This window comes from Antechinus flavipes, chromosome 2 (assembly GCF_016432865.1).
Source record: "Antechinus flavipes isolate AdamAnt ecotype Samford, QLD, Australia chromosome 2, AdamAnt_v2, whole genome shotgun sequence".
Lineage (NCBI taxonomy): Eukaryota > Metazoa > Chordata > Mammalia > Dasyuromorphia > Dasyuridae > Antechinus > Antechinus flavipes.
This window is the reverse complement of record NC_067399.1, coordinates 435279711-435349862: the sequence shown is the minus strand read 5'-3', so window position 1 is coordinate 435349862 and position 70152 is coordinate 435279711. Positions and strand designations below refer to the sequence as shown.

The window sequence follows — 70152 nt, the reverse complement described above, 5'->3', positions numbered from 1 at the left end:
GTATAATATTGATATTGCCATGTACAATGATCAGGAGGTTCTGCTCATTTCACTCAGCATCAGTTCATGTAAGTCTTTACAAGCCTCTCTGTATTCATCCTGCTGGTCATTTCTTACAGAACAATAATATTCCATAACATTCATATGCCGCAATTTATTCAGCCATTCTCTAATTGATGGACATCCACTCAGTTTCCAGTTTCTGGCCACTAAAAAAAGGGCTATCATGAACATTTTTGCACCTGTTGGTCCCTTTCCCTTCTTTAGTATCTCTTTGGGATACAAGCCCAGTAGTAACACTGCTGGATCAAAGGGTATGCACAGTTTGATAACTTTTTGAGCATAGTTCCAAATTGCTCTCCAGAATGGCTGGAGCCGTTCACAACTCCACCAACAATGCATCAGTGTCCCAATTTTCCCACATTCCCGCTAACATTTGTCATTATCTTTTCCTGTCATCTTTGCCAATCTAAGAGGTGTGTAGTGGTATTTCAGAGTTGTTTTAATTTGCATTTCTCTGATCAATAGTGATTTAGAGCTCCTTTTCATATTAGTAGAAATGAAATTTCTTCTGAATTTTTGAATTCTTCATCTGAAAATTGTTCATATTCTTTGACCATTTATCAATTGGAGAATGGATTTATTTCTTATACATTTGAGTCAATTCTCTCTATATTTTAGAAATGAGGCCTTTATCAGAACCCTTGAATATAAAAATGTTCCCCCAATTTATTGCTTCCCTTCTAATTTTGTCTGTCTTGGTTTTGTTTGTACAAAAAGTTTTTAACTTAACATAATCAAAATTATCTATTTTGTGATCAATAATGGTCTCCAGTTCATTTTTGGTCACAAAGAATGAAATTCTTGAGAGTAAAGGGGAACCTTGGAGGCTTGGTTTCAGGACAAAGAGATGGTAAGAAAAAAAGGAGTTAACATGCATCTGAGAAGGGAGTTCATGAATTGTCATTTCTGATCCCTCGCTTCCTAGTTAGTGAAGGTTTTCCTAGTACAACCCTAATTGGAACTGGCTCCTTATTATCAGACCATGGACAACTACAGAGCTAGACTATGCACAGGAGAGCTCCAAGTTTGTGGTTTCGATAGCTTTGAAGGGAACTTCCAATCAGAAGCCACGTACTTGAAGACAGCAAAAAGGAAGCCTGCAAATTGCATCAGGTCTTGAGCTTCTTTTACAGAGTCCTGCAAGGATTTAGAATGAGCTTTGCTCCTTCTACTAAAGATCCACAGAGCAGAATTTTGTCTGCGTCACTGTGAGATGCAGTGGGGACTGTGAGGGACCCTCTGGAAAAGAATTGTACTGTAACATTAAAATACTGATAACCTTCAAGTTCAGTTCTCTTGAAAGAGAACTGTCAAGAAAAGTCTTGACCTCTGATGCTAAGACTAAAGGAAAAGTGTGACCCAAGGAAGAGGAAAATTGTAATGTTTATGGCATACTGAGTCCTGTTGTGCATTTTTGTTTATTTATGAGTTCTTAAAATTCCCTAGCCCTCTCTATTTTACCTTAGAACTCCCTATCTCTTCCTCTGATCGGACAGTTCCTCTTGTTTTAAAGAAGAGACCCACGCCAATCATGGCTTCCTTTCTCTTTAGGCTACTCTGATGGCTTATCTCCACAAGACTTTTTCTACCATTATCACTCCAGGAATCATCACCAGCCTTTTTTCAGCTTTACTTTTTGTATATTTTTCCCCGATTAAAGTAGAAGATCCTTGAAGGTAGGATCTGTCTTTTTCTTCTCCCTCTATTTATATTCCCAGATATCTAGCGCAGTACTTAGAGCATAATAAGTGCTTAGTAAATGCTTATTGATATATAATCAATACCATATTGTTTGCCTTCTGAAAAGATTAGGGAGGGGAGAAAGAAGAGAGGGAGGGAGAGAGTTTGGAACTCACATTAAATAAATGTTGAAAAAGTTTTACATGTAATTGGGAAATATTTAATTAAATAAAAAAAATTCTAAAGAATTTATTACCCACCTTTGTGGAAGCCTAATTATAAACTATATTTGAAGATTTTCCCAGGGTAATTCTAAGAAGGGGCAATGAACCAAAGAGATATTGATCTCTGGGGAAGCTCAGATTATATGAGCATAAAGCCAGGGGACTCTGGGCAAGCAAATATACTAATTATTTTGCAGTGTTATTGGGAAGAAAGTGTAGCATTCTTGGATAGTAAAAGGAGCAGTCTAAATGGAGTTTCAGGTTCAAATTTCAGCACTGGCATCTCTTCTATAATGGTGAGCAAACCACCCAAATGCCTGTAGGTTTCAGTTTGTATATAAAAAAAGAGAGATTAAATAACATCTAAGCTTCTTTACTGTTCTAAATGCTATGATTTTTGTACAATTTATGTCATATTGCTTACTTTCTCAAAGAAGAGGGTGAGGAAGGAGAAGAGAGAGAATACGGAACACAATTTTTTAAATGAATGTTTAAAAGTTTTTGTTTACATATAATTGAGAGAAAATGAAATAAAAAAAGAAATGTAAAAAAAAAATAAAATAAATGCTATAATTCTGTGCCCACAACCAAAACAGCTTCCTTCTTTGTATGTCTTAGCCTGCCTGGGCCTCCAGGGGACTAGAATTGTAATTAGCCAGGATGTGACAGTCAAAACAAATCCTCCTCTCACCTCTTTTTAAAACCCTCTGAGGCTTTGTCCTTTGTGAGAAGGAAAAGTGGGGCCTGCAGAGAAGTCAGTTTTGCTTCCTCACATGTCAGCAGGAAGGACGAAAGGGTGAAGGGTGCCTCTGAGAAGGGCTAGCCACCTGCTAGAGGCTCATTAATTATCGCATGGCACCCACACCTCTCTTGTACAAATCTGGGCAGACGCTGGGGTGAGAATTCTGCCACCTCTTCCTCTTCTCCAGATTTTGCTTCTTCAGTTCCCATCTGACTTTGTGACTGTGAATAGGAAGTGTTAGGGTCCCAAACAAGCTGCCTCTGACCTCTGGGGACTGAGTCAAGCTAGCTGAATTACCAGTGTGGGCAAAAGGGAGTAAACTGAGGGCCAGTGGAGAGGGAGAGAATCACATTGCTTGTTGGTGAGGGGTGAAGGGTGGGAGGAGCTTTGGAAGGTAGTTTTTGCCTAAATTTTCAGTCACCCTATTCTCTCTACAAGCCATTTTGTGAATAAGAGCCAGACTGGCAACCAGGGAATCTAAAATAAGAAAGATGGATTTTTCTAGTTGGTTTGCTTCTGAAAATAGTGCTTTGGAAGTGTAGAAAATTTTTGGGTTTTGTTCAATCATTCAACAAACATGTATTAAGTATCTATTATGTGCACTTCACTTCCATAGTTACTAGGGAATCAAAGAGATAAATGAAACAGTTCCTGCCCTCAAAAGTTTAAATTCCAAAGAGGAATATATATACACAAAGATATGTCTAATATAGCAGAGTTTATATGTCACAGAGTTTAAACCTAGGCAGCTATGGTTCTAGAGGTTTCTTTCCTTTCTCAACTAAACAGATTGAGGAAGCTATCTACAGTAGGTACCTCTGCTTCCTATCCTCTCTATTCCAAACCTGTGATTTGGCAACTGAAACTTCTCTCTCCAAAGGTACCTATGATCTTTTAATTACCAGGTCCAATGGACTTTTCTTATCCTTCAATGACTTCTCTTTGATATTGTTGATCACTGATAACTTCTTGACTGTTCCTTTTTGTCTCCTTTAACAGATCTTCATGTAGGTCATAGTCATTAACTATGGGTATCCTCCAAGGTTACGTCCTGCTAGCTCTTCTCTTTTCCTTCTATACTATCTCCCTTGATGATCACATCAGCTCTCATAGGTTTATATATCATTTCTTTGTCAATGATTCTCAGAGCTATGTATCCTGCCCTCTTTTGAGCTCCAGTTGTCTTGGACACCTCAAATTTGATGGGCTGTAAGTGCTGAGAATTCATTATCTTCCTCATCCTACCCCCTAAACCCTTCTTTCTTCAGAATGTCTTTATTGATATGAAGGATAACACCAACCAATTAGTCATTCAGGCTCAAAAGTTGGATCACTCATTCAAATTTTCTCCACATAATCATGTTGTCAAATCTAATAATTTTTACCTTCATAACATCCCTCATGTTCCCTTATTTCCTCTCACACAGTCACTACCTTAGATGAAGACATCTGTTTTATTGATTTTGGGGGTTTTAGGTTTTATTGGTCTTTCTATCTCCGGTGTCTCCCCATTCCAAGCCATCCTTCATTTAGTCACCAAAGGTTATATCAGAATTCAAGAGGGGAAAGGGAGAGAAAGAGGTTATGGATATAGCCATCTTGTCTTCAGTAAATAGGTATAATCTTGACTTGTCTTTGCCTAAATTTATACCTTTGATTTCTTTCTTTTTTTCTTATTACTAAAGCTAGCCTTTCTTGTAGAATTATATCAAATAAGAGTGGGGAGAGGGAGCATCCTTGATTTACTCATTTGGATCCTAATTCATATTAAACTATGAACTCCATGAGGTCAGGAACTGTGTCCTTTATAAAGCATTCCTCACATGTTATAAGAAAGTACTTCATAAATTTGTTAAACGAATGAACAAAAATTCAGTCCTGCAGAGAATAACCAAAACTCCCCAGGAAATAAAGGGTGGGTATAGACCTTGGGCCTCTACTGGTAGGATTTAATTTTAACCAAGATAAATGGAATGTCTTTTCCATTTGTGACTGAAAAAACAAATCCTTCCTGAGTAACTTCCTCTCAGAGTCAATGCTCAGTTCCATCAGGTATCCCTTTTGGGTGGGAAGACAGGATACAAAAGTCAAAGGCTGTGAAAAGGGAAGTGCTGAAGGGAGGAAGGTTATCACAGGAGAGACAATGCAGTATAGACAGACCCCTGTTATCAACAGTTGTTGTTCAGTCCTTTCAGTTGTATGTGACTTTTTGTGACCCCATTTTGAGGTTTTCTTGCCAAAGATACTGGAGCAGTTTGCTGTTTCCTTCTCTAGTTCATTTTACAGATGAGGAAACTGAGGTAAAAAGGGTAAAGTGACTTGCCCGGAATCACACAGCCAATAAATACCTCAAGCTAAATTTGAAATGAGGAAGATGAGTCTTCCTGTTTCAGGCTTGTTGTTCAATCATACTGTACCCACAGCTGCCCCCATTATTACTATCACAGAGTTTATCATACAAGAGAATTGAGCACAATGTCTAGAGCACTGCTCTGTATATATAATTTAATCAGATCCAAAGAATCAATAAGTGCATATTGTAATTAACAGCATGACAATAATTACCCATTTGTAAAATACTTTAATGTTTGCAAAGCATTTTTCTGCGCATCATCCCTGCCTTTGAGATAAGTAGTGAAAATATTATTATCCCCTCTTTACAGATGAGGAAACTAAAGTTCAAGTACCTTAAATGACTTGCCAATGGTCATAGAATTAATAAATATTTGAGCCAAGACTCGATGTCACATTTCCTACCTTTAAATTCAATATTCTTTTCCCCTACACTAGTGAACGAAAGTTCAACTAACTCAGAGCTGAGGCAGAAGTTGTAATCTTGATTAAAACCTACAATTCAAATACAATCATATGACCTGTGAAAAATAAATTAATCTGGGCCTATCCATCCCAGTTGAACAATGGGTAAGAAACAGGAATTATAGTAAGTAGAAAGTATTCATGAACAAACTTAAAACAACTAAGAGCCACAGTCTCTAAATGTCTGTTGCAGCAGTACTAATACACATTGACTAGTGGGTGGTGGAAATGTATGGTGAAAAGGAGATAGGTGAAAGAATAAAGAATCCTGAGTCCAATCCCTTTATCTTTCAATTTGTCTCAACTCAGAAAAATGTTTCTCAAGGCCAGGCACAGGAAACAGATGGAGCCTCTTTAGCTGCCTATGGTCAAAGTCAGGTCTACCTTTCAGGACCATAGTACCAGGAGTCAATTTTGTACAGAAGGTCTTATTTCAGAACACCCTCTGCTTACAGAACTGATGCTCCATCTAATTGCCAAGGTTTATTTTGCTAATATGCTCATTAGTGGCACTGAGGATGTGTGATCTTCGCAAGCAGTGTTAAATTTGCACTAAGAATGGTAGTTTGAGCTATAATACAGTTTTGAAATCTGTTGGGTGAGAAAGAATTCTCTCCCACTGATAAACACTTGAATTCCTACTGCTTTGTTCTTTTTCTCTGTAAAGTTCATATTTCCTTGAATCTAGTTTTCCCCACCTCACTTCATGAACCCCAGATGAAAAAGGAAATAGGAACATAATCAAAGAAAAAAGGAAAAGACTAGATTGGATGATTTCTAAAGTCTTTGCTCAGCTCTAAAATGTATTATGTTGATTACTTAAATCTGAGGACCAGAAATACATTTCTTAAAAAAAGGTCTGAAGGGAAGAAGCCTGTTTCTCCAAAACAGCAGAGTAATGGAAAAGTTTAATGGGTGACCTGCAATTTGCTTTTCCCTCATGGAATAAAAGACCAAGGAAATGTCACAGCATACCTCTAGAAACCAAAATCATCTTTGAGAGCATTCCTCATCTCCATTCATCGGCAGATCCTATTCTCTTCCTTGCCCTCCATTCACTGGTGGTGCAATTTAATATCCTGATTCAGAAGTGGGTATCCAGATGCTTATCTGGATGTTACCAGCACTGGGCCTTTTGAAAGCTTTCATTAGCTGTGGAATCTGAGCTTTTGTGTACACTCAACAGAGAGATAACTCCTATACCCACAGACACCAATGGGAAAGTGGAAGGACACCAGGCTCATGCTAGCTGGTTTTGCTGCCTCTGGCTAAACAATCCTCTCTGTATCCTGTTGCAAATTAGGATTTATCAATGCAATTCCTTTCCCACCATCTTGACTCCTGGCCTTAAACTGAAGGGAAAGAACTTTTAATGAATGTTAGCCTAACCATTAGCTGAGGTCCCAGAAAAGGAGCATAAAATTATAGATTTAGAGCTGGAGGAGATCTTAGAGGTTATTGAATCCATTTTACAGATGAGGAAACTGAGACCTAGAGAAATATTGAGTTCAGCAAGTACGTCTGAATTAGGTTTTAAATTCGTCTTCCTAACTCCAAGGCCCAGGTTCGATCCACTAAAGTCAGTGGTGTCAAACGCAAAATTGAAAGGGGGATAGTTGGGGAAAGCCACTACTTAAAGGAAAATCCTTGCGAACGCGCATTGATTTAGTTTTTAATTGCAGCGTTATCTATGTTTCACTGTATTTTGTTAATTATTTCCGATTGCATTTTATTCTGGTTCTAGGAACGCTCCGGAGGGTTGCTGGCCACAAGTGGCCGCGAGTCCCTGTTTGCTACCTCTGCACTAAACCACTTGTGCCAAGGGATTCTCTCCACACTAGGTAAATTAGTAGCCCCGGGGGATCTCGGGGCCTCTAGGAGAATACTCCCTCCCACCCGTTTGCTTTCTGATTACGAAGGACCTCGCGTAGGCAGCCTAACCTCGGGGAGAAACGTTTGGCCGGCGAGTCGGACCCCGAACCTAACTTGGCGGTCCTTTACGGCTGCTGTGGGCCTGTTTCCTCCTCTCTCCAAGGAGGGAGGCTGCACCACGCCACCTCTAAGGGTGAATTTGTGATGCTAAGAGCTCCTGAGCGAAGCATCCCACGCCCAGCTCCCCAGCAGTAAGGAGAGTGTCCTTCCAGGAGGGCAGGGGCCGCCAGGACCCGGGGGGGAGGGGAGGGGCAGCCTGCCTCTCCAGACTACTCCAAGCCCTGCGGCTCCAGCCCCTACCGCAGCTAGGGAAGTGCGAAAGGCACAACGCGCACGTGCACGCGGCTAAGCCGCTCAGAGAGCCTCCTTGTGCGCGTGCGCGGGCGATGGGTCGGAGGAACAGCTCGAGCCTCCGCCGGCGGAGCGCGCGCTGCCGGCGTGAGAGCGAATGGAACAGGACGAGGAGCGCGCGCCCCACGAGGGGTAACGGACGCTGCTCGGCTCGAGTCCCCCCCGCTAACCTTCCCCCACCTCGGGAGGGGCCAGCCCCCTGCCTCTGGCCCTTGTCCTCAGGAGGGGGCACCCCAGCATCTCTACTTTCACACAAGGGGTGTCCCCCAGGGAACCTTCCCACCAGAGGGTGGGAACGGAGGTGGGGTGGGGTTCTCTGCTTTCCCACAGGACGAGTGCTTTGAAAGGGGCCTCGCTTCCTCACAAAAGGAATGGGGGGTGGAGTCTGTTTCCCCCCAAAGGATAAGCAGACATCCCCTCGGATTGGATCTCCGTTTCCCTAAAGGGCAGCTCCTAAAGGAGAATCTCTCTATAAGGGCATGGGGAGAGGGGTCTCTGCTTCCCCCAAGGGGAGCCCGTGGGAATCTCCATTTCCTCACAGAGGGAACTCCTGAGAGAGTCTGTGCTCCTAAGGGGGACCCCCGGGGAAGGGGGTCTGTTTTTCCAAAAGGGAAAGATGAGTCTTTCCACCCAGAAGGACTTCTCCCACCCGGTCTCTGCTTTCATACAAGGGGAATCTCCTGAGTGTGTCTGCTTCCTCACAAAGGGATTCCCTGAAGGGGCTTCTGCTGTCACACAAGGAGACTCTCCTTCAGATTGCTTCCCCGTGTCTATTTGCCACATAGAGAAGGGCTGAGAGTCTCTTCTCTTTCACACCAAGGGAGTACCATGTTCCCAGAGTCAGTGCTTCCAGAAAAGGAAGTTTCCTGGCAAGAAGGAATCTCTTCCCTTCCACTCCTCTGAACCCATCCAAACTGACCTTAGCAAAAAGTACCATTCCTCCTCCTTGCCACAGACTGGCTTTCCTTTTGAAAGCTGCAGCTCCTAGCACTTCAGAGGGTCCCTCTCTGAAGGGGGAGAAAGTCTGTTCCTTCTCTCTCCAGTGGTTCTAAGGGGAGCCACTAGTGACTACCTCACCTGTAAGTATATCTGAATCTGGCTCTACTAGGGGGCGTTTCTTGATAAAAGATCTAATTAGCATGGGTAAATGGCTGCAGTGATCACTGGTTTCTTTCCTCCACAGGGCAGTTAAGGAAAAAGAATGGTGCCCAACTCATGTGCAGTTGACAGTCCTTCGGGCTCAGAACTTACAGGCCAAAGGACGCTCTGGGTTCAGCAATGCCTTTGTAATCATCCGGCTCCAGAAACAGAAATATATGACCTCAGTGGTGCGTCACAACCTGAGTCCGAGTGGAAAGAGGATTGCATTCTTCAGTTGCCTAGTAAACTGGATTTTGGGGAGGATCCTAACCTCATCTTAACAGTCAAGCATCATTCACAGTGGTTTGCAGACCAGTTCCTGGGCCAGATAGCCATTTCTCTGAAGCAGCTTTTCCAAGACAAAACCAAGAGGAACAATGAGTGAGCAGAGTTGGCTTTTCCCACACACTTAAATGGGGAGATTTGAGATTTCTGGAACTCTTCCTCATTCTGTTGAATCAAGTCATTGCTTCAGCAGGAGGGAGTAGGGGTAATGGATAAATGAACAAAGATGTATCATCATACCAAGGTCAATATCCACTGTAAGGGTGTCAGTTTAGTATGAAAGACCTTGTAAATTGGCAGGGCTGTCACTCTAGAGTAAATCAATCTCATTTTTATCAGTTCTTCCCTCAAAAGATAAAATGGACATTTTATATCAGGATCTCCTATTATGCATAAGCTGCTTTTAGTAAAAACCACAAAATGTTAAACCAATCTCTTGTATACCCATGAATGTTTTCCCCTTCCATGAAGGTTCAAAGGAAGTTGTAATTGTTTTAGAAAGTGGCTATGTAATCCTAGAATGGGAAAATATCTAAATAAAACCAAGAAAATAATTTAGGGAATACTTTTTAAGTTTGAATTATTTAGGCCCTTAATTTCCCTGCTGCTACCTACCCATTAACAATTTCTCCAGCAGATGAAATTCAGTTATTCTGTTATCTGAGCAGGTATAAGGTTAAATGAGGGAAGAAGCTGAAATTATCAGCTTTAATGAAATGTTTGACTACAGATTCATGAGTTTCAGTTTTCCATTACCATTGGTAAGCAAGAGTAGGCTATAAATATTACTGGGAATACACTTCAGCAATAGGGGGAAAAAACAACCAAAAATTGCATTTTTAGTGAAAGAAGAATCTGTTAAGTAGAGGAAAATGAGAGCAGGGATCAGGCCATTGAATGGGTAAAACAATGAAATTAATGGAAGGAGGAATATAGATTCCTGTGATCAAAGGGAAAGGAAAGGAATGGAATAATGGAGGCTTGTTACTTGTAGAAGTTTAAGAATATCCTTGTGTAAAGGGAGATCAAAGGGGATAATTTACCATGTCACCTATTTAATCTCTGATTAATTTCAGTTTCTATAGGACCACTTGTATGAAAGAATCTTTTGTTGAGCAACATGTTAGTCATTTCCTTTAAATCAAAGAGACATTTTTTTTTGAGAGAGAGAATATGTTTGGTAGCCGACCCCAAAACATAGAGGGGGAAAATGAAGGTAAAAGAGGAAGCTGAGTTTCATGAAGCTAGGAGGAAATTCTATTTTAGCTGCCTGAGAGAAGATCCATTTTATGTGTAGAATAAGATTTCAGTGGTTGTGGTGTCATTGGCATAGTATGTGGGCAATTCCTAAAATGGCAGAAACCAATTCAAGGTCGCATGGTTCTGCTAGCTTACAGTAACTTCTTGGGAATTTTCTTTATGTAGGTGGTTCATCTTGCAGTCCAAAAGCAGGAAGACCAACAAGTACCTTGGGCGTCTACAACTCAGTATTCAGTTCATGGAGATTTCAGGCCAGGACAAGGAGCCAGTTTTTCCAAAAAACAGTGGGTCATGGTCATCCTTTGGCAAACTCCACAGCAGATTAATGAACAAGAGAAGCAAGATTTATAAAGCAAATTCCTTTCCTATGGTAAGAATCTGTGTCTCCTAACATCTTTGCTTTCTTATCTTTTCAGTTTTCCCCTTATTTTTAAAGAACCTGTTACACATAAGTTTCTAAAGAATGATATAATTCTGACCAGTATCAAGGTAAATGGAAATATGGAAGGGCATACCCTTTAAAGTCACAGCATAAGGATTATGGGGATGGCTCAGTTATAGTCTTAAGCAGCTCTTAAATCACTGCAACATTGACCCTCACACAGGGACAGAATTTCTTTTAGGACCAAAATTTGGGTAATTTTCAACTAATATTCAATAGGAATTTGATCCCTCAGCCTTGAGGCGAATTAATTTACCAGATTTCAATTTAGCAATCTGCCAGATGACTATGAAAGTTTCATATACTTTCTACCTCACTTGAAATTACAGGGGTTGTCACATCTACAAGATTCATTATTCTCTATTTGTTCCCTGTTTCAGTCTAGTACTGGTGACTATAGCTATGTTAATGAATCAGAGAAGGATTCAATTATTGCTCCCAGTTCTTCAGGACATACATTTTCAGCTAGAGGTGAGTTGTTATTGAGAGAATTCTTTTCTCTAATTTGATAATGATAATAACTAAGCTTAACCTTAGGTTAGTGGTTTACTTCTTGTTTTTCCCTACCATTTCTATATCTTCCCTCTGCTGCTATCAGTAACCTGTTCTCCTTTGAAGTTTGTTCCATCAGTCCATATATCACCCTATCTAAATCCTTGTTGCATGCAATCTTCTATTGACTCCTAGGTCATTCCTGCTTCTTTCTCAAGGAATTCAGTATAAGTCTTCCTCTCTACTTTAATCCCTACTTACTTACTTGGGGTCAGGAATATTAATGCTGATGTCCAAAACCCTGGCCTTCTAGTTCAATAACCCCCTCAACTCACATGACTTAACCTTTACCCTATTGCTACCACACAGAGATGATCATATCCTTGATTTCATCATTAGCTGACAGCTCTGTAATCTAGAACTCTCAAATTCCTCACTAATATTGCGAACTCTTTTCAATACATCTCTTCCTGTTTCCCTTAATCCCTTTCTGTGCCTTCATCTACTTCCTACCTACTTTTGCAATCCATTTCCCCATTCTGTTTTCATTTCCCTCTGTTCCCATGCTTGACTCTATAGTTAGTTACCTCTGTGTCTTGAGGACTTTGTGACTTTCTTACTCTCTTGCTTTTTTGATTCATACTTGACCCACGCCCAATCATGGCTTATTCCTAATATCTTCCTTCTCTTTTCCTTGTGCTGTAGAACACTAATTAAGCCCCAGTACAATTTTTATGTTACTCTAATCTCAACTAGCATTTCATCACTGCAAGGCAGTCTACTGACTGCTCATCTGTTGCCTGCAAACATGCTCACATTTTCCCCATTAAAAAAGCAATCACTTATCCTTCCCATCCTTTCAAGTATCATTCTATATCTTGCCTTCATTTCATAGCAAATCTCCTAGGAAACAGTGTCTACATTTATATCTACTTTCTTACTTCCCTATTTCCTGCTTAGCAATCTTATCCCATAACTATATTTCTCTAAAGTTGCCAATGATCACTTTGTTGCTAAATCTGATGGCCTTTTCTCAGTGTGATCTTTTTATCTATTTGTAGCTTTTGATATTATTGACCTACTTTCTTCCTCCTGAAAACTATTCCTTTAGCATTCTTGATACACTATTATCTGGTTCTCCTGTTGGTCCTACTGTTACTACTTCCTAATTCTCCTTTGCTGAATCATTATCCATCTCTTGGGGAGTAGAGTGAGAAGGATATCCACAAAGGATGATTATCTTGTCCCTTCTCTCTCCACATTTTTTTTGGTGGTGATTTCACCAGCTGCCACAGGTTCAATGATCATTTCTATAGAGATAATTATTTTATAGATATAATTGCTATAGAGATGACATATATATATATGTGTGTATATATATATATATATGCATACACACACACACACATACATATATATACACCCCCAGTTTCTGTACTGAGTTCCACATCATCAACTGCCTAGTAGATATTTCTTCCTGAATATTCCTTGGCACCTCAAATTCTACATTCCATAATTGACTGTATATCTTTGGAGAAGGGGCCTGAACTTGCCTTTCCTCCAAAACTTCTTTCCTGTTTCTGTTGAGTTCACTTATATCCTACCTTTCACCTAGGTTTGTAATCTTGGAATCATTAACTCTCTCACATATTATAGTCAGTCAGTTTACAAATCTTGTCAATTTTGTCTCCATAATATATCTCCCAAATTGGTCCCTTTTTCTCCTCTCACTATCTTAGTTCAGTTCATTACCTCCTAATCTCCTTACTTGCAATTCTTTGCCCACTATACGTAGATGCCAAAATCATCTTTTAAAGCACAGGTCTCACCCTGACACTCCTTTGTTCAATAATATTCAGTGGTCCCTGTTGCCTCTAGGATAAAATAAAAACTCTTTAGTTTACCATCCAAAAACTGTCACAACCTAGTTAGACTATTATCCAAACTTGGTGATGCATTCCTTTCTCACATCTGCCTCTTAGAATCCAAGATTGGCTGTGTGCCACCTTTTAAGAGAAGCTTTTCTGATTCCCCCTTATTAATTCTCCTCTTCCCACTCTTCAGCTTATCTTATAGTTACTTATCTGGGTATATGTTGTATTTCTCCAGTAGAATGTAAATTCCCTGAGGGCAAGGGTTAATTTTTCATTTTGTTTTTGTATCCCCCACATCCAGTACATTGCATTGTCCATAGTAGACATGTAATAAATGCTTGTTGTTTTTACAACAGCCTATACTAACTTTCTGAGTTTTCAGAAAGTCTTTACTCCAAATCAGTTAACTTTGGAGTGGGTGAATTATTGCCTCTAGTTTTTTTGTGTTTCTTTCTTTCTTTCTCTCTTTCTTTTTGTTAAATCCATTAGCATCACCTGTTATGCTGGCCCTGGAAACAGATGTCAACACACAAGACACTACTCAAGGCTTGGGGTTCAGACTTCATTCCTGCCAAGAGATATTCCAGGATTTAAATCAATGTACAGATGGTATTAGCTCAATACCAAAGCATTCAAGTAGCTATCCAACCATGTCACCTTCCTTACTCCGGCTGCCACACCAAGAGCCTCCGGACCTGGCCAGCAAAGCACTTACTCCATTCAGCAAAAAGAAATCAAGCCTCCCGAAGGAAAGGGACTGTGAAGATTTTTGGGAGATCTTTTCAGAGAACTTAGACTGTACATCCCAGAATAGTCTACATACTAGCAAGACATACTGTTCATCTTCTCCTTCCTTCTCCCCAGAGCAGGAGGTTCCTAAAGAGTCTGTTTCAAAGAAGCAGCAGAATTCATCAAAGGGTTTTCATAGTTGCTATGGTTCATGTCTTAGCTGTTTAGGTTTATCCCCCTGATGCATGAGTATTCCTGCTGTAACAGTCTTTTTACTTACCGGCTTATGTTTAAAAACAAAAAAACAACCCTTGAACCATATATACATGCTAAACATGTTTTTAAAATGCACCATATTTCATGTAGAAAAAAAATCTTTGTTCCTTCCATCATCTTCCTATTGCTATTCATAGCTGGTACAGGCTTAGTTCTATACAGATTCTGGGGTCCTGACTTGTAACCATATTAGAAATCTACTAAAAAGAGTATTTACCTTCAGTCAGGGAACTCCTCTGACTCCCTCTGTAAGGGATTTCCCTAAAACTCATTTAATTCTGTAATTCATTTACTAAACAGTTATAGGGTGCAGAACAAAAATGCTGGTCAGTGAAAGGTAAGACGAATGTTTGATCTGGTATTCTGAAACCAAGCAGGGGAAATAAGTAGGGGGATAGTTTATGCACACACAGCCCTTCTGACTTTGATAGGGATATATATGTCCATATATATACATATATAGCCTGCATGCATATGGATATAGAGCATGTTGTCAGACAATGGTCCTCAATAGTACTGTTCACAACTTGTAGTTTAATAAAAAGGAGGACCTACTCTGAGTGACTGTAGTACCTTTGTGACCTTGGGTACATTACTTGTCCTCATCTTTTAAAAAGGGCATTGATTTAAATAACATCTAGTATTTCTTCCAGCCCTTAAATCAGTGATCTTGTGACTTAATCTGGATTTTCATAGTGTGTCATTTCATGTGGACACTTTACAACATGGCTATTTTTACTTCTCTTCTGAAACTTGACAGCAAATTTTCTTGGCCTGTTGGACCAAGGATCATTTTAGAGTCTCTGTAGCCTTAAAAATTCCATAATGATCCAGATCACTTCCAGTAGCCAGCATTGAAAAGACACTACATATTATTTGTGAGCCACAGTGTAATGTTCTGATTTACATTTAGCCCAGAAACATCCATCTCCTGTAACCTAGACCAGAGGTGTTGAACACACTGCTCCATGTGGCATATAGCACCCCAGAGTCTAAAGATAAACTGGTAAATTTAACAAAATAAAAATACAATATAACATCAATAATTTACATTTTAAAACTTAAGTCCTTATGCACCAGCAAGAATCTTAATGTACAGATTAGTGGCCTCTTTTCTGTTTGAGTGCTTAGACAACTTTCCTAGGCCAAATCTACAGAGAATACATCAAAGTTATAAACAAATATTAGTCACTGAATTTAGGTCCTTTGTCCCATTCTATTCACAACAGGTTGTAGAAATGGTGCAAAGACATGAAGTCTGCAAGGTTGAATCGAGAGTCCTACCAATCCTCATTTATGTCCAAATTGATGAAATCAGTGGTACGTAACATTATAATAGTACAAAATTTCATGGGAAATGACCTATATTTTAGCAAGAAGAAAGGTATCCTAGATCCTCTCAAGACTAGGGAACAAAAAATATTTGGATGTAACCAATAGCTTTCCCCCAATTCCCATCTTCATTGGCGTATTCCTATGAAAATAGAAATATCAATACTTGGGAACATGAAAGTATGTGTTAATACTTGGACAGCAGCAGGAAGAGGAGAGGTAGGTGTGATGAGATAACAGAAATTTTTATGTATTTTTGGAGTGAGCTCCCAAATATGGCAACTAAACTAGAAGAGTCCAAGTTAGAAATAAGTTGGTTCACTTTGCTTTCCAGGTCCTGCCTCCTGATCTTACTGGTAGGAGAGGTGGGAAGTAAGCAAATTATTCCCTCAACTCTTAAATTTTATATATCACCTACAGCCTTCAGAAAACAAACACAAAAAGTTTTTGGGATGTGCCTATCAGAAGCTAATAAGATCACTGTTCTGGGATTCTTTGGGGATAAGCTTAAAGATTGATAGAGATCAGCACAGTGCAAAGGGGATTAAGATTTATTCTTGGTCTCAAAGGGGAGAATTTAGAATAATGAATTTATAATCCATATAATGCAGACCCTTTTGTTTTAGAAATAAAAGTAAATTTGTCCAAGGTGATGTGAGAGAGAAGTAGTAGATTTTAGCTTTAAACCAAGTTCCTCTAAATCAATTGTTTATACTCTGCCACACTGCATTCAGAATAGCTACTTCCTTTTGCATTTTGTCTACTCCACAAGAATGAGCTACCAGACAGTACTTCTTTAATATGATCAAAAGCATATCTTTGAAAGTAAGACCTAGTATTTACAACAGGGAAACACTTAAAAGCTTTCTCAGTACAAATGAGCAAAATAAGGATGTTCCCCCTCCCTAATGATTTGATTTGATTCTAGAAATGCTAGCTGTAACAGAAATACAAGAGAAACAGAATGAAGGTGTAAGTAATAGCAAAAAGGATACTTAACCGAAGAGAAAAATCAGAGAATTGGTAAAGTAAGACTATTAACTTTGAGTTAAGTAGCAGAAAACAAAATCCACAAAAATCATCAGTACCACTCTATATGCTACTAATAAAACCCCCCAAAATTCAAAATTACAGAATGCATAAAATAGGAGTTAATTTATTAACCCCAAGACACAAATGTAGCTAGAAAATACTTTGCAGAAGGGAAGATAAATAATTGAAGAGATAATCTGCTCATGGTTGGACTGTGGTAACATAATAAACAACGATACCACCTTATTCAATTTACTGATTTAGTGGTATACTAATGAAATTACCAAAGAGAAACTATAGATTTAGACAAAATAATTAATTTGGAATACCGAAAGAAATGAGAAAAGTAATAAGGGAATATAGTATTAGTTGCATTTTTGGTCTCAGTTATTAAAAAAACAATTTAGTACTGGTGAAAAAAAACAGAAAAATCCATTAGAGGAACAAATCAGAAAATCACGAAAAAGGAGTAATTGAACATGGTATTCCAATAGTAGATACACTTGGGAATATAGATTGCTTAGTGAAGGACTCCTTTTTCAAAGGGAACAGCTGAAAGAACTGGAAAGCAGTTTGGCAGAAATTAGATTTAGACCTTTACTTTACAACATAGGCTCAAAATGGATATATAACCCGAATATAAAAGAAACTTATCATTAAAAAAATTAGAAGAGAATGGAAGGAAGTATCTTTTACTTTTTATGACTAGGGGAAGAACTCGGTTTTTTTATTGCTATTCTATTTTTCACCTCCATTTAAAAATATATTTTCCATCCTTTTCCCTTACTTGGAGAGTTATTCTCTATAACAACAACAAACAGAAGGGAAAAAAAGCAGTTAAACAAAATAAATATGTCCTATGTTGCATGTAATGTAGCATATCTATAATTCCTACCTCTGCAGATGAGGGGAGGGAATTTTTTTTCATCTTTTCTTCTGGGCCTAATTTTGTCTTTATGTTTTTTTTTGTTGTTGTTGTTCTTTCCATTTAAATCATGTCATATTTTTAGTTCTGCTTACTTGGCCTCACTTTACATAAGTCTTCCCGTGCTTCTTTGAATCTGTAATATTTTAAAATATATTTTTAAAAATTTCTTTCTATTCTGAACTTAACCAAACACTAAATAAAATGGGTATTTATGTATACATAGTAGAATAGAAAATGAGGATTGAACATGACATTGCAGATCTCTGTAACTGAAACTTTTTTTTCAAGGATTATAAGTTTGAAGTTGTAGTTTTCAAAGCTTTCCTGTTTGTCTGTCTATTTCTGACCTTTTCTTCATTTAAAAAATTCTCAACCCTCTATCCATTTTTTTTTTTTTTTGGCTATTTATATTTCCCGTACCTTCCTCCAATTTACCCTACTGGTAGGGGAGGGAAAGATTTTGTTACAAATAAGCATAGCCTAAGAGAACAAATCCACAAGTTAATCCAAGACATATGACTTATCAATCTTCTGGTATCATAGTTGTTTATAAATCTGAGATTCTCAAGTCTTCTTTATAATGGTTTTTTTAAATGTTCTCTTTGTTGCACGCTTTCCATCACATTACAGATTTTCCCTGGTTTCTCTGAATGCAATAATATTCCATTCCATTCATAGATCATTTTTTAATCCATTTCCCAAAAAACAAACATCCATTTAGTTCCCAGTATTTTTGCTACCATAAAAGAACTGCCATAATTATTTTTTGTATATATATATGTATATATATGTATGTGGTATGTTTCCTTTTTCTCTATTTGGAAAACAGGCCTAGTATGGTATAATTGGATTCAATGGTGAATTACTGAGCTTATTTTCCCAAAGCTCCTCCAACTGTTGTTTTCTTTTTTTCCCCATCAATTTTGCCAATAAGATGCATGTGAGGTAAAACCTTAGAGGAGTTATTTGCAGTTACCTAATTTTGGTGAACATTCATAATTTTTATGGCATAATAATCCATTGCAATCAAGTACCACCATTTATTTAGTCATCTCCCAATTGGCAGTCATTTACATTGTTTCCAGTTCTTTGCTAATATTTTGATTAATATTAATTTTATTTCTGTCTTTGACCTTATAATTCTAGTGGTAAGATCCTTAAATCAAAAGATATGGACATTTTAGTAATTTTCTTGGCAAAATTCCAAACTGCTTTCCAGAATAATTTAACCAATTCATTTAACCAATCCATGAAAATTATAACAATATGCCTCTCTTCAGTCACTCCACCATTACCTATTACCATTTTTGTCAATTTCCTGGATATGAAATGACATTTCAGAGTCATTCTGATTTGCAGTTGTGTTATTAGTGATTTGGGGCAATTGTGTCTTTGTTAACTGTTTGCAAAGCTTTTAAAAAGTTCATATATCCTTTTTATCACATTAGCTGAGGAATGGTTTTTGACCTTACATAATTCTTTATATGTTATAGTTACCATAATTATCAGAAATATTTGATTTAATTTTTTCCCCTTATCAACAGCTTTCTTATCCCAGTTGCATTAATTTTGCTAATAGAAAAGCTTTCGATTCCATGTAATAGAAATTATATTTTATCTTTTGTAATCACATCTATTTTTGGTTAAGAATACAGGAGAAGAGTTTTTATTAAACAAGGAATAGAAGAAAATATGAAAGACAAAACACGACATTTTGACTACAGAAAAAAATTTAAAACTTTTGTACAAACAAAATCAAATAAGATAAAATAAGAGAAACTGTAATGGGGAGGGGGAAATTAAATCAAATATCAATGATAAAAGCAAAAAATATATAGCAAATTATCAAAAATATAAAATACCAAGAACCATTCTCCAATAGTCAAAGGAGTTGAAGAAACTGCTCTGACAGGTACTAAAAACAAGTGACTATTTGAAAATACATCACTAATAGAAGAAAAGTAATTCAAAACTATTATAATTTGGGAAAGATGGTCAACAAAATGGTCAGAGACAATGGAAGAAAGGCACACTAAATGAATTGACAATTGAGTGGGCGTCCATCAGTTGGGGAATAGCTGAATAAGTTATGATATATGAATGTAGTGGAATATTATTGTTCTATAAGAAATGAAGAGCAGGCTTATTTCAGAAAAGCCTGGAAAGATTTGCATGAACAGATGCTGAGTGAGTAGAATCAAGAGAACACTGTACATAGCAACAACAAGGTTAAATAATGATAAATTGTCATGGACTTGGCCCTTTTCAACAATGTGATTCAAGGAAATTCTAATAGACTTGTGATGGAAAGAGAGATCCACATCCAGAAAGAGAATTATGGAGACTGAATGTGGATCAAAGAATAGTATTTTCACTTTTGTTGTTGTTGTTGGTTTGTTTTCTCATGTTTTTTTTCTTTGATTTGATTTTTCTTGTGCAGTATGATGAATTTGGAAATATATTTAGAAGAAATTGCACATGTTTAACCTATATTAGATTGCTTGCTGTCTATGGGAGAGGGCAGGGGAGAGGAAGGGGGAAAATATGGAACACAAGGTTTTGCAAAGGTGAATGTTAAAAAATAAAAATATAAAAAAGAAAAGCACACTAATACAATATTTTTGGAGTTGACTATTCCAACTATCTTAGATCTCAATTGGGAGTTATTCCAGGGTAGCCTGTTCATATATTCTAGTAGTGAATCAATCAATTCAAGAAGCTCAAAGACAGAAAAGTCCAATATATTCTAAAATATTCACAGCAGCAATGTTGTAACAAAGAACTAGAAATGGAAATTGATTTGAAATATAGTTGAAAAACCTGTGACATGAATGTTTAATATATTTATACAGTAAGGAATGACTATTAGCAATGGATTCAGAAAAACATGGGAACATTTTGATGAACTGATAGTAAAATAAGCAAAACCAAAAGAATAATGATCCTGGAGAAAGGATAATGAAACATAACTGCCTCTTCAGGGCATGAAGATAGGAGATGATACAAGCCAAAAGTTGTATATGTTGTCAGATTTGGTCACTATTTGGTAGGTTTTTTTTTTTCTTAACAGGGCAGTCAAGTTTTATGTGGTAGAGGACAGTTTCCAGGAATGATAGTAATATGACAAAGGATATCAAGAAAATGTATTAAAATAGCAAACTAACAGAATTACAATATAAGACTTGACAACTGAATTTTACCCTTAAGAGAACTGTTTTTTTTCTTAGAAGAGATGGTTAACCAGATGAGGGAGGAGAAATAAATAACTTGGTTTTAATCTCTTTAAGAAAGTATGGATGGGTTATTTTTAAGAAAAAAGATTCTGCAAACAGCATGGTTTTAATTAGGTATTAAGGAGAAGTGATTAGTGTAGAGAGCACTCCAGCTGTTGGCAGACAAGCAGACATGAAGGGAATAGCATTTGATTAACAAAAAAGTGATTAATTGTACCTGACATATATCAATCATAGCAAATTGGAAGAAAGGGTTCTAAATCGAAGTATTCAGGTTTTACTCAAAACACTGAGGCAAAAACAGAATAGAAAATATATATCTGAAACTTGTCAGACAAATATGTCCACCAGTAAGGGGGTTCTTAGCAATGTATCTTTTGATATATTTGATTATTTGTTATAAATCATCTTTTCCCCTCATCCCAGCATAGAAAAGGTATATGGTCAATTTATGCACCAAAATACTTTTTACATTAAATGGAATAAATATTCCCTTCTGATTCAAGCATTATTTTGAAAAGTCACAGGCCAAACTTTGTATATAAGTGAGGTATAATTCAACTAGGCAAGGCAGATTTATTCCATTTTCCTTGTTAATCTGAAGGAAGTACAGCAAGGGGATTATTTGCAACCACTCCTACTAGTCCTAGGAGAGGAATTTGTCAGAAACCTGTTGATACTGTCATGAAATCCAGACTTGTTTTCTTAGTCATGACTACACAATAAAAGGCTACCAAAGAATGAGAAGGGACTCGTGCTAACTATGTGTCAAGAAAATGAATAAGCCTTAGAATAGTATCCATCTCATCTTAGAGAATGACATGATAGGGAAGCTTATAGTATTCCCAATTAAACTTAAAACTTTTCCCTACTCCATCAGTACACATCTGAGATAGGCATTACATAAAAATGTTAGGCTTAGAACTCGATAGCAGGAAGAAGACTGGATTATAATTGGGAAAACGCAGTGTGTTTTGCAGCTCCCTGGCATAAACTTCCATACGTTCGCTTGGTGATACTGTTAAAACTGAAGAGCTAGGAACAGAGTTAGAGAAATTGTTCAGTAGATGGTCGGTGTATATAGACCATGCTGTATTTCCACATTTTCAAGTTGCAGGAGGAATGATATTCAGGAAATGTATATTTGGAAAAGGAGCAGAACCTGGTTGTATAGCAAAACAAGAGTAGCCAACCCAAATGTTTCACTGGTATCTATGAAATGTAGACTTAGCAAAAGCACATTGAGAAGTACTCTGTGGAGGATGTATGGAGAACACAGACAGATATCACACAAGATGAAAAGATGTTTTGGGATAGTCTCTGCAACAATGGACAGAAGGACCTCAGGCATGGGATCACAGATCCATTCGTATATATACACACTCACACTCTGGATCACAGGGACAAGACAGAACTGAACAAATCAATGGATATACAGATAACCAATATACCCAACTGTATCTTTGTACATAAGTAATGAAACACCAGGATACAGGTTTTCTGAGTAGATTCAAAGTCTCCTTTTCCCATTCTGACTCCTTAATCTGAAGTGACTGATGGAATGAAGAAGTAAGTATGTCCGAGAGAACCTAGTTCAGACAGGTGGTGATGGGTCAGAAAGGCCAGGCCTGGAAATCAGCTTCCTCTGACACTCTTCTTCTAGACTACTCCAACCTTTGTACTTCTCATTACTATTAAATGAGGTAGCTCCATCTTTTATCTTCAATGTAGTTATCTGGAGCTCCAGCTTATACTCTCATAGCAACGCAAATTTCTTATGAAAACTAAATTTTTTTGAAGACAGTCTTATCATAGCCAGAATGAAAGTATAGTGGCCATTCACAGGCCTAGTTCCACTATGGATCAGCATGGGAACTGTGACCTACTTGGTTTCCAACCAGAGCTGCCACTTGGCTGCTTAAGCAGCCTACTGGTGTCTAGCTACTAGAGGTTCACCATATTATGCCAGATTTGGACACTTTGATTAACACTATCTCAGAGAGCCTGAGATCCAGAAGCCTCAGCTATCACAGAAGGAATTACAGGCATGTGTTCAGCTCTGAAGAAAACTTTCTTTTCCAATTTATTACCTTGCAATCTTGAGTGGGTGTCAATCTCAAAACCAGATTCCAGGTGGTTAAGATATCACTGGAAAATTCCTAAACTCTTGTCTGCCTCATCAAAGAGGTACTGCCTCTGCCATCAAACTTGTCCCACGGCCAGGCCTCAAGCATTCTTTCATGAGAGGGCACATCTTCCAGGCCCCAAGAGTACTCCTAATCCTCAGATATCACATCAATGTCCTCATCAGTGCCCTGCCTAGCAGCCACCTGCCACTGACTCATGAGCGGTCCATTCTTCCTCTTTTCTTCTGCTGTTGGGCATTCCTCCATCTTCTGCCTTTTGTGTTTTGTTCGACGATTTTGGAACCATACTTTGACCTGCAGGAGGAATCTAGTGAGATCACACCTCCCCAGACTGATAGTCTAACCCACCTCTAACAGATATCCTCTATCCCTTTGTACTTTTGTGTCTAGGGAGTCTAGGGCACTCTACTTCCCAGGGAATTCTGCACTTAAATTCTTGCACTACATTTTCTCTCACCACATTTGTCTTTTAATACTGATGTCTGAATAGTGTGCCTTAGATCCTCCCACTATTCTCTCATCTACTTATTCCCTAATAAAATACTGCTTCTGACCCCTGAGAAATAATGAATTTACATGCCTGTTATTAGACAGGGCTTGGAGTTTATGCTAATTACACCAAGGAGCTCCTCTGACTTGTCCTTGAGAAGAATATGCTCCTTTTCATTCAAGTTCTTGTTCCTGGACATAACAGGGGAACCAGAGGGAGATGTATATAGTATAGAAATGACTTCCCTCCTCTTCCCTTCCCCTTCACCAAAAAAACAATACCTGAGTTTCCGTTAGACACAAGCTGTTTGCAAGCTGCTTCCTCTCTGCTCCCACTACATAGTGGCTTTTCTCAAAGGTTCTTTCTAGCCGCAGGAGCTGGGATGGGGAGAAAGCTGTCCGGATCCTTTTGGGCTTTCGAGTAAAGGGCCCACAAAGCAGCAGGCTCTCAGGAGAATGGATTTCTCCTGTTTGAAAAGAAAAGCCCCAGTATTCTCTGGTTAACCTTTCCCAGCTAGTGTCCAAGAAACCCTAAATGTTTCTATTTGGTTGTCAGGACAGTATAGAATAGCATCCCCATCCTTTCTCCACAGTTCCCCAAGACCTTGCTCTAAGCCCATCCTGGCATTGATGTTTAGGTGGAACAATAATAGTTAATAGCTCCCATTTCTATAAAACCAAGTGTTGGATTTAAGAGTCCTTTAAAATCCTACTTTCAATCTCATCATTGATCTGCATGACCTTGAAGACCTTGTTTCCTCATCTGTAAAATAAAAGGTGTTTAAAAAAAAAAGGGGGTATCTAAGAACCCTTTCAGTTCTAAGTCCTACTTCTACCAGCTACTACTTTGCTCCCATTGTTAATGCTTCCTCAAAGGAAAATGTAGGGCACACTTAAGCAGAATGAGAATGGAAGTTCCTAGGTTCTGCCAATATTTCTGCGACACTTTCACCACTTCCACTATTGAAGTCAAAAGGATTAATACAGGAATATTTGGGTCTAAAGGCTCTGTATCTCTATGTAGATGTCAGTGGAGTACAGTGGATACTGGTTGAGGTTGGAGATAAAACAGGGAAAGGAAGTTGTCCAACCTCTGTTAGAATGGCTGCAGGAGGGAACTGGCTGGTAGGGGTTCCTACTGCTCTTGGATCCTGGACTACCAGTCTGTGTATGCATAGATCTGGTCAGTTGCTTCATCTTGTGTGGGTAACCTCAGGGAAAGAATCCTGGTTCTGATACTTTGTGTCCCTGAACAAGTCACTTAACATTGCTAAAATTTTCCTCATTTGTTAAATGGGTATCATATTTACTCCAGCTGCCTCCCAGGAATTTTTTTTTTTTTTTTAAGGAAAATGTTTTAGGAGCCTTAAATCACTGGTAATAGGAATCATTAGTACTGAGCTTTGGTAAGGTGATGTTTAAGCAGTGCCTTCAGTTCCTAGAAAGATATTCTTACCTACAGAATGACCACAGGAAGATCTATGTAGTGAATGACCAGTTCTCTTACTGGAGCCCAGATACGGATTCAGACTGAAGGCTATAGCAGTGACTTGAAGGAGAAAGCCTTGGAAACTTCTCCCTTCTCCCCCACCCTTCTTTTCTCCCCTCTATGCCCCCACCTCCCATTTACCAGTTGTCATACTGCTCTTTTCTACAACTGAAAAGAGAGGCAACCATTTCCTTTGGTACCACCCCCTGGCCAGGATTCTCGATCTCCAGCCCCCTTCCCCCCGCAACTCCTTACGCTCTGCACCCCACGGGAAAAGCCAACTTCTAAATGAAACTTTCCATCCTCAAAGTGACCAGAGACCCACTACCGCTTCTCCTGCGCTGTCCCACAGGATCAGAGGGAGCTGGAATGAGAACTATATTTTTAATGAGACTCTGGGTCGCGATCGGCTTTTTGTGACCTTGAACAAGCATGTTCCCTTCTCTGAAACTCTTATTTCATCTACAGAATAGGAATAGTAATTGCTCCCCCGCAGGATCGGAGCTAGAAAAGGAAATTAAGTTGCCATTGGGCAGCTGGAGATGCTATTCTAGGCGTTAATTGTGCTGCCCCACCTCGTACAAAGTGCCCATTTCCTGGTCAGAGGGGCAACAAGATCATTCTGCCTCAACTCTCCGTCTCCACTACTAGAGGAGTGGTCCCTACCTAACCCAAGTCTCCCTTCCCACGCGAAAGACAATCCTTTTCCATCCCGTCAACAATTTCCCGACTATCATAAACAGAGTGTCTTAGAAGCGCTGGCTTAGTGGACATCTAGTCCAAACCCTTCTCTTCTTCCATCAGCCCTTCTATACACACTCCCTATGTTCCTACTCACATTTTACAGATGGGGAAACTAAGGCACAAAGAGGTGACGTGATTTGCTCACCATCCCACTGAGGGGATGCGAAGCGGGACGATACAAGTCCGATACTTTCTCCTAGAGCTACCTCCCCGACGGCTTCCCGAGGCTCAGCCGCACTCACCCGGAAAGTTCGGTGTCCACAAGCCGCTTCGTAGAAGCCAGGGGCAGCAACTGCATAGGTCCCGGGATCCGGGCGGGGGCGGACCCAAGCGACCATTGGCTCCGCGTTCCGGGACAGCCTGAGGCTCCAGGACCAGCAGGCGGGCAGCCCCCCAGGTTGGTGAAGCACAGGGCTTGGCTGGCGTGGGGTGTAGCAACGGCTCGGCGGAGGTTCCCACTAGCGCCTCGATGGAGAAGCCTCTTCGGGAGGAGGTGAACATGCTGGAGCCCGAGAAAGCCCTACCGACGCGCCACCTCCTTGCGGGCTATCGGGCCACGACTGCGCTGCATCCGCACTCAGCACCGCGAGTTTGGGGGCATGCGCCAACCCGCCCCGAGGGAGGGGAAGGGGACTGGTTACCTCCCGCCCATCTACCCCAAGGTTCCCCCACCCCGCCTCCACGCACAACCTGGCTCTCCAGTGTTTTTCCCCAGCCCCAGCTTTGACAGATACTCCCTCTCTGCAAGGGCCCCTCCCCTCAGATCCCAGCGGATCCTCCAACCACCTCCAACAAGCTACTACCTTGTCTGTCACAGTTCCATCCGGACAAAAGATCTTCCAATAATTCAGTTTCCCTTCCTCTGTAACTCTGCTCCAGAATTCAGAATCTTCCCCTCTCCGGACTGGAAACAAACTTCAGAGGTGATTTGTCCAACCCGTATATAACTTTCTACAAGATTCTTCTTTGAAGCCCTCCCACAAAGCCTCCTAAAACGGTCCATTATACCGTGGGGCAGCTCTAATTGTGAGGGAAAAAAATTTTTCCCCTTCTAACTCCACTAGAATTGTCTGTCTGAAACTTTCGTCTATGGACGATTCTGCCTTGTGGAACCAAGAAAAATATCTCTAATTGGGTCTTAAACATAACAACAGCCCTCTAAACTTGAAGACACGTCCATCTCCCCCATTTCATCTCATCATCTCCGGTTTTATCAAAGATCCTCGTATTTTCCAAACCTCTCCTCCAGATGATGGTCAATATCCACTTCACTTCCTGTTTGTCAATGACTTTTCCTAATAGCATATTTCAGGTATGGCCTGATTGGGACCAATGACAGAAGGATCCTCACTTTTGTCCTTCTGGAAGCACAAGTTTAAGAGCAAGGTTGTTTTGATTGTCTCACTATCATGTTACACAACTGACTTAGGAGTTTGCAATTATGATCCATTACTTATCCTCATCCAAACCCCTAAAATCTTACAATTAGGCAATTGTTTTAACTCAAATGTACGATGCTATTAAATTTAATCCCACTAGATTCAGCCTTTCATAATCTTTCTGGATGATGATTATATTATTCAGTGTACTTTTTCATGTCTGGCAAATTTGATAAACATCTATGCTTCCATTTAATGATTAAAAGGTTGAACAGACTAGGGCCAAGGACTGTTACAGTCCTCTAAAGACAGACCTAACTCAGTATTGTTTTCTTGACCCAACAGCAAAATTATCATTTTTAAAAGCAAATAAAGGAAAAAAGATTAGTTTCTGGTGGAAATGGGGATAGTTTAATGTTCAATATAACTAATTAGCTCCAGAGGATCTTGGTGGGGGTAGATGGACTTTTGGAACATTCTGGGCTCTGTGTTTCACTGATGGTCTTTTGGTTGTCTGACATGATGACTGAAGTCCTCAATGCATTCCCAGGGGCTCAGCTTCAACTTTTAATTCCTTGTATGTACCTGAATGGGCAGGACTCCTAGGTTTCTACACTACCAAATGCTACTGCTGCCTTGCTCTCCCACTGCAGCTGTTGCTGAGCCAGGTATATTTCACTGTTACTTAGACCTTTTTCATCATGGGCTTGGGCCTTGGCACTTAATTCTTTTCCCATGAATGGACAAGAAAAGATCTAGTCACTGCTTGGTTAAAACTTGTAGTGGCCTGGTTATTCCACAAGATTCAATTTTTTTCATAATTCATTATTTTTTTCATAATTTTATTAGTATCATCCAGTCTCTAAACCAGAAGGACATCATAAGAAACTTGTTTATCATCTTTCTAAAAATCCAAGTTGTGACATTATCCCTATCTACTCTTATAATTATGTGTAGCTTGAGTGCTGGGCCTGGAATCAGGAAAATCTCAATTAAAATTCAGCTTCAGGCACTTGTTAGCTCTGTGACCCTCAGCAACTCACTTCTGGTTTGCTTCAGTTTCTTTATCTATAAAATGAGCTGGAGAAGGAAATGGCAAATCATTCTACTACCAAGAAAACCCCAAATGGGTCTTGAGGAACTGTAACAATCGAACAGCAACATTGCTGTAGTTACCCTCAAATCAAAAGGGAAATGAGATTAGCCTGGCATGAACCAACCAGGTTGTTTGCTTAACCTGTGATGATGTTTTGTAATCACTCTTTCTCTTCCAAATAATCAGAAACCATCCTTTAAATAACATATCCTAGAATTTTGTCCAGATTTGAAATTAAGTTCCCCAGTTGGCTGATTTTTAAAAAACCATTTTCTTCCTCTTTTTTGAAAATCAAGGAATCTGCCCATTTCCAGCCCTATGGCCCCTCTCCCATTCTCTTATGATTTTTCCAAAGTTAATTGATAAAAGGCCTAGCATTTGCATTTAGAGCTTCTTTTAGAGTTTTTAATGCAAGTGACCTTCTATCCTAGAACTTGTAGTAAATATAGGGAAGAAAGTTGGGCATGGTCTGATGCCTTGAGTTGTGAGCAGATTTCAGAGTTTGGAGAAAAGATAAGTGGGCTTCCATGGCTTAAAATACTGAAGGGGAAGTCAGCCCAAGAGAGCTGTGATACTCTAAATAATGAAATCTAGCAATACAAACAATTCTAAAAGGGAAGTTATCTAATGAAAACTGTGTAGGTACAAAAGGAAGTCATTAACCAACTTAGATTTCAAAATAGAAAATGGAAGCTAAGTCAGGATGTATGGAAGTTGGGCAAGTTGCTTAGATCATTAGAGTTAGAGCTGGATGGGACCTCAGAGATCACCTAGTGGGAGCAAACGGTTACAGAGAAGTTACTCAAAATTAGTCAAGTTAGTAAAGTAAGGCAGTAAGTAAAATAGTAAGATTTATAAAGTAGCAAGTAGTAAAGTCAGATTCTCTGACTGAAAACCCAGTAATCTTTGCACTATTCCATATTCATTTCATTCCTCTGAGCTTTAGCTTCATCTATAAAATGGGGATGGGATAATACCATTGGCATTCCCAATGCCACATGCTTTGTCTGAAAAAAGTATCTGTTAAATGTGAATAGAAATAGAAGTACCAAAGAAAACAGCCATATAAGAACATGTCAGAGAGAAATTCAAGGGGATAATGGATAAGGAAAGTCCCTGGAGGAAACAGGAGAATAACGGGATAAAGGGCACAGTCCGAAGAGTTGGTTTTGGGAAGGAACAAGGGCCCCCTCTTCCTGAGAGATGGGAATGAAGGAGAGAATAGGTGGCAATATAAAGACTATGGGTGTATGGATTGGAGGAAAAAGGGGAACTCTTGAGGGATGGCCTCTATTTTCTGAGTAAAGTAGCATAAAAGGATATGCACTCAAAAGGAAAGATGGGAAGGTAATAAGGATTTGAGATTTGGAAAAGTCACTGAATGAAATTATATGTAAGGTCAATAAAGGAAGAATAAAAATTTTGTCAACAATGAGGGTTCATTTGAGATTAGAGAACATGAATTTGTAATGAACCTACTTGGCCGGGTGAGATGACTTCCTCAAAAGGCATTCAACAGCTCAAGAATATATGTAGAAAAAAAGGAAAACAAAAACAAAAACATTTATGTAGAGAAAGCAGGTGGTGTAGGATGATCTGGTGCAAGAAATACATGTGCTGAAAGGGGCAAAGAGAAAACACTAAGGAGTTTGATAGGTTTGGACAGAGAAAGAAGAGAAAATAAGCATTTATTAAACACCTAGTATGTGTCTGGCACTGCACTAAGCCCTTTACAAATATTGTCTCATTTGATCCTCACAAACCACCGTAGTAGGTAATTGGTACTATTATACTTTTTGCAATTAGGAAACTGAGGCAGAGGTTAAGTGATTTGTCCAGATAGTTCAGTTGTCCAACTCTTCATGATTCCATTTAGTTTTTTTTTTTTCCTTTCTTTCCTTCCTTTCTTTCTTTTGCAAAGATATAGAGTATTTATCATTTCCTTCACCCAGCTCATTTTACAAATGAGGAAACTGAAGTAAACAGTTATGTTACTTGCCCAGGGTCACCCAACTAGTGTCTGAAGCTGGAGTTGAATTTAAATCTTCCTGACTCCAGACCACTGTGCCATCTTACTGCCTTGGGCTGCAGAATTAGCAAGTATCTGAAATCACATTGAAATTCTGGTCCAACACACTTTCCACTGCACCATCTAGCTGCCACTAATGGAAAGGACACACAGGTATTATTTGGGATAAAGGGACATTGGAAAACAGAATCCATTAAGTTTTTCTTCCAGCTTTCAGATTTCAGAAAAAGAGAGGTTAAAGCTTTTGGTCTATATGTTAGACCTTCAATAATACATACTGTACTACATACATACAACATGAACATATTGTATATCAAGGTAGAGCAGCAGAAAGAGGACCAGACATGGAGTTGGAAGGGTCTGGAGCTGCATCCTAGCTGTAACTTACACCAGCTGTGTAATCTTCGGCAAGTCACAACCTTCGCTGTGCCTTAGTTTTCTCCTCTGTCATAAATCCCTGCCCTACCTACCTGAAAAATCACTGTGACAAGAAATTCACAGTGTAATAGATGCTACTGTGACATAGACATGTAAAGTATTATCAGCAGAGCAGCATCCTCTCTTCAGGGTCAGAAATAGAATCCAAAAGCTTTACTATGTACAAAATATTGTGCGAGATGCTGGGGATACAAAGACAAAAAACAATAGACCCCAAAAAATTTATCTTTCACTGGAAAAAGTCAACATTTACACAGAGAATGGGAACAAAATATTCTGAAGAGGGAGCTGAGATTAAAAAACCATGGCTATCAGGAAAGGTTTTCTCTACTCCAAAGTTAAGATTCTTCCAACTTTGCCTAAGATCCTGTCTTTTCCCATCTTTGGGGCCTTCATCTCAGGACCATCTCTCTACTATTGCTGAGCTTCATCCTTGACCTCAAACACTGTATGCTAGCACTCACCCTTTTCCCCTTCACCTGCCAAGAATGCAAGGGATCTGCACTCCTCATTGGAGTCCACTATTTCTATTCATTCCCAGAATCACCTGTGATGTCCTCTATTTCCCCACCAAACCACCTCATCATACCTTCCCTTCACCAGCTTCCACTTCTTGCTTTGGGAACAGTAATCAAATTGATAATACCATTCCTGTCAATCAATTGTCCTAATGACTCTACTTATCATATTTATAACTTCCTAAACCAAAAGACCCCTCTCCTGGACACCATTCTTCTACATGAGCTTTCCTCCCCTATTAAGAAATAAGCTTCTTGAGGACAGGAACAATCTTGATTTTTGTATTTTTATCCTAGGCACCTAATATAGTGCTTGACACATAGTACTGGTAAATGCTTTTAAATCCCTTCCATCCTTCATTTCCCATACTTTCCTGACCTTCTATAAACTACTTCCCTTAAAAACGCTTATCTGCTCCACCTTTAAAAAAAAATCCCTTGGTTGTTGTCCATTCAAGCCATCATCCCATTTCTCACTTATTTTGCTGCTAAACTTATTATTCAATAATAATGAGTGTTTTAATTCCACCATCCTCCAGTTCTTCTCTTTTCCTATTTGGTTTTATCTCTGATCTGATCCCTGCTTCCAACTGCTCACCTGTAATACTTTCATGCATGATCTCCTAAATAGATAAGATCAATGACTTTTCCCAAATCTTCATCCTCCCTGATGTTTCTACAGCAATTAACACTGCTGACGCTCTTTTGCTTTCTTGGCCTCCATGATGACATAATTTCTCCCTCCCCCTCCTCCTTCATGAACTACTTCCAAGGGTCTTCTTGTTCCCTTAAGAGCCTCCTTCTTCTCTTTCCCATGCCCAACTGTAGTCCACCTCCCCTCCCCAAGTATATCTTCAATTATTCCTGAGTTTTTCTCTTTTTTCGTTCATTTTCTAAATACCTATCTGTCCTTGAATTCTGTCCATTTTTCACTTGTGATGTTTCATGTATCCTCCTCCCAATCTCCAGGGACTCCACCCTAGTTAGGACTTATTACCACTGTTGCAAGAGTCTATTGAAAGGTTTCCCTACTTCTAGTCACCTCCTTTTATTTCCAAAATATCTGGCATCAATCTCTGCTCTAACAAGGAGTCTCCTTGCTGTTCCCCCAAAATACATGCTCATTCCTGTTCCTGCACTTCTGCTCATCTCTAGCCTAGAATGACCCCTTCTTTTGAATTACAATTATTTCTACCAGACACTTACTAGCTGTGTGATCTGAGGCAAATCACTTAATCTCTGCTTGCCTAGGTTTCCTCATCTGTAAAATGGAGAAAATAGCACCTGTCTCCCCAGATTGTTGTGAAGATTAATTAATTGTAAAAAAAACTTGCTACAGTGGCTGGCATATAGTAAGTGCTATAAATGTTATATGTTATTATTATTATTATTGGTGTCCATGTCTTACCTGCCCACTAAACTATGGCGCTCCTTAAGGGTAAGTCATAGACCTTACCTAATTCTATATTTTCCCCAAAAGCCTTTAAAATATCTAGCTATTGTGTGGAAGTAGATTTTTAATTTTTAATCCTTTCTTCTCTTTCACTTCACTGGATATATCTCTCTCCCCCCATCTTCCCAGCACATGATTATATAATATTCTGCCTGGGATATGGGACTGGGCTGGGACTTCACTTTTCATTATGTGTTAAGTCTGATTTCCCAGAGAAGATGGCGAGAACTCTGAGGATCCTCTATTTTTTGGTATCCACCACAAACTGACTGATAAATGCTACCTGATGACCAAAATGCTAGATCCCAAGAAATCCATTTCCCCTGCCCTGAGCCATAGTACTCGACTGTGATAAAACAGGGTAAAACAAACTCCCTCAAATACTTTGTCATTCATACAGTAACCAATGCTGAGGAAGTATAGAGTATAAAACAGACAGGACCTACATAATAATAATAACTATTCTCTAAAATTTAATAAAGTGCTTTTTTTCCCACAAAAATCTTGTGAGGTAGGCAGAGCAAGTATTATCACCCTCATTTCACAGATGAGAAAACCTCTGAGTCTCAAAGAGGTGAACTGATTTGGCCAGGCTCAAACAGCTACTAAATGGCAGAGCTAGGATTCACACTACAGTGAATCTAATCATCCTGGCTGGTAGGCTGGGGCTTGGAGGGTGCCAGGTTCTCATCATTCTTAGGATCCTGGAAAGCTACTGGACAGGGTCTTCAGACCCAAGAAATCAGCTCAGTTTGATGATTCTTCTTTATTTCCAGGAACAGTTCAAGTTGGCCCAGAAGGGAGCCTGAGCAGTGTGTACCATCTGCTTATATTGCCAACCAACTGCCTTTCTTAAGAAATTAGCTAGACATCCCATCTTAACAAGGTGACAACCTGAGAGAGAAGAGTAGGAGCACTTTCCATCTGACTCCTTCTTCCCCAGATAGAGGACAGCGTTGGTCTTCAGGATGTCTTTGGAAGCTCAGGACCGAAGGTAAAGAGTGAAGGTTCATGTTGACTTGAAGGGATATCCTGAGTCTGGTAACCTAAATTCTCTCCTCACAATGTTTTCACTCCCTTAGTCTGGTTTTTCACCAACAAAGACACAAGAGTCTCCTAGAACCAAGGAGTGACATGGAAGCCTGTGGACAGACCCAGCAGGAGGATTGCTGAGTTAATAGGAAAACGAGGCTGAAAATCCCAAACTCAAATGTTTATTAAGCACCTACTGTTGCAAGTACCTGTACTGAGCACAAGGGCAAAAGAAGCCAAAAGGCAGAAAGAGCCTCCTGCTGGGGAAGAAGATCAGGTATGACCAGCCCATGGAACCAAAGAGTCAAGATTCTGCACCCCAGCCTCTTTCCAAAGTCCAATCTCTTCTTACTGCCCATAGGGCAGGGATAACAACTGAGTGTCTGGTCCAAGAGTCCTCATGGACCTTTATGTCAGGCTGCATCAGTCTCCAGAAAAAGCACAGCTTATGTAGCTGGGCCAAGGTGGCTCTGATCTCTGTCTCCTTGAAGCCGGGCCATACTAACTGGGTGCTGTGTCCTAAGCATACCGTAGCTTCAGCCCCATCTACTGAAGATCTTCCTCCAGCAGCAACAGCGCTGTCCTGGGGTCAGATGCCCCCAAGCAGACTGAGACGGTGCCAGTCATGTGCCCTTCAGTCGAATGCACACCAGGGTGTGTCAGCTGCATCACAGTCCAGAGCAATGTTAAGAATTGTGCAGGGTGCTCCAGCTACTGACAACAGAGTACGAGAATCGAGATGGTAGCGCACACTGTTCAGCCCCCCTTCCCGGTCCAGCTTGAACTGTTCCTGGGGAAAGAGAAGAGTTGCTCAAATTCCTGACCCGGATCAAAGGAAACCCTACCAGGAGTTCCCAAGTGTCCCAAGGGGTCTGAAATGCTGGAACCGTGCAAAGGTAGCACCCAACTCTCCCAGGACAGTGAGTCTCTGGGGAAAGACCCATCTCCTTCTTTGAGGCTAAGAGAGTCTGAGCTCTGCTTTGCAAGTGGTACAATGGGAGAATACCAGCTCTGGAATCAGTGGGCTTAGGTTAACAACCTTAGCTTGCCATTTACTATCTGTGAAACCTTCAAAAGCCAAATGGTCTTTCTGGGCCTTAGTTTCTCATCTATAAAATGAGAAGGAAAGAGATTGGGCAACATGATCTGTAAGATCCCTTCCAGCTATAAGAGCCTCTATGTTTTAAGTGTAAAACAAGAGGCACAGAAAATCATCTGGGCCCCTCTTGGGTCATGCTAGGGGTCTCTTCCAGGCAGCTGCCTCCCCCACCCAACATCATCAATCCTCTACAAGAGCCCAGAATACCTGCTTCTGAGTTGCAATGCGTTTCTGGTCTCTCTTTCGCCAGGCAGGATCATGTAGGTGGCGGAATGTTTTATATCCAGTTTTGATTCCTGAGGGACGAAACAGCTAGAGAAAACCAAGACAGTAATTTCAAATTTGGCCCTTCTCCCATTTCTGCATAATCTCATTCTTGAAACCCTGCTCTAGACAACAGGTGTGACCTTCAGCATAATAGGAAGAGCAATGGACTTGGAATCTGGCAGTGTCACGAAGAGGAAAGAGCACTGAATGTGGACAATGAGAGGAGCTGAGGGACACTGAGCGGTCACAGCCTGAAACTTAGTTGTCTCATCTCTACAATTAGGGTGCTGCATTAGGTCCTTGGCAAAGGCCCTTCCTAGTTTTGGTCTTGTGTCTATGGTCTTGTGACTTAGCTTCAAGGGACAGGTTTACCATTTGCAAGGGAGGTACTCCCCAGACAACTCAACTAACCTCCATGGGCCCGATTTCTTTATCTTTTTTTTTTTTTTTTAATTGATAAAAGAGATTTATTCTGGGGTTTGGAAGTAAGGAGATAGGTGAAGATAAGGAGATACCGACAGGAGATAAGGAGATAAGGAGAACACCGGACAGAAGGTTCAGTGGACAGAGGGTCCTCACATAGCTACCATGTTTGGAATCTCTGTCCCAATTTCTTTATCTTTAAGATGGAATTATTGAAAACTAGCTACCCCATAGGATTATTGTGAGGAAAATTATCCAGAGAAATGGGAGTTATTGTTCTGATTATTATATCATTTTGCTTAAATTATATTTCACTCAATCATTTGGACAAAAGTTCAGAGAAGGGGCAAATCAGGGATGCCCACCAAAGACCAAGAGAACAATGAAACCAGGAACGACTTTAGAGATCCAGGGCTCCTTAAACTTTTCCACTCATAACCCCATTCCACTGGAGACATTTTTATGCGACCCCAAGTACATAGGGGCAGCTAGATTGCGCAATGGATAGAGCACCAGCTCTAGAGTTCAAATCTGACCACTTAACACTGTGATCCTGGGTGTCACTTAACCCCAATTTGCCTTGTCAAGAAAATCTTTTTTTGAAAAAAGGCATATAAATCAAACATTTGCTAATAATAAAAAATAATTTCATGACTCTCACATTCAGATCCACAGTTTAAGAAGCTTTGATCTAGTCCAAGAGATCCATAAATGTAAATGATCTGTCCAAAGTCACACCACTATAAGTGACTCCTAGTCCCCCTGTTGCTTTTTTTGTTTGTTTTTTTAACCATGCTGATATCTCTAAGGAAAGAAGGGATGTGCTAGATGAGGGAAGGAACAAAGCCTCAAGCCAGCAGCACTTTGCTGAAGATACAGACCTGGGAATAAGAGCCTGCACTTAGCCAATATTACCTGGAGACCTGCTCCTTTAATGCGACGATAAAACTCATCATCTTCCCGGCCCCAGCCCCAGAAGCGATTGGACATCCCGTTGCACTGATAGAAACAAGATGGTACCACTCAGCTTGATCTTCCTTACTTTTCTGATCACAACCCTGGTCTCTCTTCCTACCACTCCTGGTTTCCCTCCACCCCCAGACTTAAAACCCTACACACCTGGAATTTCCAATTGGCCTAGTGGGACCCCCACCTCCCAGCTTCTCTTAGGGGAATGCCTCTCGTCTCCCCACCTGCCTCCCCAGGGAAGGGCCCAGGCCTCACCAACTGGTAGTGCTGCTTGGTGAGAAGCAGAATGCCACCCACGTAGGTCTTGTAGTGATACAGGGGATGCAGCTCTGGGGAAGCCACATGGAAGGGCCCCGCCTCAGGAAAGCTGTAGTCCAGCTCCTCATTGAGGGGCAGCAGGTCCACGTCATGCATGGCTATGTAGTCAGTGCTGTTACCACTCTCCAGGAAGCCCACATTGATGAGCGATGCTCGGTTAAACCTTCCAGGGGACAGGAGGGCATGTGAGCAGTTACCTAGTGGGCACTCACTGGGGGAAGGAGGAGCATTGGGGGGCACACTATAACCATCATTTGTATAAGAATATTTTATAGTTTTCAGAATGCTTTTCCATTCATTGTTTTATTTAATCCTTCTGATAGTCCCAATAGAGAGGTGGACCAAGGTTTATCATCTCTATTTAAATTGATGAAGAAAGCAGCTGAAGGCAGCTAAGTCATATGAGCTAGTAAGCTCATGGTAACATAGGCTTTGGAGCAATAAGGGGAACACTGATACCAGGCAGAGACCCATGAGACAATCTAATCTAATGCATTCATTTTACAAATGAAGAAACTGAGTCCCAGACAGGCTAAGAAGCTTGCCCAAGGTTTAAAAGTCTCTAGGTGAGCAGAGCTGTACCTGGTGAGGACCTAAGCCATGTCAGACTTGGGGAACAGCGGAAGCCCAGAGAAAAAGGAAGGTCATGTAGCTAGAAACAGAAGGCAACTGTGAAGTCAGCCTGGAAAGTCCTTTCCTCTGCCTTTGTCTCCCACACCTTCCCTACCACAGGTCAGAGATCCTCCCCACTCTACCTGAAATGATCTATTTGGTTGAGCACAAAGATGTGGTGTCTGATCTTCTTCTTGTTCAGGAAGTGATGCATGTGGGGCACAAAGACCAGGAGCTCCTCAAAGCGTTCACGGAATGGCACCAACACTGCAAGGCGGTGGGGTCCCCAGGAGGGCTCCTCTTCCACGGAGACTGGAGGCTCAAAGGGGCAGGCCTTGGGAGGGCTGACAAGCTCCTGCCCTTGTCCTGCCTGACTCATGTCACCTGAGCAACTGAGCTGCAACCAGAGCAAGGAGAGGAAGGCCAGGAACAGGCATGCAAAGAATAGCTGGAACACACTGTACTTCCGAGGCAGGAGAGACCTGAGGTGGAGGAGTAAAGGCTAGTGTTAGGAAAGAAGTGGCAAAGCAGAAGAAATCAGGGCTCAAGAGGTGGGGATGGGACATCAGGGATGGAAGCCTACCAAGGCTGGAGCAGTCTGGGATTCTTCATCCTCATGCAACAGGACATCAGCTCTACCACTTGCCAATTTTCCTGCTCTATGATTACCAACTGCAGGAAAGTAGCTCAAACTCTCCTTGGTAACACACATTTGCTCAGAAGGCTTTGGAAGGTTAGTGCAAAACAGCTTCAAATACCTTTGCTCATGCTCTTGCTCTTGCCCAGTATACCATCTATCCTTTAAGACAACCCTTCAAGAGTTACCTCTTCCATTCGATCTTCTCTAAACACCTCAGCTTGTAATGAGCTCTCTCTTCTTTGAACTATTATATCAGGAACTCTACTTCAATAGTGTCTCTCAAATCTAGCTCATCTTTTTCCATGGCTTCAAATGGTCTAGGCCTTTATTATGTCTTGCTTAGATTATGATGATGGCCTCCTACTCGTCCTCTCATCTTTCTTCCTCCCCTCTATTCTATACATAATGCCAGAGTCATCATTCTCTTCGTGAAAAACCTTCAGGGATTCCCAAATGCCCAAGAAACAAACCCTTCAAATTAGGATTCAAATCTCTCCATGATGTGGTCTCAATTTACCTTTTCATTGTTGCCTCACATTATCCTAGCCACACAGTCTCACTTCCACAGTGTTTTTCATAACTTCCGCCTAAAATGATCTTCCACTCATCAAAATATGCCCCCTCCTTCAAAGCCCAGTTCAAGTGCCCCTTCCTCAGTGAGATCTTCTCTGACCTAAAAATGATCTTGCCATTTGTTCTTAGAAACCCCACAGCATAGATATGTCGTCTAATACCTGCCTGCGGGATATCACTTCCTGGAGGTCCTTTGGGCACTTCAAATAATGTGACAACTGCACTAGCACCTAAGATACCTTAGAATCAGCTGGAGTCCGGATAAGCAAAAGTCCTTGGTCTTTAGGGGTAGAAGTGAATGGGATGGAAGTAGGATCTCCACAACCACCATCTTCCTCGTCTACCGCCAAAGTGCCTCTGGCTAGTCTTACTCCATCCCCTACTCCCTCCTACTATCCTCTGTATACACCAATCATCGAGCCAGCACAGGATAGTGGGAAGGGCTATTTTCCAAGCATATGCCCATAGAATATTGTCCAATCGGTATTTAGCCTCAAGTGCTTTGCTGTCCTGACCTCAATGTATAGACTCAAGAGTTTCAGCCCTCTACAAAATTCAATACTGAACTGAGTACAAACTCAATACAAAACTGAACTCTTTGGTGTTTCCCCCCAAAAAAACTTACCCGTCCCTCAACTTCTAAAGTTTAATCATGTTTAACTCTTCCCAATCCCTTCCATTTAATCAGTTGGCAAATCTTATTGATTCTGCTACCAAAAGAACTCAAATATCTGGCCCCTTCTTTCTGATCTCATAGCAGCCATCCTAGTTCAAGCTCTCATTAGCTCTCTATTATACTGTGATAACTTCCAAATTGTTTTCCCAGCTTCCATGTATTCTCTCTACAATCCTAGCTACTTGATGTAGTTCTAATATCATGTCACTAATCAATTTAAAACCCTGAGGTGATTTCTCATTGTCTATCAAATAAAAAATAAAGAGGGTTCAAACCCTTCCACATTGTTGCTCCAACCTTCCAGGCTTATTTCACACTTCTATTCCTCTACACATAATTTCTAAGTTTGCTAAATTCTAAGTTCTAGCCAACCAGGAAAACTACATATTTCTCACTCTTACTACTTCTTATCTAAAACTCACCCATCTCTGTGCATCTCAAGACCTCCCTCCATCTGTTAAAGTTCCTTTGTTCAAGGTCCCAAGCAAGTATCACATTTCCCATGAATCTTTACCAGATTACAGTTAAAAGTGACCTTTCTCTCCTTAAATTCTTTTGACCTCTTTTTTTGGCGCTCTCTCTTATATCACTGTTATTTGAATGTCTTCCCTCATAGAAGTAACTTGAAAGCAGGCTCTCTGTTGTATCTATCTCAAATCCTGTGTCCAGGACAGTGCTTTGTACAGGAAGTTCTCTTCCAAGTTACTAAATGATTTCCTAGTTGCCAAATCTAAAGGACTTTTCTTCATCCTCATTCTCCTCTACCTTTCTGTGATCTTTGACACTTGATCACTCTTCATTGGTATTGTCTTTTCACTAGGTTTTCAGGAAACCAAGTCTCCTGGTTCTCCTGTCACTCATTTGACCACTCCTCTGTTTTTTGCTCCAGATCACACCCAGATCCCTCTGGTACTGTTCTAGGTCCTCCTCTCATCTCTCTGTACTGCTTCCCTTGACAAGCTCAATAGCTTCCATTAATTTAATTATCATCTTTATGCTGATGATTCCTAAATCTACTTTTCCTTCCTCTAGGCTGACTTCCAATCTCACATCTCCAATTGCCTTTCAGACATCTTGAACCAACTGTACAGTGCACATCTTAAAACATCCAAAAGAAAACTTCATTTTCTTTCCTTCTAAATTCCCAACCCTCCTACCTTTTCTGTTTCTGTGCAGGGAAACATCATCCTCCCAGTCTCACAAGCTTTCAACCTAGGATTCATTTTGGATTCCTCTTTATCTCTTACTATCTCCAGCCTCCACATCCAAGCTGTTGCCAAGAATTGTCAATTTCACCCTTGCATCATCTCCCAAAAATGGTTCTTTCCCTCTTCTGACTGCCATCACTCTGATGGCCTTCACACCTTGATTACTGCAATAGCTGGGGATCTGCCAGTCTCGGGTCTCTGCAGACTCCAACATATCCTTCATTTAGCCACTAAAGTAATTTTGCAGTTCTGATCATGTCACACACACACACACACACCTCAACTCAATAAAGCCCAGTAGTTTCCTGCTGTCTCTAGGAGCAAATACAAAATGCTCTGTTTGGCCTTTAAAGTCCTTCATAACCTAACCTACCCCTCTCCTGTCTTTCCAGTCTTCTACCTTATCCCCTTACCAATGACACTGGCTATTCTATTAGCTCTGTAAATCTTCTCTGGCTGTCCTCTGTGCCTGGAATGATCTTGTAAGTCCCAAGGGAATCCCACCTTCTATAGGAAGTCATCAATGCCTCTTAATTCTAGTGTTTTCCCTTTATTAATTATTTCATATTTATCCTGTATATAGCTTGCTTTATATATAATGATATGTATATTGCCCCATCCCCATTGGGCTGCAAGCTCTTAAGAACTGTTTTTGTGGGTTTTTTTTTTTTTTTTTTTTGCTTTTTTTAGTCTCCAAAGCTTAGTGGGTACCTAATGTTTGCTGAATTGAACCCTTGTTATATGTTCATTAAATTAAACTACCCAATTCTATATGTATTATGAATCAGTGTTTTAATTTTTCCCTCACTACAAACACACAATTTGGTGAAAGTAGACAAAAACACTCATCATTATTTCAGTACTTATCCTTTCATAGATGAATAGTTTTGGTCTGAAAAAGGCAAAAAAAAATTAGTTTTGTGTATGAAAAACTGAACAAATCCAAGTTTGAAGAAATATAGTTTTAAGACAAACATGAAGAAGAAAGGCAGATTGTTCTGAGGAACAGTTAGACTCAGATGACTGTGTGAATACTTGAGGGCAGAGAAATGCCTGAGGTCACAGGGTTCATGTAGAAGTGGCTGTTTTTAAAATTTAGAAGGTTCAAACTCAAAAAATAGTAAGTCAAATTAGTGTTTGTAAACTATGGAATAATTAAAGAACTACTACTGGGTTCAGAATGACTGAAAGGCAAATTTCATGTATGTCCAAAGAGAAAAAGGAGTCACTGACCACCAGGAGGTTGATTTGAAGCAATAGAGGCAGATAAGAAGTCTGAAGGAGTACTGTTAGGAATTGAGCTAAGAAGTAGGCAGGTGAATTAGCTGACAGGAAGGCTTCAGCTGCTTTGCTCAAAGTCTCCAGGTTGAAGGGAGGCACTGTTCTATGGCTTTGCTAAAGTAAACTCTCTCTGGGAGCTGACTCACTTGAGATCTCCAATTTGGGTTGTGGCTGCTCTTCTGCATCATTAATAGCTCGAAAAAGGTGAAACTGCAGGGGGTTGCCCTCTATTCCCAATCTTGAGTTGAGATGGTGAAGGGAGGAGGGGAGAAAGGAGAATGATTTGCCATGAGAATAGGTTTGAATAGCTGAAAGCAGAATTTACCACAAAGAATTCTGTTGAATAAAGAACTTGCTGGGATTTTCTGCACTGTCCAGAGAACCAACCTGAGAAGTTTTACTGTGAGCTTTGCTTTGGGGGGTGGAAAGGAAATAAACATTTGTATAGTACCTATGAAGTGTCAGGCATTATGCTAAGCAATTTTTTTATTTTAACAAATAGTATTTCATTTGATCCTCACAACAATCCTGCAAAGTGCTGTAATAATTTCCTTTTTACAGCAGAATAAACTGAGGCAAACAGAGGTTAAGTGCCTTGCTCAAGTGCCTGAATTAGAATTTGAACTCAGGGTTTCCTAATTCCAGGATCATTGTACTATTCACTGAGCCACCAGATGCCTACTGCTTTACTAAAAGAAAAGGTTGAGAGATTCCTGAACAAAGCAAAATTCCTTGCTACTTGAACATTTGAAAAGCCTGAGAGTTCTCTACCTTAAGGGAATTGCTCATCACTACAATATGCCTTTCCCAACCCCTTGTTAAGGGTTATTATGAATTATATCTTGTCAGTACTTCATCAGTATAGGAAAAGAGGAGTGGATGTATCCAGCAGGAGAGCAACAAGACCAGAAGGTGGCCATCTATGGGCACTCCAGAACTACTACAAACACGAAGGCAGATTGGGATGAGCAATCCAGCCCAAAAGGATAAGAATACTACATTTACATAATCCTAAAATCTATACTATAGATACATGAGGAATTTTTGTATTAAGACCAAAAAACAAAAACAAAAGAGTTAAGACAAGGTGATATATGAAAATAAAAATGTTAGTAAGATTCTATAAGAACATTATCCAGAGCTTTCAAGTTCAAAACAAGTTAAGACTAGTGGGGAACACTATGGACAAGGAAGTTGTGAGATCATTGCTTGGGGTGGATGGCATGATAATAAACAACAGGGAGGAAACCGTTATTCAACTTTTATTTTGCTTTTCTTTCAAAAGAATAATTTTTGGATTCTAAGGGTCAGAATATACAATATTAGAATACAGAATAGATACACTAAAATACTGGGACAAATTTAAATTTTCCTTGTAGGATTAGGAGCATAATAATTCTCTTATTGTTTGATGTGTCTCTTCCAAGAGACAGCTTGTAAATTGCTTGTCAGAGATTGAATCATAAAATTTAGAGCTGGAAGGGATCTTACAGATAAGAAAACTGAGGTCCAGAGCAGGTAAAGAGATTTGTCCAAGGTCACACAGAGAACAAGAAGAGCTAGATTTCAAACCAAGATGTTCTTTCCACTATATCACAGTGCCTTATTCTTCTCATATTCCATTTCTACCCTATTCTTACCCTACTAGGTACTCAGAATAGCAATATTTACATATAATTAGGACTTAACATTAAGATTTGGTGATTGACAGATTTTTCAGGGACAAAGGTGTCTCTCCCTGCTACTCCCACTTCAATACATAATTAAATATCTAATTTATATAATACTTTTTAAAGTTGTAACGTACTTTGCATCTTAATATTTTTTTATTTTTCTCAGTTACATGTAAAACATTTTCTTACATTTGTTTTTAAATGTTATAGTTCCAGATTCTTCCCCTTCCTCTCCCCACACAATGTGCTCCATTGAAAAGACCAGGTGAAGTTATACAAAACACTGCTCTAAAAGTCATGTTGTAATGTACTTTACATGCATTATCTCATTCTCAAAACAACCCTATCACCATCTCTGTTTAAGTAAGAGGAGCTGAAGGTCAGAGGGTATGTGACTTGGCCAGATTTACACAACTAATAAGGATTGGAGTCAGAACCAGAACCCAGGCTTTTCTGACTTCAAATCTAAGGCTCTAAATACAATTCCAGTCAACTTTAAGATAAAAATGGCAATACAGAATTGTTTTTAATTAGATGTGTCCTTTTTTGTAAGCCAAATCAACTGAAAATCCTCCAAGATACAGCTGACTGTGGAAACCTGCAGTCCCTGAAGCAAAGAGTGAGGTTGCGCAACATGCAGACTAGGGAAAGGCCAAGCAACGGCCCCAGAGAAGAGGCACTGACTTACCCCCTACCATCATGCTGAGTTGGCCTCCTACAGGGAGGAGCAAGTGCAGGTCCTGAATGATGCCTAGGAAGGTTGGAACTTCTAGACAATCTCCTCAGCACTGGAAGCTCTTTCTGGGGGCAGTGAGGGGAGAGAGGAGAGGAACATAGAAGACTTCCCCACCTTTGGGGAAAGAAGCAAGCAAGCAGCTGTTATACAGAACACAGCTCACTTATCCCAGGAAGTCATGAAAGCTAAAACACTTACTGCAGAGCTATTCCTACTATATTTCCCCAGTTCTAGGACCATAAACTTTGGGAGTACTTTCCTCACTGAGGGCTTGACTTCAGAGAAACACAAAAGTTCCAGAGACGGTGAGAACTATGAAGGCCTCTATAAATCATCCAATATAACCCTGTCATTTTGCAGCTGAAAAAACTGACAAGTTCCTCAATCACCTGAGTCTATGACCAAGAACAAGTGTTCCAGCCTTTTGACAGACCCCAAATGTGCAGGCTTTTCCGCAACTCCAGGGAAGTGCGAAGGCAAAAGTAAAACAGCCTATGTTCCTCCATGTCCTGAAGTCCGTGGGCTCCTTTCCACGAGGACTGCAGAGGCCTGGCAGGCACCAGAGTGAGGCAGGGGAGCGCGGGGTCCCCGTGGCGGCCAGATTCCTAGGCCCTGAGCCTCTTGGCCAAGTATGGCGCTTGGCGTGAGGCGCTCTCAGCTGGAGGTGCCTACACAAAGCTCCCACCTTTAACAGAGGGCAATGGTAAGAAACATTCTGGGAAAACCAAATCAAACTAAAGTTACGGATGAAAGTGGCCGCGGGAACCCCCAAGGCAGTGGTGAATCCCTCTATAGATTTTTCTGCGCGGTTATCTGGATGGACAGACCCAAGTCAACAGACCCAAGTGCTAGTTAGGCCGGAGTCTGCCATTAAAAAGGCAATGGGAAGTACGACGCACCCAAAGAGTGGACAGACACGGAGGGAAAGCCATCAAAGAGAAAGGGGGGGCAGAAAGAGAGAAAAAAGCAACCAGGCAGAAAGACATGAGGGAGGGGCTTTAGAAAAGAGAGGGGAGACAATCGGATACAAAGAGCCAAAGACAGGCTCGAAGGGGCGCGACGCAGGGAGGCTTCGGCAAAGAGACAGGATCCAACCGAGATCCCAGAGAGAAAGAGAAGGGAGACGCAGACACAGATCCCAGCAGACACGATCCGCCGCACTCGGAGAGAAGGATGGAGCAGGGAGAGCGCGAGGATCTGTCAGGGACAGAGAGCAGCGAGGGAATCTGACAGATCCAGAGACAGAACCGGCAGCGAGAGACGCGAACGGGACAGGGACCGTCACGCACAGTAGTCTAAGCGAGTGCAGGGCGGGTTCTCGAGCGCTCACCTACTGTCCCCCCAAGGGAGCTGGGCCACCTTCCTCCGGGATGGGAACATCCTGGGCGGCCGTGGCACTTGGAGGGAGGGAGGGAGGCCCCGGGTCTCCTCTTCCCGCCCCGGCCTGGCCCGGCCCCTCCAGCGCCCGCCCTCCTTGCAGCCGCTACTGCCGCGGCTGCCCCGCCCCCGTTCTCCTAGGTCCGTTGGTCCTCCCGCGCCGTCTATCCCCGGGCACAGCACAAAGGTTCCGGCCGGAAGTGGTCCAGGGAAGCCACGTGGGCTTCGCCTACCCGGAGGCGGAGGTAAAGCATGGGAAGGTCCTCTTGGTAGAGCGGCTCCTCGCTGGCCCGGCCTCGGGTGAGGCAAGCTGCAGCCCCAAGCCATTCATTCATTATTTCGTCCATTCCGCTAACATCTGCTAGAGGCCTTATAGAAAAAGCCTGGTGCCTAAACCCCTGTAATTCGGGAATGAGACTCAAACTAATTCATCCTAAGGACACGGAAGGCTCCTCCTAAGGAACGTAAAGAGAAGGGAGAAACTAAGTTACTGGTGACAAAAGTCAGGAAAAGCAGCTTTGGGGTTAAGTGAAAGATAAGGACGACTTCCAACACGCAGAAAAGCTAATAAACGTCACAGCAAGTATAAGCCCTCCTCCCTACACTGGTCTGGAGAGCTCCCAGTGAAAACCGTCCTTACAAAATGTGTGAGGAGCAGAAAGTCATCCGTCTGGTTAGAGCACGGAACGCTGCCTCCGTCCTGTCAGTGTTTATAGGCTGGGGTTAGGACTCTCAGGGAGTCCTGTGAGTGGCGGGAGGTAGCTCCGAGCCCGGCTACTGCAGGGCCGCCTTAGGCGAGGTGCTTTGCAGACCGTAGATGCTTCATAAATGCTCCTCGAATTCAGCTGAGGCAGAAGTAGGGACAGAGGCGCTCCGCCGGGAGGAACTGGGAAGAGGAGGTGCAGAGTCCAGTAACATGTGAAGAGGGGAACAATGGGAGAGAAAGTAGGAGTTTGGGACCCAGTTGTGGAGGGCCTAGAAAGCCATACTAAAACATTTTGACCGTTTCCTGTAAGCATTGGGGAACCATTGGATATTTCTGAGCAGGAGAATGAGAAACCTATTTTCAGAAGATGGTTAAGACCATAGATTTAGATGGGACCTTATAAGTCGCCTCAACCTCATTTTACTAATGAAGAAACTGAAATTCATGAAAGTTAAGTGACTTCCCCGAGATCACAAAGGTAAAATGACAGAGCTGGGATTTTAACTCAAGTCCTGTGCTTTTCTGCTGTACCACGTGGCCCAGGTTAGATAGGGACTTTGGTTATGAGACTCTTACAATAATTCAGATGGTAGGGTGGACAATTTATGTAGAAGAATATTTATTAAGCATGTTCTCTGTCCCCAGCAAAATCTTGTCTCTGCCCTTAAAGAGATCACATAAACATATGGTTACTTTATGGCAGATGAAAAGGCCATGATAAGTTTGTAGTGGACAAAGTGGGAGGGCCAAGAGCCAAGTTCCTGGGATCTTGAGGAACAACAGCAGAGTAAGCTGGTCCCAACCAATTAGATAGTGGATCCTAGGGTCAGAGTGGAATGGAGCTCAGGGATATATCTCTTGCAAAGTAGGAATGGGAATTTCAACAATCCCCTGAGAATAGATGTCCAGGACCCTCTGGGAATCAGGTAAGATTAGACTGAGGAAAGTCTGTGGTTCCCTGCCCTGGTAGCAGGTAGTGGTGCTAACCAAAAATATTATTAGCAATATTGCAAAGACGGGACAAGTTTTGATGACTGATCAATTATGGCTGATGAGGGTCCAAGAAATGACCCTGAAGCTGAGACTGACTAGGTCATTAGGATAATGATGGTACTATTAGCAGAAAAGGATCAAACATTTCCTTTCAGCAACAAAAGAAATTGGAATCCCTGACCAAAACTGAAATAGATTTTTATCCTCAGTCACTGAGCGCTATGTATGTGTATTAGTGCCTTGTTCATTTTCCCAAATAAATTAGGATCCCCAATTGATAAATGGCTAAAGCATAGGAACAATTTTCAGATGATGAAATTAAAGCCATCTATAGTCATATGAAAAGACACTGTAAATCACTATTGATTAAAGAAATGCAAAAACTTTGAAGTATCACCTCACACCTCTCAGATTAGCTAAAATGAAAGGAAAAGCTAATGATAAATGTTGGAGAAGATGTGGGAAAACTAGGACATTAATGTGGTGTTGGTGGTGTGAAATGATCCAGCCATTCTGGAGAGCAATTTAGAACTATGCCTAAAGGGCTATAAAATTTTGCATACTCTCTGAGTCAGCAGTATCACTACTGGATCTATAGCCCAAAGAAATCATGAGACAAAAGGACTCACATGTACAAAACTGTTTGTAGCAGTTCTTTTTGTGATGGCAAAGAATTGGAAACTGAGTGAATGCCTATCAATTGGAGAAATGCTGAATAAGTTATGGTATTTAAGTAATGGAATACTATTGTTCTATAAAAAATTATGAACAAGCTGATTTTAGAAAGGCCTGAAAAGATTTACATGAACTGATGCTAAGCCAAACAAGTAGAACCAGGAACACAGTGTACATAATAACAGCAAGATTGTGTGATGATCAACTATAAAAAATTTAGTTCTTCTCAGTGGTTCAGTGATCCAAGGTAATCCCAATGAATTTTGGCTATAAAAACACCACCTGCATCCAGAGAGTGAACTATGGAGAATGAATATAAAGCATCATGCTATGTTCACTTTTTCCCCCCTCATTTTTTTTCTTTCATGGTTTTTCCTTTTTCTGATTTTTTTTCGCTCAACATGATTCATAGAGAAATGTGTATTTAAAAAAAATTAATGCGCATGTATAACCAGAAAAATAAACAATAAAAAAAAGTAAAGACCAAATAAATTAGAGTTACTTTGGAGGTTTGCAATAAATCAAATGGGGGAATTGATCAGATTCTCCCACTCATATTACTTCCTATCTTTAAGAGCAAATTCCCTCTGAATGGTTTTGTGTTAAACCAGGGAAGACACAGGTCATATACATATAAGTTATGAATTTTTTTACCTACCAATCAACAAGCATGTATCAAGTACCTGATATATCAGACTCATGGCTAAGTACTGGGGAATCAAGTGCAATAAACAATACAATTCTTAAGGATAATCTTCACAGCCAGGCTAAAGATGAGATAAGAAACTTAAGTATCTCTCAAGTTGAGACTCTACCTGCTATCTGAACAGAGTAGAGGCCTGCATCTTAGCAGTTAAGAGTGGGAAAGAGGGTGAAGTTAGCCTTAGTTGTTAGCATGACTGATGGGAATAGAGGTAGCATAGGTGCACAACCTCTATACGAAAAAGAAAAAGTCCCATCCCTGGTATACATTAGGAATATTTCAATTTTTTTAATTCCTGGGGTTTCCAGGTGAGTGAGTGACTGAACATAATTGATAGCATTGAGCAGAACTCATCCTTCCCATGTCTCCCTAAAATAAATTAATAATTATTAACTAAGGACCCAATATACAATTAACTGTAACAATCTCTACTAATAATGAGCCTGCATTATAATAGGGAAGACAAGTAAATATGCATGAATACAACAGTTAAACATAAGTTATTTAGGGAAGACACTTAAAGGTTGAGGGCATCTTTTAGTAGTGGCTAGAAACTGGAAACTGAGTGGATGCCCACCAATTGGAGAATGGCTGAATAAGTTATAGTATATGAATGTTATATAATGTTGTTCTATAAGAAAAGATCAGCAGGATGATTTCAGAGAGGCCTGGAGAGACTTACAGGAACTGAAGCTAAGTGAACCGAGCAGAACCAGATCATTGTACACAGCAACAATAATATTATATGATGGATGTGGCTCTGTTCAAAGATGAGATGATTCAGGCCAATTCAAATGATCTTGTGATGAAGAGAGTCATTTATACCCAGAGAGATGTGGGAACTGAATGTGGATCACAAAATAGCATTTTCACTTCTTTTGTTGTTTACTTGAATTTTATTTTCTTTCTCATTTTTCTTCCTTTTTGATCAGATTTTTCTTGTGCAAGATAATTGCATAAATATGTATGCCTGTATTTGATTTACATATATTTTTACCATGTTTAACATATTTTGGATTATTTGCCATCTAAGGAAGGGGTTGGAGGAAATGGGGTAAAAAAAAAATTGGAACACAAGGTTATGCAAGGGTTAATGTTAAAAAATTATCCTTGCATGTTTTGAAAATTAAAAGCTTCAATTAAAAAAAAAAGTTGAAGGTATAAGGAAAGGCTTCATAAAGTGGTATTTGAGATGAGGAGTTTCAGCTTGAAGGATTAGAGAGAGCATTCTATGAGAGTACAAGCATACACTCCAGGCATGAAAGACTACTTGTACTTGTGCAAAGTCACAGAGATGGGAGGTCACATATCATGTAAGAACAGAGAAGGCCAGTTTGGTTGGACTACTAAGCACTGAGGCTGGCTAGGTTGTAAAGGGATTTGAAAACTAAGCACGAGTTTATCCTACTAGCAATAAGGAATCCTGGGAGTTGATTAAATAAGGGAGTCACATGGTCAGAATTGCATTTAAGAGAAGTAACTTAACTGCAACCTGTAGGATGGACCAGAATGGCCCAAAAAAATCTTTTTAGAGAATTAGGGACCTTCAGAAGGTTGTGCTATAGGCTAGAAATAAGGATCTCAAAGAAAGTGGAAGCTATTTGAGGAATCTCACTCAAGAATTTTAGAGGAAAACATCAAGAATTGGCAATTGACATGTAGGGTAAGAGTTGAGGATAAAGCTGAGGTTATAGAACTGGGAAATTGGATCAAGTATCAAGAATGCAAAAATTTAATTTGAAACAGAAAACCTTCATTTGGACTGAGCACTAACATAATTTTGAAAACAAGATCTTTCCCTACAGTCAAGGGATATATTATGAAATCGCATAAATCAAGGAAACCAATGTGCTGCCTCTTAACTAGTTTTGAAGGGGAGGGAAACTGTTCCTTTTACTGAAGCCATGTTCCCTTTAAGATTATCACTCTAAAACTGTGTTTCGTTTTGATCTGTGCTCTCTTTGGAATCTCAGCCCCTCCTGGGGAAAGCATATCCCCCCAGATAAGTTATAAGGATCTGAGATCCTTTGATTCAATTAGAAATCCTGGTCAAAATGCATCCCTTTGAAGTGTTAATTCCAATAGGAGCTCTAGGCTGGATATGGATAAGCATTCTAAACCTGGGAACCTTGGCTTCCTGAAGCCTCAAGACCCCTTTTTAAGGACAGTTTCTAAACTCATTCCTTGTAGAGGGCCAAAGTAGGATCATGCCAGGTCAAGGGACCTTTCCTTGGCATAGCTGCCTGCGAGGACCCTTTGCCCACTGAGAAGACATTCTCTTCTCAGTGCCAGCCTCCATTTTCCTAATAGGACTTTGCCACTATAGAAGTAAGTCTCTTAGCAAAACTGGCTTCCTGTCCAACAATAAACTTTCATTTTTGCCAATTAATAATTCGGGGTTTCAAAGAAAGAACACTGGGAAATGAATATAAACTGCTTGCATTTTTGTTTTTCTTCCTGGGTTATTTATACCTTCTGAATCCAATTCTCCCTGTGCAACAAGAGAACTGTTCGGTTCTGCACACATATATTGTATCTACGATATACTGTAACCTATTCAACATATAAAGGACTGCTTGCCATCTGGGGGAGGGGGTGGAGGGAGAGAGGGGAAAAATCAGAACAGAAGTGAATGCAAGGAATAATGCTGTAAAAAATTACCCTGGCATGGGTTCTGTCAATAAAAAAGTTATTTTTAAAAAAATAATAATTCGGGGTTTCATGAATTCTTTCATGAAGAACCTTTGCCCGATCATAAGGGGATTTTAACACCTCTCTGCCACTACACCTCAACAGTTTGACCTAAACCAAGAAGAATGACTTTGAGGCATGTCCCAAAAAAAAGACAAAAAAAGCTTTTGCTTTAAGGAATTACAGCCTTCCTAGGATAAATTTCCAGAAAACCAAATCAATTCCAAAAATCCTAAACACACATTTTAGATAGATAGTACTGATGCTGTCTGATTGGTCTACATTCCTGGGGGTCTAGAGGTTAGTGGCTATAAGAGAGTTGCTAAGACTCCCCTTTAAATTGGCCACAGATTTTAAGAGTGAAAGAATTCACTCATTCCCGAATTATTAGTTGCAAAATGAAAGTTTCTTGTTGGATAGAAATCAGTTTACCAAGAGACTGACTGCTATACTGGCAGATCTATTGGAAAATGAAGTTTTGCACTGAGAGAATTCAGTTCTCAGTGGACAGAAGGGTCTTGATAGCTGAGTGAGCTATCTGGGTCCATCTGCAAAAGACCTTCCTTGAAGGAAGCTGTTATATTGGGTCTTAGTAGGGGAACTGGGACAGTCTAAGCAGGTCAGACCCAGTGTGGGCTGGGACAGCTCAGATCTTCTATTGGAATTAACACCACTTCAAAGGGGTGCTTTTTGACCAGAATTTCTAATTGAATCAAAGGCCCTGGCATCCTGGAAAGACCTGGGGAGAATATGCCTTCCCCAGGAATGGTTAAAACTCTGAAAGGGATCACAGATCAAAAGGAAATACAGTTTCTTAAAAAGACCACAACCTGCTTCAGTACTATAGGCATAATAACTTTTCACTAAGTTTCTAATCTCTCTCCAAATGTAAGTTCCTAAAAAGCTTATTAATTTGTGGTACAAATGGATAGATTACAGGCTCAGGAGGATCTGAGTTCAAATCCAGCCTCAGACACTTAACACTTTTTATTAGTTGTGACTCCAGGCAGGTCACTTAATTGGAACTGCATAGTAGTTTGTATTTATCTTCATTACCCCACAGCATAACTGAGCACAGCACAAGGTATTGCAAATCTTAGTAAATACCTGCATTAAGACAAGACACCAGGCCAAAAATGTTTTTTATTGGGAAATCCATGTAACAAACCAGGAGGTATTCACAATGAAACCCCTGTAACTAAAATTCCTGCAACCCCATTCCCCTCTACCCAGTGCTTAAGCCACTCGGTCAGATTCCATTCCTTCTAACCCAGAACCTAAAGAGAATAAACTGAACTCTGAAAGGGGCTCAGTGAAATCAATTCACCCATGCCAAAATTTCATTTCCCCCACTATACATTTTACTGGGGTGGAACTACCTGAGAGGGGTATCCCAATAAGGAGAACCAGACTCAATTGTCAAGGGCAGAGAATAACAAAGACCTCAAGCTGTCTATATTCCTGCCCAATTTCAAAGACACAAACCAACAAATGAAGACAAAAGGAAAACAAAAGCCAATTCTCAATCCCTGAAAAGTTAACACTGGTGTTTCAGAAGTGCTGAAAGCCTGGGAGTCCCTTTCACCAGCAGCAATTTCTCTTAGGCCCATTCCCCAGGGGCATTACTGCAAAGAGCCCAAGTAAAGGGCACCAAGCCCAAAGGGGAAGAGCTAGCCTCAGTCCAGGCACCTTATCAGCAAGACAATAAAGCTAGTTGCAAGCATCCTCCAGGATGAGGATACAAGCTGCCAATAAACTCTTTCCAGAGTCAGTCAAAAGCAGAGGCAAAATTAGCCAGGGGAGGAGAGTGGGTTTCCTTTTGATTGGAAACCCATCCTCTTTCCCTACACTGATAGAAAGAAACCATTCTCCAAGCTCTTTCACTTTGCATGAGAGCAAGAGAGCTGCCCAGGGAAGCAGGAAAATGTTCCAGGCTTTCCACATCCCATCAGAGCCAGCAGAATGGAGCATTGGCTGTGGCCAGATATAGGGCAGGATAAGCCAAAGACAGTCCCATGAGTCCTGCTTTCTTCTGGGAAGAAATTCTCACTTGCCCTTTTCTCCAGGGCCCTTCACACCAGCTTCTTGGCTTCAAAGAAACTCTTGAGGTGCCTCATCTGCCAAACACCAATGGCCACGAGGATGAGGGTCTGGACAATGGACCACCACAGAACTCGTTGATTAGTGCTTTCACTGGTCTGGCGAAACCGTTCTTCCCGCCACTGTGGGGAAAGGGAAGAGGACTTCAGCTAATAGTCATATTCAAAGTACCTCCTATCTGTATCCCAGAAGACTAGGATCTTATAACTAATCTAGCACCCAGACCCAAGAGACAGAAATAAGCCAGCCATGAAAAGGATGAGTTCTCCTTTCCACTCAGTACTTAGTAACTTTCATTCAGGAGCCCCATTTCCCATCCCCTATTGATTCCCTCACCCTCTGGTAATTCTGCTCCTTCTGGATCTGTTCTACTTGCTCCACTAGCTGCCGAACTCGAAGCTGCAGCTCACTCAGCTTGTCTTTGGCAGCAATCTCTGCATAGTCATTGGCATGTTCGCCTACCTGAATGTCCAGGTGAACTCTCTGGGGATGGAAGGGGTCAGAGGAGAGAGGAGGAAACAAACATAAAAGTCAAGGTATGTGTCTCCATTCACTCAAGACAAAATATCCAACTTTGGTCCAGGGCATGCAATCTTCAACTGCCCAAAAAACTGTTCATTTCCCCAGTTACTCAATCTTTTCTGTCATGTTATCTTCATCCATATACACAATCAGATACTTGTTCTACGAGTACAGAGATTCTATAACCACATGTCAGAGCTGGAGGGAATTAGAGAAATCATCTTGTCCCAAATCTTCATTTTATAAAGGAGAAAAATGAATATTAGAATGAGAAAACGATTTTGAATTATCCGATGTCAGAATCACCTAATGTCACAGCTAAAGGTGAATTTACTTAAAAGATGAGCTATTTTACAAATATGGAATCTGAGGCCTGGAAACAATTTACTCAAGAGCAGGTTTAGAATTTAAGCCTCCTGAGTCCCAGACCTGTGTATTCTTTCCTTGATTGCCCACACTGTATCCGGGCCCTTTCCCCAAATTGGCTAATGTCCTTTCCTAACACTTACCAGCATGCCTCCGGCAAAGAGAGAAAACTTGGTAGAATTGGAGTGTAGGCAGATCTGGTGCTCCCCAGGAGTATGTGAAGTGAAAGTGAATCTGCCCTCTGAGCCATATTGCCTGGAAAGAATAACCTGTTGGGGGGAAAGGGCTTTTGTAATAACAATAACTGACAGAAACTTGGACCTAATTTCCTAATAGGCTGTAGAGTCATTCTACTCTTGGTAATCTTGCTAAGCCGCAGCTACTTATAGCCCATTTCACAGGTGAGAAAAGGAAAATCTGGAAAAAGCAGTTTGAGATTTTAGACACGAAATAGGGCAAGTGAGCAGGGGAGTCTTGGGCGGCATTCAATAGGCCAGTTTCCCAAAGGTTAGAATCATGGAATGTCTGAATTAGACCTTTCTCATTTTACAGAGAAGCAAAGTGAAGTCTAGGGAAGTGGCCTGCGCAAGCTCAAGCATCTGAGTGATCCTGGCCAGGTGAAGGATTCAGTGCAAATAGAAAGGCACAGCTCTACATTCAGAAGCGAGGTGGGGTTAGGGACACAGCTCCAGAGGAGAGTAGTGGACCAAGACAGCTGGGCAGGCCCGCCTGGAGCACTCTGAGATCCAGATCCATTCAGCAGGTTTCCAACGTGGATGTTGGGTGGGGCTTCCTCCAGCCTCGGAGCCCTCGGGACTCTCACCTTGTCATCCGGGTCTTTAACTTCCACGAACATGCCCAGGCCGGGGGTAGCAAGCTGGTACTCCTCCCGCTGCTTGTCATACAGCTGGGTCCGGTAGTTCCCTGTGGGAAGGGAAAGGGGGTTCCATTGGGGAAGTGGGGTCACCGCCCCTCCCACTCCGGCCCTAGTTTCTGCACCCTTTCCCGATCCCTGTAAGGTCATGTGACCATGCCCACTCCCGGTAACTCCTTTTTACCCTTCTTCCCCACAACCCTCGTACCTATGACCATGGTCTCGTCCGGGATCTCCTCGATGAAGCATTTCTTCTCCGTCTCCCCGATGTGGAAGTAAAGAGCAGAGCCGCGGGCCGCCAAGCCGAGCAGGAGCAATAGCGGGAACAAGAGGGTCGGCCCGCGCCGTGTTCCGCATCTTACTCCGACCCAGACCTCGGTTCTAGCCCCGAGCGAGCTCCGCTCCGCCGCCATCTTCTCCCGCCAGCCGGTCGCTTTGCCACGTCCACCCTTGCGCCACCGCGAAGCCTTGTGGGAAGGCGAGTCTCACGGCTCAGGACTACAACTCCCAAGAGGCTTGGCGCTTGGATTCACCATGCAACGCCCCCTTTAGAATTCCATTTCCGGGGCTCCTCTAAGTGTATGGAGTTTACAATCTTTGCTCCTTGAAGACAATGTTGACTATGGGGGCGGGAGGCCACGGTTGAGACTAGGTTGGGGTGGGTAGGGCGCGGCCAAAGATATTGGCTTACACGTCTGCAAGTTGGGGTCAATTCTAACAATCGCCTTAATGTCTCAGCGCCGGCATTATTGTAAAATGGGAGATAATTATCCATCACTACTGCCTCAGGGAGCTGTTTGAGATTCGGGCTTGTAACAAAAATGAAAACCAGCTGACAGGGTATCATTCCGTACCCCTCACCCACGCCAGATACAGCTATACAGCTCTCCTCCTCAATTTCACCATGGAGGAAAAAAATCTCACGGCCCTCAGGCCAGTCAGCCACATCTGGACTATTTGGGTTCAATTTTATGAACAAGTTTGGAATAGTTCTAGTGAAAGGCCACCAGGATGGTCACAGCGATCTGAACTCATGCCAACTGGGGATTAGATCAAGTAATTGGAGATGCTGAACATAGAAAAGTGAAGCTAAAGGGTTAGGATAAACCATTACAGATATTTTGAAGGATTTTATTTCATTTGGCCTCATAGGAAAATAGCCATCAGGCAGATTTCAGGTCAATTAAAAATTTTTTTAACAAATTGTCCAAAAGTGAATGAGTTGCTTCTAGTGGTCTTCAAGCTGAGGTCGGATGCTGTAGATTAGTGTGGAGGGAAATGTCGCTTTCCTATGGATTCAAGAATTTGTTTTGGGGTTGAGACTAAGTGATCTTTGAGATTCTTTCCAACTGAGAATCTAATTCTCAGGCTTTGGATGACTTGGGAGGTAAAAGCAATGTGGAAACTTGACTGTTAGTTACTATGATTAATGAAATCACATATAAGGAAAAGCATATAAAGAAAAAGATCTCAGGGACCCTGAAATTCAATGAAAGAGCAGAGGAAAATGTCAAGAATCTTGACTATTCTCTGCAGTGTGATCCTGGAAAATTTTATGATTTTCCCAACATACATGTTGGGATACAACCCCCAAACATGTTTCTTCATCTGTCAAGGGATCACACAATAATTTATTTTTGTCTGGTCTTGATTTTACACTGTTGGGAACTCCAAAGCGCTTTGTATAACTTAGTCCTGAGTCATCCGAACTTATCAGTGGTTACACAGTTATATCAGGAAAGACTCATCAGAGCCCTTTTTGACTCAACGATTGTCTTCTATCCATTTTGCTATGCTGCCTCTCATCATGAGAATGTAATGAGTTAACAGACATAAACATAATCTGTAAAATTAAAAATGCATACTATACTAGCATTTCAAGAAGTCTAAAGAAATGAGCTATGTTGAAGTTTTCTGAAATGCTAAGGGCTTGCAACTCTATTTCAAACATATTTGATTGAATATGTCAAAGGACCCATCTTCATTTCCTGCTATGAACAGTTGTCCTAGACTAACAGGTTATGGAAAAGCAGTTGCTGACCTGCATTAGAAGGAATTTTTTAGTTCTGGACCAAACAAGTGTTTCTTTTCCATATTTTCTTCTCTCCAAACTATTGATCTCATTAAACAAATTTTCCTTATCTCAAAATCTTGAGTGGCTCTCCCTTGCATACTGAGTCAAGTGCAAACACATCCTGAATGTTTACTATTCTATAGGGTTATCACATTTCAGTCAAACTGGACTATTTTGTGCCCTCAACTCACCAATATGCATTTTTCAATGTTACTGCCATCCGTTTATTAATAGTTCTACATCCTTGAAATGTAACTCATTCCACTTTTCACTGCTGGAATTTCTATCTATCTTTAATAATTCAATTCAAATATCTTTTTTTGTAGGAGGCTTGCTGTGGTCCCCTATATGGAATAACTTTCTCCTTGGCACTATTTTAAAAATCACTGAATGTATACCCAGGTGTTTGTATGCATTTTTCCTCCATGAATTCTAAGAAGGAACAGCCTAACTAAATTCTATCTCCCTCAGGTCCAAGGACAATGTTCTGTACACAATAGGTACATAATAAGCATTTGCTTAATAAAATGAGATAGTGGGGTAGCTAGGTGACACAGTGAATAGAGCACCAGGCCTGAAAGTCAGGAGGACCTGAATTTAAATCTGGTGTCTCAGTCATTTAGTATTTCCTAGCTGTGTGACTCTGGGCAAGTCACTTAACCCCAATTGTTACTGCAAAACAAACAAATAAAAAATAAAGTGAGATAGTGCTGTAATAATACCACAATTACACAAAGGAAGAAAGGCCTTTTCACCAAGCTTGTGAGTTTGGTTATTCACACTTTATTATGCAAAACTTCACAGTCCTTTGCTTTCCAGAACTACATCCTCACTCAGTGAATTGTTTCATTTCCCAAGGTATAGCCCGGACCACTTTTTCTTGGCCCTAGGCCTATGTGAGGAGGTAATTGGAAATGCCATCTCAGAACCAGGAATCCCTGCTAGCTCATAACCCTATTCTGTTACTAGGCTCTACAAGCAGAGATGAATCATCAACATTTGGGTCTCTTCTCTAAAAAACCCCTAATACACCAAACCCAAGCAGAGGACAAAGCAGGTATGAGCACTCAAAACAGCTTCCTTTCATTGTTGCTGTGCTCAGAGCTGGTTCAGGGAGGCCTTATCCATGGGCAGGAGACAGCAACTAAGGCCCAGTCACAGACCAGATAAGCCAGGCTTTTCTCCTTCCCTCTTTCTACTCCATTCTCCAGGCTGAATGGATTCCAGATCATAGTCCCCAAGTTCTTGTCATTTGCCCCAAGTTGGGCTAGAAACGAAATGTACGAAAATACTTTAAAATTATTTCTTTCAAAGAGGTTAAGAAATAAGGTTGTTGGGGTTTTTGGTACAATCCCCAAGTAGAAAAGTTCACATTACTGCCTGAACCCTTGGGGCAGGCTTCCCTTCTCCCTCACCCAATCCTCTTTCCCCACACCAAATCAGTAGAAACGCTTGTTCCTCTCCTGTCGCTTCTGAAACACCACAGCTCCCACCACAGCACATACGATGATGCCCAACAGGGCACAGAGCAGCAGCAGAAACACCTTCCAACCTGTCAGAGGGCCACTGCGGAAGTTCCCTGTGGGGTCGTCCACATTGTCTGAGGAAGCAGAGGACAGACTGAGAACAAGTCACCAAGAAGAAGCCATTCCCCAGCTCCCTCCCACATGCAATGTATCCCCTGGAAGCTGAGTCAAGCCAAATACACTGAAGGCTGGGAATGGATCCTTCAGGGAGCACAAGAGTAATAGAGTAACTTCCACTAGAGTTTCTTTTCAGTGGCTAAGTCATGGATACTAAGGCTAGATCAAATGGGAAGAGGAGAGGGGGAGAACTGGATTCTCTGTCAGTGAAGAAGCATGCCCAAAGATATGGTGATAGATCCTTTAAGAATTCATAGATTCAGAGGCTCTCTAGAGCAACATTCTCATTCTACAAAGTGGTTCACCCAAATTCACACAGGTAGTAAGTAAGCAGCATAGATAAGAATCGAACCCAGACCCTCTGACTCTAAATGTATAGTTCTTTCTTCCAACTACCTCATGAGCTTTCTCTGTCAGAATTCATGGCATCACTCCCACTCCATCACCCCAAGCATCCCTCAGTCGTCACAATACAACTTTTATTGTCCTAGCAAAGCCACAGGTTCTTAGCTAAAGACCACAAGGATCATGCTAGGATCTTCCAGGTTGGAGACATACCTTTGGGAGACTTGAGAAAGCTGACACTGGGCTCAATCTTGGTCCAGTCAATGTTATCCTCTTCTGGAGTGTGCTCCACCATCAATTGGAATAACTTCATTGAGATGATATCGTGATTGTCTATAGGACAAGAGCATACAATGAATTACTCTGAAGCTTTCCTGTAAATGTACCCACCTACCCACTTAATTGGACTGGCAGAATAAAAGTCAAAGAGGAAGCCCTACTGAGCCTTCAACTCTGGCCTATTTTGTGCCTTTTACTCAAATAATACTGCAATGCTATCACAAAGGCTTTACAAATGGTTTCCCATCCCTGAAATGCTACCTATTCAATGCTACCTATTCCCTTCTTCACCTGTTGAAATTTCTACCTATCTTTCTTTTTTTTTTTCTTGGCTGAGGCAATTGTGGTTAAGTGACTTGCCCAGGGTTACACAGCCAGGACGTGTTAAGTGTCTGAGATCACATTTGAACTCAGGTCCTCCTGACTTCAGGGCTGGTACTCTATCCACTGTGCCTCCTAGCTGCCCCCCTCTACCTATCTTTAATAAACTCAAATCAAATGTCATCTTTTGATGAAGTTCAGCAAAGTAGCCCCTGAAGCCTTTCATTCTTTCTCCCAATATAAGAATTCCAGAATTGAACCAAATTTTTCCCCCAAGATAAGCTCTGGATAATTTCACAGTTGGAACGTCATCTGGCATATGCATTACCTTCAATCTGGTCTGCAGCATCTCATACCTAGCCTCTACTCTAATAATTTCACTGACTGAGAACTCACTATCTTCCTAAAAAGCTAATTTTGTGGGGAGAGTTTTGACAGCTCTAACTAATATAAAGTCATCCTATAAACAAAGCTGACATATGCCTCCCTGTTACGTTACTTTCCTTATTAGTATTGCTTCTGATTGTTGGGATCAAGCAGAAAAAAATCTACTCCATCCATTAGACCTTCAGCTAAGCTGAATATAGTGGGAAGATCACCCACCATATTTTGTTTATTCTCTGTAAGGCAGCTCTGCCATAGTATTGGCCCAAAATGAGCTTATTTACAACTCACTGAAACCTCCCAACTTTTTCCACATGAATTACTGTTGAGAATATTCAATTGCAGAAGAACAGGACATCCCATTCCATTTTTAAACACTCTGTCAGCAAGTTTTCTTTAAATCAAGTACAAATTCATCTTTTTACAATTTCTTCCTACTGCCCTTAGTTCTATCATTTGGGGCCAGACAAAATGTAATCTAACTGAAGACAATAGGCATTCTCCCTAAAGCTTCTTAGGAAGCCATCTCTAGTTCTTTCAAGTGATTCTTGATGCCCACCAATTTTGCAAAAGATGTCCTTAAACTATAGCATCTAGAATCAACCACAATTCTCCAAATGTGATCTGACCAATTCAGAGTATAGGAGTCCTCCTATGTTCTAGATATCATGCTTACCTTGAATGAACCTAAGAAAGGAGTCAGAAAACTTAATGCCCTGTCACCCTGCTGACTCATATGGAACTGGCCTCAGCTGGCAATAGAATATCCCCAACTTTTTTCACACAAACAAATGTCTAACTTGCATTTCCTCTATTCTATCCTTAAGAAGCTAGGAATCTCCCAGCCTGGATGCTCCTGGTACGGTACTTTAAGCTAAAGAAAGTTATCCCTCCCCTCCCTACCACCACCCACAAAAGGGAACTAGACGCTAAAGTTGCCCCATGCCTCACAACAGAGTTGGTGATTCCTATTGGATCACAGGATTTTAAATTAAAAAGTACCTCAGAAATCCATTTAGTCCAATTTTTAAATACGCTTCTAGATAGAGAATATCGATAGAGAATCTTTTTTTGTATAGATGAGGAAACAGGCCCAGAAGGATAAAATGACTTGATAGGGAGTTATTCTCACAAATATCTCTCAGTCCACTCAGTCTCCAAGGTTCTTACCAGACAGGTCACCCGTGCCAGCTGAGGCCCCAAAGTAGTAGCCAGTGGGTAACTTCACCCCAGAAATGTCGATACAGTTCTTCCACTCATTCTTATCTTCTACATCTGTCATCACCTAGGGTATAGGGATGAAAGATAAGGAGAAAACTGGTGATCATCCTATCATAGTCCTCCCTAAGCTTTTTCTAATACCAGTCTGAAGCCCAAATTGCCAATGCTCACTCCTAAAGGAAATCTATGGAAGTACATTCTACTCACCGTCAGGCGACCTCGAGAGTAGCGCACAGCCAGGAAGGTATCATGATTTTGGTTGCGGAAGTCAGCTGTGCAGCCTGCCAGTTCTGTCCATCTGCCATCCTTGCTATGATCGTATGTTAGGGAGCCATTGTTCACCATCACTGATATATAAGGAAATACACGCTGGAGGCAGAGACAGAGATACCTGTCATTCCAATGCCTGAGCCACTGGTTCCCTACCCAAAAAGGAAATAAGAGTTCAGCCCAAAGTTAAGGCAATAGTATGGGACAGTGGAAAGAATACTGGATTCACAAAGGCCTGAAATATCCACTCTAACACTCAGCACCAGTATAACTATGGTCAAGTCATTTTATCCTTCTGGGCCAGATTCCTCATCTATAAAGATTCTCTATCTTTTCTATCTAGAAGTCTATTAAAAAATTGGACTAGATAGATTTCTAAGGTACTTTCTAAGTTTAAAATGCTGTAATCCAATAGGAACTATTAGGTAACAGATCTGGACTGACTTGCAGCCTGGCTCTTCCACAACATATCCTAATTCTACTCATCAGTATATCCAGGGTTATACCTCAGTAGCTTCATCATTGGGATATGTGTCCAGGAAGATGGCCAATCCATGGAAGTTGTCCTTGCTTCCAAACACGGGACCTTAAGCAGGTAGAAAAGAGGGTTCCAGGTCCATAATTTTAAAAAGATACTTTATTCCCCAAGAACAGAAGTCACTGGCAGTTTATAGGTGATTGCTTTCTTTTCTGTGCTCCCCAAGCAGCATATATTCTTCAGTTGCCAACAAATCCTTCCCCTTTCCTCCCTCCAAGAAAATAATGCTGACTCAGCATTCTGAACTGGCCTTTTCTGATGAAAATGAGTGGATTGGCTGAGCTTTGAACTTATCCTGGGATGACCACCATCCCCAGGGGTCAAAGGTAAAGGAATGACATGCTTACTGCAATACCCAGTGGGGAGGGACTGGTCATCTTAACCCCACCTGGCATAAGACGGTCCCTGGTGTACCACAGAGCAAAGCCATCTCCATGGAGGCTCTTCTTCCCAAGACCATGGACTTTGAAATGGACGTGCATCTCCCAATCCTTGAGGAAGCAGGGCTGGTGGAGAACAGAGTCTGTCAGTGCTGGCCACAATGCTACCGAGCACTGGGCTTTGTCTTATCTTCATGACCATAAAGCAAGTTCCTAAGGGATAGGGGTCAATGATTTCTGCTTTTTTAACTCTCTTACCACTACTGCAATAACTTTATTGCTCAATGAATGTAGTAATCATGATCCCAAAGACATCTTTGGAGACCATAATACCAAACCAGAAGTGGGCCTCATAGCAACTCTGCTCCTATCCCCACAAAAGATATGATATGGTCATATAGAAGGTTAGAACATGTTGTGCAAAAAGCACTGAAATTAGAATAAAAAAATCTGAATATGGCTCCCAGCTCTGCAAGTTACTAGTAATGTATCTCTAGGCCAGTCACTATCTCTGTAGTCCGTTTTCCTAGCTGTAAAATAATCAGGGAGTTATATTAGATAAGTCTACAGGTCCCTCCTAGCTCTAAATCCCTAGGTTCTCTGACTTCAGACACAACATATACATTTAGGACTTTTCCACCTATGAAACAAAGGGGTCTTTTGACCTCTAGGATTTCTTCTTATTCTAAGATCTGTGTTTCTGAGTGTGAATGCTTGTATGATACCACAAGGTCCACGCTATGTCATTTGTGTGCCAGGGAGCTCATGAGTGACAGGAGTATGGACTATCCAAAATTTGTGTTTTACAAGGTCTTAGGCTTAAAAAATCCATACTCTGGGAGGACTGCTCAGTTTATACAACTGTTAAGTAAGGCAGAGTTCATACCCATATAGAAATTTCTACTGTGGTAACATGGCTAATATGGAAATATATTTTGCAGGACTTCAAAAGTTAACTAATATCCTACTGTCTGTCTTATCAATAGGTGGGGAAGGATCTGGGAAACGGGAGAGAATTTAGGATTCAAAATGTAAAAAAAAATAAAAAGTGAAATTAAGGGGTAGGGAAAGACAATCAGTTTTGCAGTTAGAGCTATCTTCAATACTATCCTGCATTTTCTCCACTACTAGACTAAGAGCCAAGCAGATAACAGCATCATGAAGCAAGGATAGCCAGGATTTAGAATTTAAATCTCCAGAGATTATTTGAGCAATGGCTAGAAAAAGTATTGTTTCCTATTTGTTCCTGATTGTTTTACTCTGAACTTCTATTTTAAGTAAACTGTCCTTGGTGTGGGGGGAAGGGGGAGAGGTAAAGGGGCCAAGAATTAAAACTAGTACAGAGATTATTAGGTAAACTCTGGGAAGAGAGAAGGGTCATTGAGGCCTGGAAGAAGAAAGACAACTTTTCTTCGGAGGAGTAGAGACTTAAAGGACAAAGATATTTTGGGGATGGTGAATGATATGAGAGAGCATAATGAAGTCCTTGGAAGTGATCTGAAGCTTTTAGGTGTTAGTATTGGTGTTAATTGCCATTTGGTTAATATGCAAGGCAATAATCTACTACAAATTTTGAAGAGAACTTAGAGATAAAGGCAGAAGCAGCTAGATGGCTTAGTGGAGAGAGCTCTGGGCTTGGAGTCAGAAGATCTGAATTCAAATTTGGCCTCATGTGAGCCTGGGCAAGCCACTTGACCTTTAACTGCCTTTATCCACTAGAAAAGGAAATGGCAGAATACTTCAGTATCTTGCCAAGAAAACCCCATGATGTAGTAACAAACAGTTGGACAAAACTGAACAACATACCGAGGCACTGCTGTGAAAGAAAAATTAATATGCAGAGCATTCAAGCATTAGGAACAGAAAGTACAGGAAAAAGTCTGTTTTATTCTTATTTTTACCATATTCCTTGTACCTGGCATATAGTAGGTATTTAATACATCTGTCATTAGAGAAACTAGAAAGTGAGAAAAGAGGTTCTCTCACTAAGTGACATTATCTCTGTAGTAGAAAGTATGAGAAACAGAGTAGATCAAAGGGAGATGACTTTAGCCACTTAGCCTTCTGCTTTTTTGTGAGATTAAGCTGGCTGATTTGTAAAACTCCTTTAAAGTTTTGACATTCTACATTCTAAGTTTCTGTGACCACATGAAAGCTTTAAGCGCGGATGCTATTGTAAATGTTCTCCAAAGGAAACCTGACTATGAAAGGGATAAATGAAAAGAGTTGTAACTGAAGGCATGGAGAGATGGTGACAGCAGGGTACCCATGAATATATTTGAACTCAGTGGAAAAGAGACAGAAGATGAAGCAAAAGGAAAAAACTGGGCTGGTAGCCAAAGGTCCAGTAGAGGGAATCAAAGGATTAGAAAGAGTCAACTCTTCTCAGGGCCACAGCCCAATGCTCCCCTGTTTCAGTTTTCATTTTACTTTCTAGTTTCCTCAAAGCAGTGCTTATAAATATTCATTTTGAGGACTTACCCTGACAAGGAAACGTCAGAAATATGATGGCAGGGAATCAAAGCATGGTAAATATGTTACAAAAGAGATGCGTGTAAAGCCATTATCAGTAACCCATTTATTCATATATTTGGCACTCTTCCCTCAAGCAATGCCACTCTAACAGGAAGACTTCACTCATTTTCCTAGTCTTTCTTCCTAAGTCAGTCAGAGAACTCCTTTGTGAGTGACCTTTCTTGGGAGGCCCAGAAAAGAGAAAATGTAAGAGAACACTTATCCTAATCCATGGAAATTGCCAAATGTCAAAAGTAAAATCCGCTTGCTTCTCCCACCACAGCCTGGTGGTGAAATTTACCTGGTGGTTCCAGATAGAACCTTCTTTGCTGGGCTCATCGGGGGTCAGGCGGATATACTGGCTGGTAAGCATGGTGCTGCCTTGGAAATCCCAGAGGGGCATGGAGCTCGATCCAACCCCTACAGAGTTGAAAGACAGTAGTAACTTGAGATGCTAAATCTGAGGGATCCCCTAACGGGGGTGGAGAGGAGGACCCTGGTGGTCCAGGTCTCTCTCAATGGGTTAGACTGAAGATGGATTGATGGCGAAAATTTCTGAGTGAAAACTAGAGAGAAGCCGGTTAGGTCAAAACTGGCCCAAAGTTGGACAAAGTTTGGCACGGTCCATGGTAACTTTCTGAGAAACGAGAGCCCATTCCATCTCCTCCGCCCTCCCCCTCCCCTTCCTCGGGCCACGCCCCCATCCCTTCCCCCTCGCTCACCCTGGTAGGGTTTAATCAGCGAGTGCTCGCGCTTTAGGTGCTCATTGTTGCCGTTGGTGATGTCGGAAGCCGCGGGCTGGGGAGCGAGTGCGACCAATAAAAGCAGCAGCAACAGGAGAACTGGAGGAAAGGAGCTCTGGCTTTCCCCCATTCGCGAGCTACAGCATCCCCAGAGCCAGCCCCAAACTGTACCGAGCTTGGCTGCAACCCCAGCCGCCATCCTCCTCGCCTCTTACTAACTTCCGTTAGCTTTACTTCCGCCTTCCGGGAGCATTCTTCAATAACTTCCGGCAGGAAACAAAAAAAAAAAAAAAAGAAGAAATGCTCCTAGAAAACAGAATAAACGGGCTCCGGAGCTACAAGCTAAAAACCTAACCCGCTGAATTTCTCTGAGACTTCTAGTTTCTTTCCTCTCCCAAAGAAGATTGGAAATCTGTTCTCCCAGGTATCTTGAGAGGATAGGGAGGAACCTCAACAAGACAAAAACTTTAGCCAATCATGGAGGAGCACGTTTGGTGCCGAATCCAATAAAAAACGCAATAGGCGTATTTTCAGAGTCGATGGAGTTTTAGGTCTCGGATTATACAGGACTCTTGCTCCCAGTAGGTAGCACGTCATGCGGAGCATTTTGGGACTTGTAGTCCGAGTAAGTGGCGTTCTTCAGTGGAGCAGAAAGAGGAAGTGGATACGTTCTTCAATTAATTTAAAACTCCACCGAACTTAAATCTATACCCTCTATCTCGAGTGTTGAATAGGATCGCTTCCCTGAGCCGCCCGGCATCGGGGAGGAACCTGTCAAATGAAATCCAAGTTCTCTCATTCCAGTGCCTAGTTTCACTTCAACGTTCCAGCCCTGCCCCTAGCCCAACTTCGCTGTTTTAGAGCCACCCCCTGCTCCGCCCCGTGTTTTGAGTCTTTTTGTCCCGCCCCTAGCCCCACCTCCGCCACACCCCAAACATTGACAACGCCTTCCTGTCTCCGCCCCTAATTTAGGTCCCGCCTCTTCCCGGACTCACAATTGCTCTTCTCGCTGCCTTCCTTCCTCCAACACCAAACGCACCTCACACCTTCTCCGGCCGCCCCCACTCGGTTCCCAAACTCATCCCTCCTCCTCCTAAACGACCTCTAATAAGTCCTTAGATATGCTCAACCGTTGTTTCCTCTGAGTTTCTTTTGCCTGTCCCTCAGTACTGTAAGAACGTAGAAGCTAGGCTAATGACTGGCAAAAAAGACAGAGTAAGTCAACGGAAAGCGAGCGCCCCCCAAAAAGCCGGAAAATGGCTGGACAGATTGTGGTATATAAAGGTCATGTGTAAGTCGGTCAGTCAATAAACATTAAGCATGTATTATTTGCTATGTACAGACCTTGTACTGGGGAGACAAAAAGAGGCGAAAGATACTGCCTGCCCTCAAGCAGTTCACAATTTAATGGAGACACAGCAAGCACATGTGTACAGAAAAGCTACATACAAGATAAACTGGACATAATTAAAAGGTGCTAGCATTAAGAAGGGTTGGAAAAGGCTTCCTATAAGAAGATGGGATTTTAGCTGAGACTTAAGGAAGTCTCAGCTAAGAGAGGTTAGTAGGCTAGATGGGGAGCCTCCAGGCAAGGGGAGCAGCATGAGAAACTGCCTTTAGAGAGAAAGTGTCTTGTTCCTGGAACAGCCAGGAGTGGGGGAGGAGGGGAGTAAAGTATAAAAAGGCTGCAGAGGTAGGAGGAGAAGGGCAGAGGATTTTGGACCTGTGCTTTGGGAGCTGAATAGAGGATGGATTAGGTGGGGAGAGAGTGAGGCAAGTGGACTCACTAGTAGGCTTTTAGATGAGATCATGAGGGCCTGCCTTAGATTGGAAGCAGTGTCACAGGACAGAAGGGGCTGTATTGAGAGATGTGGCAAAGGTGAAAGGTGAAAGGTCTTGGCAGCCACTTGAATATAAGAAACTAGAGACAGTGAAAAATCCAGAATAACTTCTAGGTTTTGAGACTGAGGGACTGAGAGGATAGTGTTGCCTTTAGTAATTACTAAGTGGCAATGGGGAAGATAATGAGTTCAATTTTGTGTGTGTTTTAATATACCTATCTAATTCAATATGTCAGAAAAGCAGTTGGAGATGGAAGATTGGAGGTCAGCAGAGAGATTAGGGTAGGAAAGATAGATTTGAGAATCATAAACAGAGAGAGGGTAATTAAATCTAAGGGAGCTGTTGAGATTCATCAACTGAAGTAGTGTAAAGAAAAGGGCTCTTCTGAGGAACACCTAGGATTAGGAGAAATAATCTGGAAAAGGATCTAGCAAAAGAGACAGAAGGAATGGTCAGAGGGTAGGAAGAGAACCAAGAGTAGGTATCAAAAGACCGAAGGAGAAAAAAAATACCCAAAAGAGATGATAAGCAACAGTATCAAAGGTTTCAGAGAAGTGGAGAAGAGTGAGGGTCAAGATGATGAATATGAAGAATTCAGAGAAACTTGAAAAGATTTGTATGAACTAATAGAAAGTTTAGTGAACAGCACCGATTAAAAAATTTGCATGATAATCATAATCAAGTCAAGGAAAGCAACTCAAAGATTTCAGAATCCTGATCAATGCAATTGACAAACACTAACTTTCAACACCTAAGTGACTCAGTGGGTAGAGCCTCATCCCTTAAGTCAGGGGGACCTAAATTCTTTTTTTTTTTTTAATTTTTATTTAATGATTACTTTATATTGACAACATTATCCCTTGCACTCGTTTCTTTTCCGATTTTTTCCCCTCCCTCCCTCCACCCCCTCCCCTAGATGGCAAGCAGTCCTTTATATGTTGGATATGTTGCAGTATATCCTAGATACAATATATGTTTGCAGAACTGAACAGTTCTCTTGTTGCACAGGGAGAATTGGATTCAGAAGGTATAAATAACCCGGGAAGAAAAACAAAAATGCAGATAGTTCACATTAGTTTCCCAGTGTTCGTTCTTTGGGTGTAGCTGCTTTTGTCCGTCATTTATCAATTGAAACTTAGTTAGGTCTCTTTATCGAAGAGATCCACTTCCATCAAAATATGTCCTCATATAATATCGTTGTCGAAGTGTATAATGATCTCCTGGTTCTGCTCATTTCACTTAGCATCAGTTCATGTAGGTCTCTCCAAGCCTCTCTGTATTCATCCCGCTGGTCATTTCTTACAGAACAATAATATTCCATAACATTCATATACCACAATTTACCCAGCCATTCTCCAATTGATGGGCATCCATTCATTTTCCAGCTTCTAGCCACTACAAACAGGGCTGCTACAAACATTTTGGCACATACAGGGGGGACCTAAATTCAAAACTGTCCTCAAACACTAGATTTGTGAGCCTGGGCAAGTCACTTAATCCTGGATGCCTCAGTTTCCTCATCTATAAAATGAATTGGAAAAGGAAATGGCAAACCACAATATCTCTGCCAAGAAATCTCCAAATCAGATCACAGAGGATGAAATACAACTGAAATGATTCAACAAATCCTGACTTTAGAGGACAGATGGTGAAGAATGAGACAGATACAGCCAACAGGTTGGTTGGTTTTGCTTAGTAGTACTCCTTTATCATAGAAGGGTGGGGTGGTAAGTCATTGGGAAGTGATAGTGATGTTTAAAAGAGCATCAATAAAATCTTTTTTAAAGAGGGTCCAGTATGATAATATGATAATAGGGGCTTATTATGTGCAGAGCATCATACTGTTGAGGTCTAGATTTGGGGTTACCTAAATGAAATCAGGGTTTAGTTGAGTTCTAGTGGCAAGTTTGGGGTACAGGGAATCAAACAGCTCCCCTGCAACCCCCTTGGATTTGGCGCAAGGATATGGTGGCAAATGAGGTCTAGTAGCGGTGTGAGCCCTCAATAAAGGCATTTATTGGCCCGAGAGCTAGATTGATAAAAGTGGTTTATTATTGGGTTTGGAAGTAAGGAGATAGGTGAAGGTAGAGATAAGGAAGGCACCGAACAGAGGGTCCAGTGGACAGAGACTCCTCACATGGCTAGCATGTTCGGGATCTCTGCAAAGAGGGGGTCCCAGCGTCTCCCTTTTATAATGGGAGATTTAGCTCAAGGGGCTTTTGGGTATAGCCCCAAAGTTGGCTCAGATCCAGGTGGGGCTGGAACAGATCCGGATCTTCTATTGGAATTCAAAGGGACCAGGATTTGTGAATTAAAGAGTAATTTCATTAACTAGGGAGAGTTGGAAATCAAAGATAGGAATCTTTCCCACATCAATACTAGGTACTGGTGAAGATTTAAAGCTTAGATAAAGATACAAGCCCTCTATTCTTAGAGAACTTACAATAAGCTCATGGCTTACAGTTTATAG

At 41.1% G+C, this 70152-nt stretch overlaps 5 protein-coding genes across 7 annotated transcripts; 1 reads left to right on the top strand and 4 right to left on the bottom strand.

The window, feature by feature from the left end:
- The first annotated feature begins 7854 nt into the window (after positions 1-7854).
- On the top strand, positions 7855-14352 carry LOC127550293 (rab11 family-interacting protein 2-like). Its single transcript, XM_051979062.1, has 5 exons — positions 7855-7941; positions 8993-9330; positions 10660-10864; positions 11317-11407; positions 13792-14352. The coding sequence occupies exons 2-5, from the start codon at positions 9011-9013 to the stop codon at positions 14271-14273; spliced, it is 1098 nt and encodes a 365-aa protein (XP_051835022.1). The 5' UTR covers positions 7855-7941; positions 8993-9010; the 3' UTR covers positions 14274-14352.
- A 4273-nt stretch (positions 14353-18625) lies between these two features.
- On the bottom strand, positions 18626-31551 carry LOC127550294 (homeobox protein EMX1-like). The gene is made up of 3 exons (XM_051979063.1): positions 25944-31551; positions 23751-23935; positions 18626-23273 (listed from the first exon to the last, which is right to left on the bottom strand). The coding sequence occupies exons 1-3, from the start codon at positions 26200-26202 to the stop codon at positions 23109-23111; spliced, it is 609 nt and encodes a 202-aa protein (XP_051835023.1). The 5' UTR covers positions 26203-31551; the 3' UTR covers positions 18626-23108.
- Positions 31552-33812: 2261 nt separating this feature from the next.
- On the bottom strand, positions 33813-45607 carry B4GALT7 (beta-1,4-galactosyltransferase 7). 3 transcript variants are annotated; one of them, XM_051979059.1, is made up of 7 exons: positions 45452-45603; positions 44074-44235; positions 37478-37816; positions 36660-36885; positions 36351-36434; positions 34953-35057; positions 33813-34436 (listed from the first exon to the last, which is right to left on the bottom strand). In XM_051979059.1, the coding sequence occupies exons 1-7, from the start codon at positions 45499-45501 to the stop codon at positions 34281-34283; spliced, it is 1122 nt and encodes a 373-aa protein (XP_051835019.1). In that variant the 5' UTR covers positions 45502-45603; the 3' UTR covers positions 33813-34280. The 3 variants fall into 3 exon arrangements, with proteins under 3 accessions (XP_051835019.1, XP_051835020.1, XP_051835021.1); XM_051979060.1 differs by lacking the exon at positions 36351-36434 and having other exon boundaries at positions 45452-45607; XM_051979061.1 differs by lacking the exon at positions 44074-44235 and having other exon boundaries at positions 45452-45601.
- Positions 45608-52389: 6782 nt separating this feature from the next.
- On the bottom strand, positions 52390-55588 carry TMED9 (transmembrane p24 trafficking protein 9). The gene is made up of 5 exons (XM_051979058.1): positions 55337-55588; positions 55078-55178; positions 54398-54523; positions 53703-53849; positions 52390-53488 (listed from the first exon to the last, which is right to left on the bottom strand). The coding sequence occupies exons 1-5, from the start codon at positions 55539-55541 to the stop codon at positions 53339-53341; spliced, it is 729 nt and encodes a 242-aa protein (XP_051835018.1). The 5' UTR covers positions 55542-55588; the 3' UTR covers positions 52390-53338.
- A 2374-nt stretch (positions 55589-57962) lies between these two features.
- On the bottom strand, positions 57963-66139 carry LMAN2 (lectin, mannose binding 2). The gene is made up of 8 exons (XM_051979057.1): positions 65820-66139; positions 65399-65517; positions 62592-62709; positions 62172-62251; positions 61603-61764; positions 61345-61459; positions 59404-59523; positions 57963-58802 (listed from the first exon to the last, which is right to left on the bottom strand). The coding sequence occupies exons 1-8, from the start codon at positions 66037-66039 to the stop codon at positions 58642-58644; spliced, it is 1095 nt and encodes a 364-aa protein (XP_051835017.1). The 5' UTR covers positions 66040-66139; the 3' UTR covers positions 57963-58641.
- Between the last annotated feature and the right edge of the window lie 4013 nt (positions 66140-70152).

Bases quoted from the DNA above. Each gene is read 5' to 3' on its own strand.
- LOC127550293 (XM_051979062.1), top strand. From the start codon at position 9,011: ATGGTGCCCAACTCATGTGCAGTTGACAGTCCTTCGGGCTCAGAACTT. The intron at 10,865-11,316 runs GTAAGAATCTGT...TCCCTGTTTCAG, and splicing joins AAGCAAATTCCTTTCCTATG to TCTAGTACTGGTGACTATAG. The intron at 11,408-13,791 runs GTGAGTTGTTAT...TAAATCCATTAG, and splicing joins ACATACATTTTCAGCTAGAG to CATCACCTGTTATGCTGGCC.
- LOC127550294 (XM_051979063.1), bottom strand. From the start codon at position 26,202: ATGTTCACCTCCTCCCGAAGAGGCTTCTCCATCGAGGCGCTAGTGGGA. The intron at 23,936-25,943 runs GTGAGTGCGGCT...CTTTTCAAACAG, and splicing joins GTGGACACCGAACTTTCCGG to GAGAAATCCATTCTCCTGAG. The intron at 23,274-23,750 runs GTATTGTTTTTT...TTCCTCCTGCAG, and splicing joins TGTGTCTAACGGAAACTCAG to GTCAAAGTATGGTTCCAAAA.
- B4GALT7 (XM_051979059.1), bottom strand. From the start codon at position 45,501: ATGTTCCCATCCCGGAGGAAGGTGGCCCAGCTCCCTTGGGGGGACAGT. The intron at 37,817-44,073 runs GTAAGTCAGTGC...CCTCCACCTCAG, and splicing joins ACTCAGCATGATGGTAGGGG to GTCTCTCCTGCCTCGGAAGT. The intron at 36,886-37,477 runs GTAGAGTGGGGA...GTCCCCTGGAAG, and splicing joins AACCAAATAGATCATTTCAG to GTTTAACCGAGCATCGCTCA.
- TMED9 (XM_051979058.1), bottom strand. From the start codon at position 55,541: ATGGCGGCGGAGCGGAGCTCGCTCGGGGCTAGAACCGAGGTCTGGGTC. The intron at 55,179-55,336 runs GTACGAGGGTTG...CCCTTCCCACAG, and splicing joins GGACGAGACCATGGTCATAG to GGAACTACCGGACCCAGCTG. The intron at 53,850-54,397 runs GTAAGTGTTAGG...TTCCATCCCCAG, and splicing joins TCTTTGCCGGAGGCATGCTG to AGAGTTCACCTGGACATTCA.
- LMAN2 (XM_051979057.1), bottom strand. From the start codon at position 66,039: ATGGCGGCTGGGGTTGCAGCCAAGCTCGGTACAGTTTGGGGCTGGCTC. The intron at 62,710-65,398 runs GTAAATTTCACC...GTTCTCCACCAG, and splicing joins GTTCTATCTGGAACCACCAG to CCCTGCTTCCTCAAGGATTG. The intron at 59,524-61,344 runs GTAAGAACCTTG...CTTGTCCTATAG, and splicing joins TGGCACGGGTGACCTGTCTG to ACAATCACGATATCATCTCA.